The sequence below is a fragment of the Equus przewalskii genome, chromosome 3 (genome assembly GCF_037783145.1).
Source record: "Equus przewalskii isolate Varuska chromosome 3, EquPr2, whole genome shotgun sequence".
Taxonomy (NCBI): Eukaryota; Metazoa; Chordata; class Mammalia; order Perissodactyla; family Equidae; genus Equus; species Equus przewalskii.
In genome coordinates, this window is record NC_091833.1 from 60,365,999 (window position 1) to 60,429,294 (window position 63,296).

At 39.3% G+C, this 63,296-nt stretch overlaps 2 protein-coding genes across 2 annotated transcripts; one reads left to right on the plus strand and one right to left on the minus strand.

The window, feature by feature from the left end:
• The first annotated feature begins 6,086 nt into the window (after window positions 1-6,086).
• CDKL2 (cyclin dependent kinase like 2) lies at window positions 6,087-37,363 on the plus strand. The gene is made up of 14 exons (XM_008521965.2): window positions 6,087-6,940; window positions 9,181-9,379; window positions 15,300-15,494; window positions 17,746-17,924; window positions 19,046-19,158; window positions 20,383-20,522; window positions 22,365-22,453; window positions 24,312-24,447; window positions 25,319-25,608; window positions 26,202-26,295; window positions 29,561-29,684; window positions 29,921-30,027; window positions 34,137-34,225; window positions 35,242-37,363. The coding sequence occupies exons 2-13, from the start codon at window positions 9,212-9,214 to the stop codon at window positions 34,200-34,202; spliced, it is 1,701 nt and encodes a 566-aa protein (XP_008520187.1). The 5' UTR covers window positions 6,087-6,940; window positions 9,181-9,211; the 3' UTR covers window positions 34,203-34,225; window positions 35,242-37,363.
• A 13,214-nt stretch (window positions 37,364-50,577) lies between these two features.
• ODAPH (odontogenesis associated phosphoprotein) lies at window positions 50,578-59,406 on the minus strand. The gene is made up of 2 exons (XM_008521970.2): window positions 59,249-59,406; window positions 50,578-52,690 (listed from the first exon to the last, which is right to left on the minus strand). Exons 1-2 carry the CDS (start codon window positions 59,313-59,315, stop codon window positions 52,293-52,295), a joined length of 465 nt encoding a protein of 154 aa, XP_008520192.1. The 5' UTR covers window positions 59,316-59,406; the 3' UTR covers window positions 50,578-52,292.
• Between the last annotated feature and the right edge of the window lie 3,890 nt (window positions 59,407-63,296).

Here is a 63,296-nt window from a genome sequence, read left to right on the forward strand (position 1 = left end):
ATTGTGGATTGAACTTTGAATGTGAGGGAAAGATAATATTCAAGGATGACTCCTAGGATTTCAATGCAAATTGGGTGGAAGGCAGTACTCTGTTGAGATGGAGGAGCACGAGTGGATTGTGGAGGGAAAATCACCAGTTCTTTTTTAGCCATTTTTAGTTTCATATGCCAGTTAGATGTCCAAGAAGAAATGTTAGGTGGTATGATTTCGGAATTCTGAGAGCTCAGTGCTGTGAGTGGTCAGTATAGGTCTTTGCAGCTATTGGATTAGATGAGCTCACCTGGGAAGAGAATGTACAGAAGAGGCTGTAACTGAGGCCTTAGATACTCCCAAATTTAGGATTCTAGTACAATAGAAGCATGCAAAGAAAACTGAGGGAGACAATATATGTCAAGTATTGGTGTCATGGAAAGCTCAGGGGTTGTTTTGTTTTGTTTTGTTTTGCTTTTTGAGGAAGATTAGCCCTGAGCTAACATCTGCTGCCAATCGTCCTCTTTTTGCTGGGGAAGACTGGCCCAGAGCCAACATCCATGCCCAGCTTCCTCTACTTTATATGTGGGACGCCTACCACAGCATGGCTTACTGAGCTGCGCTATGTCCGTACCCGGGATCAGAACCCGCGAACCCTGGGCTGCTGAATTGGAACGTGTGAACTTAACCGCTGCGCCACAGGGCCTGCCCAAAAGCTCAGTTTTAAGAGTTTATTTCAGAAGGAAAGAATAGGCAGTTGTGTCAACTGCTGCTGAGAGGTCAAATAAGGTAGTGAATGAATTAGGGTGGGCTAACTGCTATAGTAAATAGACCCCAAAATGTCTAATGGCTCAAACACAATAGTTTTTTTCCACCTTCATTTAAAAAATAGGAGAGTGGTGGTGAAGAGGCCAGTGGTCTGACCCTCCCTCACTTAGTCATTTAGGGACACAGATGAGTGAAGGCTCTACCAACTTCAATGTGTGGCTTCATCTCCATTATAGCCAGCTGAAAGGGAAAAGGAACATGGAGGTTCCTGAGCAGAGATTTTTATGGGCCAGGACTGGGAATGGTACACATCCCATCTTCCATTGGCTTGAGTTCAATCACATGGCCACCCCTAACTACAATGGAGTTTGCAGAAAATAAACAAGCCATACCTACAGGGAAAAGGAACCAACTTATGTGAGTAGCTAGTAATCTGCCACTGATGGCTTTGGCAGGACGTAGGTCATAGTGACTTTTGGGAAGAACTATTTCAGTCATGTGATAATGATGAAAGCCTGAGAGAGAGCTGGAGGTAAGAGATGAACAGACTTTTTTCTGTAGTGTTGCTATGAAGATGAACAGAGGAATGGAGTAGAGGCTAGAGGGAAATGGGACATCAAGACAGACTTTAGGGGACAGCCTGGTGGCGCAGCAGTTAAGTTTGCATGTTCCACTTCGGTGGCCCAGGGTTCACCAGTTTGGATCCTGGGTGCGGACCTACACACCACTTGTCAAGCCATACTGTGGCAGGAGTCCCACATATAAAGTAGAGGAAGACGGGCATGGATATTAGCTCAGGGCCAGGCTTCCTCAAAAAAAAAAAAGAGGCATGTTACCAGTGCAACAAATATATATTATTTTTAACATTTGAGAAATGGATTTCCAGGTTCACAGTGTTATGATATATATAGGTTAGATGTGTTGATGACTGGCAGATCAAAATACAGTGTATGTTGAACTTGGCAAAATAAGTGATAGACTGTACTTTAGGTTTCCAAATGTAATTGTGTTAGTCATTTTTAAATGTAGTAATGAGGTCATTGAATCAACTACTTGGCTGAGAACAGAATTCTCTCTTCTATGGCAAGTGTCCTTGCATCAAAGAACCAGAACTCCAAAGTGAGTCAGTCCATTTTCTTAATAGAATGGTGGAATATATTCATAGCTGCATGCTCTATAATAAACTGAAAATAAAGAAGTCTGAAGATTTTATGGCCCTTCTGTTCACTTGGTGACTCAATTGAAGTGATGCCAAAAACCCATGATTAATCAGTATCTCATGGGACCTAAGTGACAGGTGTTTTTTTGGAAAGAAACTGACCTAAGCACATTGTTTTGTGACATCAAGATAGGTGGAGAATGATTGTTGCCAAGAGTCATTTAACAGAGATGATTGCTAATGTGAGGAAGAGAATTGGGCTATTCTAAGCTAAAAAAAGAAAAAGATTTCTGGGGAGGCTATTTCTTATCCTCCTGTAGTCTACTTTTTAAATTGAGATATAATTCACATACATAAAACTCACCCTTTTAAAGTGTACAATTCAGCGGTTTTTAGTATATTTACAAAGTTGTGTAACCATCACCAATATCTAATTCCAGAACGTTTTCATTACCCTAAAAAGAAACCCCATACCCATTGGTAGTCCCTCATTCCCATCTCCCCCTCAGTCCCTGGTAACCACTAATTTACTTTCTGTCTCTGTGGATTGGCCTATGCTGGACACTTTATATAAAGGGAATCATAACATGGCTTTTTGTGTCTGGCTTCCTTCACTTAACATGTTTTCAAGATTCATCCATGTTGTAGGATGTATCAGTACTTCATTCCTTTTTATGGCTGAATAAGTTGATAGACATTTGAGTTTCACCTTCTGGTTGTTATGAATATCAATGCTACTATGAACATTTGTGTTCAGGTTTTTTGTGTGAACATAGGTTTTCATTTTTCTTGGGTATATACCTAGGAGTGGAATTTCTGATATGGTCCTTGGTCTCTTGATCTTGGTTTCTTGGCCATTTCTCAAGCTCTGTCTTGTTGCTAATCTCATGTACTCGCACAACTGTTTTCTTTAAACTTTTACAACATTTTCACTTTCTTTAGTGATTAAAATGTCAACCTCTTCTGTTGTCCCACTTGGGTAGTTCGTGTTAAGATTTTTCACAAAAAGCTCATGACTTTTCATACTGTCACCTTAAGTTTCTTTGAACTCAACTCCAATGACATTTTTCGCTAACCTTCAGCTACCCAAAGGAAAAGCCAAACTTTCTACTCTTTGATCATCATCATCATGTGCCATTTCCAAGATCTTAAATTCACAAATTGTTTTCTTTGACAGTGACTTTTTTTCCTCCTATTTCCCTCCCATTAAACTTACCCTTCATGCCTGCAATGACCTCCACTCCCTCAGTGCCTCTGTATTTTCTGTTTATTAACTAAGTTCTGTCATAATTTGTCTTCCTATCTAGCTGCAACCCATGGCAAGCCATTTCAGTGGTGCTTTCTCTATCATCCTTGATTTCTTCCAATATATATATCTCAAAAAATCTCTTATTTAAGAAAAATTTTTATTGAGGTAACATTGGTCTATAACATTATATAAATCATCCTTGATTTCTTAACTCCTTTATTTAATCTCCTTGCACTACAATTCTCTAAGAGGTAGCTTACATATCATCTATCTTCTCCATTCTTGCCCCTGGGGATGCCAAGTCCTATGAAACAAGTCGGCTGGTTTCCCTGTAAATTCATGATGTCCAGGCTCAAGTGAGCATGTTTTATTATTTTGTATTCCTTTCATATCAAAATGACTTGATTCATACTACCTATTTCAAAGAATTTCTGCTTTCAAATCCTTGAGCCTCAATCTCACCATTATCTTTTTCTGAAAAAAATGAAGTTATTTTTCTGAGACGATCTAGGCCAGCTGATGTGTCTGTCCTACACTTTTCTCAGTTTTTCCTCTTTTCTCTAAACCTCTTCAAGGGTAAACCCTTCTCATACTTTATTACCTTCACTACCTGTTCTTGATTTTTCATTAATTATTCCTTTTCTTGCCTCTTTAAAGCCTCTCTCTCTGTTGTTTTTCTCTACAAAGATTTCTCTGCTTAAAAAGAGAAAATAGGAGCTGCCTGGTGGTGCAGCGGTTAAGTTCACACTTTCTGCTTCAGTGGCCCACGGTTCGCTGGTTTGGATCCCGGGCGCAGACCTACACACTACTTGTTAAGCCATGCTGTGGCAGGCATCCCACATATAAAGTAGAGGAAGATGGGCACAGACATTAGCTCAGGGCCAGTCTTCCTCAGCAAAAAGGGGAGGATTGGTGGCAGATGTTAGCTCAGGGCTAATCTTCCTAAAAAAGAAAAGAAACAGTAACTCAATCCTGCTTCTACCTAATGCTACCTCCTCTTCAGCAAACATGTAATGGCTTTACCCAGGATACGTAATTCTTGAACACCTTATGTATCCTTTACAGTTGGCTTTCAAACTCAATTCTTTTTGAAATTGTTTTCTCAAGCATTACCTGTTCACCACATCTAGTATATTTATTCTTTATCCTTTTGGTTCCCTGTGGGATATAAACAGGTTATTTAAGCTTCAGGGCCTCTTGCTTAAAGTGGCCTTTAAAATGTTTATGTTTGAATATTTTCGTAAAGTTGCAAAAGTAAAATATTTTTGCATTCTTGTTCTCAAGCTTCAGGCCCAACAAACCTGGATTTGTCACTTTACACTGTAGTCCTCCTTATCTGGTTTCACTTTACACAGTTTCAGTTACCTGCAGTCAACTGTGGTCCGAAAATATTAATTGGCAAATTCCAGAAATAAACAGTTCATAAATTTTAAGTTGTGCAGCCATTCTGAGTAGCATGATGAAATCTCGGGCCACCGTCCTCAGTCCTGCCTGGGATGTGAATCATCCCTTTGTCCAGCGTATCCACATTGTATACGATAACTGCCAGTTAGTCACTTAGTAGCCATCTCGGTTATCAGATCAACTGTCTCAATATCACGGTGTTGTGTTCAAGTAACCCTTATTTTACTTAATAATGGCCCCAAGTGTCAGAGTAGTAATGCTGGCAATTCAGAGATGCCAAAGACAACCTGTAAAGTGCTTCCTTTAAGTGAAAAGGTGAAAGTTCTTGACCTAATAAGGAAAGAAAAAAAAATCATATGCGGAGGTTGCTAAGAACAAATCTATCCGTGAATTTGTGAAGAAGGAAAAAGAAATTTTTTGCTAGTTTTGCTATTGCACCTCAAATCTGTTATGTATAGGAAAAAACATAGTATATGTAGGGTTTGGTACTATCTGTGGTTTCAGGCATCCACTGGGGGTCTTGGGACACATCCCCTATGGATAAGGGGGGACTACTGTAAAAGGGGAGCTGCCCCTCCTATAAAAGTAGTTTATTACATTCTTTTCTAGCCTATAGAGGTAACAAAGCAGGGCTGGGCTCCCTCCAACTCGGTCACAGCTAAGCATAGAGCTAATTGCCACATTAAGAGTTACATCTTGGATTGACCAAAGAATTATATTCTTTCTATACCCAAGTCCCAGGTCTGGTCCTCATCACTACAGGTTCAGGAACTAGATTTTAAGCAGTTTTGACCAAGGTGGTCAAGCACTGGAAGATTAATTCATGCTAACAAAACTCACAAAAGATTATTTATAAACCAGAATATTTATTTCTTAGTATACAAGAAGGAAATAATACCTTAATATTGCCTGTGGGTATAAATATCTGCTATCCAGGACACTCTCCTAACTGGATCAAGGTATTATAGAGACCAAATACGATTATAAAACTTCGTTTTCATATTTAATGTGAAGATAACTGAGTGCTTAAGGCCTCCTCACGGCTGAGGTATGGCCTAAACCCCAAATTCCTTGATAATGAGGAAAGCCCTCTTTCTTGTGTGACTTCAGCAATGTGCATGATTCTGATCTACCAGTCTTACCTGGTCATGGATGGAGTTGTCTGTGCCTTAAACGTCGCACCCCACCAGCTGCACCCTACTTGGCTACCAGAAGCCAATATTGTGCATCTCTTCTAGTCCCCCAACCGTCCTTGCTCTTTTCCTTACTTCATTCATGTCCTCTCTTCTCCTTCCGTTACCTCCACTCAAAACGTTTCCCTCACTTTCAGTGCCCAGGCTGTCCACCTCCTTTCTAACGTCAGTTCTGTCATTTACCTACTTTCACCTTGCCTCGCCTACTAGTCATCACCTCCTGGACTGTCATCTCCTACCTGGGGCAGACTAGAGCCACCGCCCAGACCGGAAAGGAAGCGCGGAACCGCGGTCGGGCCCGGACCTTCCCGGGGGAGGGCGCCCGGGCGTCGCTCCCCGCCCCAGCAGGGGAAGTTGGGAGGAGCGCTGCGTCCCGTTCTTTGCATGGCCTCCCCCTTTTATTTTCTCCCAATCCTACAAAAGCACCAAGGCTTTTACCCTCTCCGTGAGCACCATCATCCCCTTTTGCCCTCCGTTGCGAAGAGAGATCTCTCAACCGAGGCAGAAAGGTACCCCATCACTTGAGAAAGTAGGCGAGCGTGAACGCCGGCGTCTGCGCATCCGTGAACACTACCTGAGCCGAGCCCCAGATGCAGGGGCAGGGTGGTGAGCGCTAAGCCAATCATAGCTCTTGACAACAGGGCTCAGCCAATCAGAACACGGCAGGCTTGGCGCACTTGGCGTGGCCCGGGCGGGGGAGGACCCGCCCCCTTGCAGCTGGGAGGCCAACGCCTTCGCCCAGGGCTGGCTGGAGCCGAGCAGGTGCCCCGACTCCCGGGACGGAGCACCTTCCGAGGCGGGGGGCGGTGCCCTCCTACTCCGGCTAATTTCTCTACAGGCCTTGGCCTTAACAGGTGTTGGTGCCTGCCGTGGACGCATTCTGACCTGGGCCATCTCTCTCTCTGGAGACTTTGTGCCTATGGTTGGGGAGCGAGTGAGGTCGTTGCCTTGACGACGACAGCATGCCCCGTGGTCCTCCTGAGCGTGAGCTTGCGGGGGGCCGAGGCCAGTCTGCCTCCCTGCCTGCTTTACCCAGGACCCGTGACCGTGTCTGCAGAAGAAATCGGAAGCGCGCTGGAACTGCCAGTTTGCTAGCCAGCGTATTTTAGACCTGCGAGCGAGATGCATTTCACCTCAAATTTGTTTCCAAGTTGAAAACCTTTGGGTCTTTCCACGCGAAAGGATTTTAAAGAAACAGTAAGTGTAACGCTTTTAAAAGCTTCTATTATCTCATTCTTTTATCTATTCTACATTTCAGCCTGTCTTTATCAAAATAAAAAATTAGTATTATTTTTATTATCTAAATTGTTGGTATTAGAACAGTATGCTTACATGGCACACGTCCAGACATACCGCATTGCCAGTTGGCCAGGCTTCTTTTTAGTTTGTGTTATCCTTACATTCAGGAGTAGAAGGCATGAAAAGTTATAGTTTATGAGTAACTGTTTCAGGAAACCAGAGGCTTTTTAAGCTGTGATACTTAAAGGTATTTGTGGGCAGGGCCACTTGAAAAAGCAGGTGTGTTCAATGTGCTGCGACCTAATGTGAAGCTGGTATGCAGAATTAACTTGGAGTAGTCAACTTGCATAAGTGTTAGCTTGTGATATGCTTCAGAGTGTCTTAAACATGCTTAAGGTAGTTTTAATTTGGTTCACTTTGCATTTTCAAATAGTGAGGACACCATTTGCAAAATGTTTTAAAATGATCCAGGTTATAGATTCCAACTATTTTTGGCCTTGGCATAGTAAACCTAAGGTCTACTCCTTGATAAAATATGCTGTCTTAATGGAAGGAAAAAAAATTAAGGAAAGGAGAGAGAGAATTACACCGAAAACATTTTTCAAGCACACACTTTATTTAAAAATAGTTAATAGATGTTAAGTGAAAGGTGAAATGTCAAATGTATGGAAAATTAGTGTCGAGGACACTGCTCTATGAACAGTTTATAGTAGAACCCACCATCACAGCTGGTAGTAAAATAATGAAATAATTGGACTTGGTGTTGACTGAGATTTATTTTCATTCCCCCCCCACCCCCCCACAAAGATCAGTCTTCTGGTTTTCAAAGTATATCTATGTTAAAAAAAAAGTATAAATAAAACTGTAAATTATTAAATGTAAACTGCTGAAATTGTATACGTTGAATTATCACAGTTTGCTAGAACAAAGAGGATATTTCTTTTGTCTTTGTCATCAGTGTACCAATAGGGAAGCAAGTAAAACATCACAATTCGCAATCTGGATAAATTAATTTTCAGTTGCCGTATGTACACAATTAATGTAACAGGCGAGGATTTTTTTTTCTCTTTCCAAGTTTTATGAATGAGTGTTTTTATGTTGTCAAGTTAAAAAAAATTCAACCCTAAATCATCATTTGAATATATAGTTACCAAAAGACTATTTTTCTCCCAAAATGTTTAGAATCATATTGGGATTAAGAGCAATATTTTTTAATCTTTGCTCTGGAATTTAATTTCAAAATCAGATTTAAAAAATAAATTTAACTTTGAAGTTGTAGCTTATTAACTTTTATATTTCATGACAATCAAACCTTATGAATTAAAATCTATCTGTACTTGGACTGAAAAGTTTTTTTCTGTACCAAAATGCATAGTGGAATGATTGCTGGACCTTCATCAATCATTAGTAAAGTAAAGAAGATTTTATTAAGATTGTCTTTATCCAGAAAATGTCATATAATGGGATATAAAATCATTCTAAACACAAAATTCAATGATCGTACTTATAGTGAGTAATCATTAAATAAAAGGAATTTTGAAATACTGTATTTGGTACTACTAATAATTAATTTTAAAACATCTGCTTATACACTGTGATTTCATAGTTGTTACTTTGTAAGTTCAATATAGGAATTTAATTACTATAGTAAGAAAAGTAAAGAAATACAGTTTATCAAGGTTTCTTAGTGTTAACTTGGTAAGTGATCGTTTTGTGAACAAATATTTTTCCCAAGTGAGTAGAAAGTGCATAAAGATTTTCAGCTTTGATCTTTTAAATCTGATGTAAAAAAATAAATTTATTCTTCACTAAAACGAAATTCACTTGTGCCTTTTTCACCTTTGAACGAAAAGGAATTGTGTTTTTCTAAAGTGAGCTGTAGTTGTTTTGCATGATTTTTCAAGTATTGCTTTATCTTAATTAAAAATATATTAAATATCATTAATGTGACATTTAGTAATTTAAATTCAAAGTTAATGGCTTCAACTGCATTTGCCTGTCTATTAAGAATGTATGTGAATATTTTGAAAACATAGCTTAGATGTGAAAACAATAAGGAATTGTGAGTCAGTTCAGGACAGCCATCGACACAGGGACTGCTCTAATATGGAAAACAAGTGAGGAAGAATTAATTTGCTGGGAGGGTAGAGGGAATGAATATACTCAACTTTATTAACTCTGTGTTTGGGTTTCCACAGCAAGAAAATTTCCTACTGGTTTTGAATTAAAATGGAAAAATATGAGAACCTGGGATTGGTTGGAGAAGGGAGCTACGGAATGGTGATGAAGTGTAGGAATAAAGATAGTGGAAGAATTGTGGCCATCAAGAAGTTCTTAGAAAGTGATGATGACAAAATGGTTAAAAAAATTGCTATGCGAGAAATCAAGTTACTAAAGGTGGGTGAATACATATATTGAGTTGAAAGAAAATGAGTTGTTTCTTGATCAAGATTACATTTTTAGAAAAAAAATTAGTTTTTATATTTGTTTTATTTCCATAATAAGGTTTAAAATGTAAATTTCTTCTTTTCTGGCAATAAACAAATAAAATGATTACATATGCATATTCATTTATCTTATGAATATAAACATTTTAAAAGTATTTGTTGCTTCTCCTGTATCTATCTGCCTATCTGTCTACCTGCCCATCTGTGTATCTATCTATCTGTCTGTCTGTTATCTGTGTTGGGGGTCCCAAAGACCACCCCCAGGTTTGATGATTCACCAGGAGGACTCCCAGCAATCAGCATATAGTTGTACTTGTGGCTATGATTTATTACAGTGAGAGGATGTATAGCAAAATCAGCAGAGGGAAAAGGCACATAGAGCACATTGCAGAGGAAACCTGTCACAAGCTTCCAAGAATCCTCTTCCAGTGGAGTCATGCAGGATGCACTTATTTCCTCCAGCAATGAGTTTGTGACAACACATGTGAAGTATTTTCTACCAAGGAAATTCCTTGGAAATTCAGTGCCTAGCTTTGTTATTGAGGGCTGGTCATGTAGGTAGCCTCTAGCAGGCTTTTACCAAAATTCCAGACTCCCAGAAGAAATACAGGTATTTGGCATAAATAATATTATTTGCACAGTCAGCCACTTGATCAGTTCTGGAATTGAAGGGAACCCTCCTGAAATCCAAGTTCCCAGGTCAGAGCCAACAGATTACTTTGCAGGTAAAATAGCAGTCTCAGGCCTGCTATGTTAACTCTCTTTCTTTAATCAATCTCACCAGAGGTTTATCAATTTTATTTATTTTTAGAAAGAACCAACTTTTGGCTTTGTTGATCTTCTTTATTGTATATTTCTTTTCTATTTCATTGATTTTTGTTCTTTAGTATTACATTCTTTCTACTTATTTAGGGTTGATTTATTTTGCAGCTCTTTTCCCTAACCTGTTGAGATAGATGCTTACTTCTTAATTTCCAGCCTTTTTTTTTTTCCCCTCATATATGCATTTAAGGCTGAAAATTTCCTTTTAAGAAAAGCTTGGTATGTATCCCAGATTTTTTTTTTTTTTTTTTGGTGAGGAAGATTGGCCCTGAGCTAACATCTGTTGCCAATCTTCCTCTTTTTGCATGAGGAAGATTGTTGCTGAGGTAGCATCTGTGCCAGTCTTCCTCTATTTTGTATGTGGGATGCTGCCACAGCATGACTTGATGAATGATGTATAGGTCTGTGCCTGGGATCCGAACCCATGAACCCTGGGCCAGCAAAGTGGAGTGCATGAACTTAACCACTATGCCACTGGGTGGGCCTGTGAATCCCAGAAATTTTGATTAGCGGTTCAAAATACTTTCTCATTTCTCTTAATTTCCAAACATGGGGGAATTTTCTAGGTTTCCCTCCTTTGGTTATTTACTTTTGGCACAATTGCCCTATGATCTGAGTTTACACTATGTAAGATTTTAATCCTTTGAAATTCTTGAAATTTGCTTTGTGGTTCAGAATATGTCAACAACAACAACAACAAAATTCCTTGTGTGCTTGAAAAGTATTCCATTAAGTCAGGTTTGTTGATTTTGTTATTTGGATGTTCTAAATCTTCTAAATTCTGACTGATTTTTTTTTGTATGCTTGTTCTATCCAGTACTGAGAAGAAATATGTTAAAGTCTTCCTCTGTGGTTAGTGATTTGTCTGTTTTTCATTGTAGTTCAGTTAATGTTTAACTTTATAAACAGGAAGGCCATTTAGTGTATCAAATTTAGAATTATTATATCAATGTTGAATCAAATCTTTTATCGTCATGAAATAACTCTTTTTATTATAGTGGATGTTTTGTCTTAAAGTATGTTTTGTCTGAAACTAATGAGGCTACACTAGTTTAATTTTGTTAGTGTTTGCATTGTATATCTTTTTCCACCTTTTTACTTTCAATTTTTCACAATCCTTGTTTAGATATGTCTCTTGTGAACATTGTATAGTTACATTTTGTTTTGTACCCTGCTTTACGATCTCTGCCTTTTAATTAGAACATTTAGTCTATTTACGTGTAATGTAATTTCTGATATATTTGGGTATAAATCTACCATCTTAATATGTGCTGTATGTCTTACTAGTTCTGTATTTCTTTTCCTTTTCTTTCTTTGGATTGATTACACTTATCATCCCTCTAATAATTTGAAAATTATACATTGTGTTTCTATCTTTTTAGTGGTTACCCGAGACATTTGTTAAAGTCCAACATTATCCAATACTTTTATCCTTCTTCCAGACAATATAAAAAACTTCACAATACTTATCTCTAGTTATTCCCTTCCATCTTATCTGCTGACATTGTCATATATTAATCCTTACAAATATTTTTAAACACCACAAGATGTAATTATTGTTCAATGTTCATTTAGGTTTATGTTTAGCACTTTCTTTGTTCTTCCTGCTTTTCTGCATCTCAGATCATTTATCAGGATCTCTTCTCTTCTTCCTGAAATATATTATTTAGGTTTCCTTTTGTGAGGGTCTACTGTAGACAAAACATTTCAATTTTAGTTTGTGTGAAAATGCCTTTATTTTGCTATCATTCCTGAAAGATATTTTTGCTGTAAATGGAATTTTAAGTTGGCAGTTATTTTTTTCAACAATGTGAAGATAGCATTGTTTTGTCCTCTAGCTTCCATTGAGGCTCTTGAGAAGTCAGGTGTCAGTCCAATTGCTGCTCTTTTCTAAGTTTACTTTTTATGTCTGGATTTCTTTTTCTCTCAACTTTTTGTTGACATAGGATATACATGGAAAAAAGTTTATTATCATAAGGATACATCTTTATGGATTTTAAAAAACTGAACAACCCCATGTAACCATCCTGTAAGTCAAGAAAGAACACATTAAAATCACCTCAGAAGCCGCCTTATCCCTTCTCCAGTCACTACTGCTTTCCTTCTCCACCCAGGTCACAACTCTCCTGATTCCAAACAGCATAAGTTAGTTTTGTTTTCTGGCCACTTAAATTTTTCTCTTTGATTTGTTTTCTTGCACTTTCACTATGATGTGTCTAGTGTGGATATCTTTTAATTTATCTTGCTTCATTGGGTCTTCGTGAATCTATGATTTCTATTATTAATGCTGGAAAATTCTCACTTATTATTTCTTCAAATATTATTTCAACTCATTCCCTTTCTCCTCTGTTTTTGGCCAGTTAACATATACTAAATCTTCTCACTGAATCTTCTGTCTCCCCCCTGTTTTTCTTTCCATCTATTTGTCTCTCTGTGCACTGTTCTGAATAGTTTATTCTGACCCATCATTTAGTTCACTAATTTTCTCCTCCGTATGTCATTAATCTCCATCACTGAGTTGTTAATTTTGGGTGTTGTATTTTTAAATGATTTCTTATTATGAAATATAGCCCACATATAGACAGTGCAAAAAAACTGTAATTATAGCTCAATGAGTTATTGGAAAGCAAGCATTCATGGAACCACATCCAGGTCAAGAAATAAAACATTGCCAACAACCCCTTTCTTGCACCGTCCCAGTCACTAACTCTTCCCGCTCCTTCAAGGTAAATGCTATTACTTGCATGTTAATCATTGCCTTGAATTTTTTTTACGTTTACCAAATAAACATGCATTCCTGAGCACTATAGTTTGGTTTTATCTATTATTTTCTTAAAAAAGCTTTCTTCCACTCTCTTAATGTTATCTTTTAGTAAACAGAAGTTGCTTATGTCAGTGTAGTTTAATTTTCCATCTTTCCTTTTATGGTTGATGCCATTTATATCTGGCTTAAAAAGGTTTTCCCTATCTAGAGATTAAGATATTCTTCTATATGATCGTCTTTTTAATTGCTGCATTTTATTTCATTGTATGGCTATACCTTAATTTGTTTAACCAGTAATGTATTTGGAAAGTGCTTTATGTTCAATCTGGAATCTTTTATTTTAATAGGTGAGTTTAGCCATTTGTGGTTGTGATGGAACAGATAAGTTTGGTCTTAGTTTTCATTTTTTTCCCCTCTAGAGTCAGCATGGCTTAGTGGTTAAGAATAAGAAATCTAAATATTTCACATATAAATCAGGTACAGGTCTGAGTGTTTTTATAGGGTAGAGGTTATGGACATGAAGGAGGAACTGAGCAAAAATGAACTGTTTTCGGGAAAACACAGAGGCCACAATTCCTGGGTTCTAATCTTGCCTCTATCATTTATTTCTCTGTGAGCTTGGACAAGTTACTTAACCTCTCTGTGCTTTAGTTTCCTCATCTATAAAACAGGATAATAATTGTACCTATTTTTTGTAGAATTTTTGTGCTTAGAATAGTGCCTGGAACACAGTAAGCATTATGTAAGTATTAGTTATTATTATGTATAATATTATGTTATTTTATTACTTCTTTAAAAATATCTTTCTGTGTAGTCTCTGAATTCTTTTTAAAATATTGGATATGTTTCCTATGGTAATTTGGAAAGGTTTTATTTTATACTATTTATTACCTTTATAACTATAACATTATATAATATACTTAATCCTTTATAAATTGTTATATTTCTATTTCCTTCTCTCTCCCACTACCCACCACCTGATTTTAGAAGATATCTTATTTGTGTTAGTGTTTACATTAAATCTGTAAATATAATTAGACCTTGTAATTTAAAATTTCATGTCAAAATATAATTTTAACCCATTGACAAGAAATCAGCATACATATACTCTTATCTTGTTTGCAGCTTCTCTTTTTTCTCCTCAATCTGTCAGTAATGTCATTTGTGCATTGTTGGGTTTTTAGTATCCTATTTTAATTTCCTATTTCTATTTTGTAACCATCATGCCCACATTTGTGCTATAAGACTTAGTTCTGCACTAATAGATTCCTTGCTCATGTTCAAAATTTTTTCTCTGTTGTCTTTTACTTGAATGACAATTTCTTTGGGTATAAAGTTCCTGGATCCTTGAGGATTTTGATGGCTATATGCCAGTGCTTTCTTTCCCTTTAAAGGTGAGAACATTTTCTGGTGAATATTCATCTGCTATTTGCATTTCCTTATCCTTTCTACCTCTTTTCTTATAGTATCTTTGAATCCTGGATTGGTTCCTTTTTTATTGTTTGTTATCTTGTAACAAAGTGAACCCTTCCTGGACCAGCTATTTGTGGGAGGTTCATCTGAGGGAGAAGTCGTGATCTTGTTGCAGGCTAGTAGGAGTCCACCATGGTTCAAGTGATGCTCCTTACAACACAGACCTGAGTGTGGGATTGACTTCTGTTATCCTAGTTTCTCTGAAACTTGTATTTGCAGGTCTGTTCATAATGAATGGTTTTGCCTTCCATTCGGCGTCGCCAACAGATTGCTTCCAGCAGATCAGTTTCTGTGTGGTTGTTCAGGCCCCTCCTCTGCTGTTGCTCGGTGTCATTCAGTTCTAGCGATGCTTTCACTGACGGTCCATGAGCCCTGTTCCCGTTTCATCAAAGAAGCTTTGTCTGTTTGTGTTTCCTTTTCAGGGTATGTCACCAACTTTGGAAAACTCTGCTCTGCCAGCTTTGTACCCACACATGATCCCTTGGTATCTTTCTACACTCCTGTTTGACCTTGACTACATGTGGCAGTCCCACCTCATTTGTTGTGGGTGGGGTTATAGATCCTCCTTAGAGTCATTGAAGATGGAGCTACATTTTTTTTTTTCTTTCATTGGCTTCATTGTGTTCTCTGAGAGGAGAATGGAGCAGTGTGGTCTTTTGACTATAATTTAAAAACTAGAATATACTTTTACAATTTATACTTTATGCATTTTATTTATGTGTTTTTCTTATGCTAAGATCTATTTTAGATTGTGACTAATTGCTAATAATTTGGTCTTGTAAAAACTATTTTGCATTTTTTTTTGTAACAGCAACTGAGGCATGAAAATCTGGTGAATCTGTTGGAAGTGTGTAAGAAAAAAAAGCGATGGTACCTAGTCTTTGAATTTGTTGATCATACAATTCTTGATGACTTGGAACTCTTTCCAAATGGACTAGACTACCAACTAGTTCAAAAGTATTTGTTTCAGATTATTAATGGAATTGGATTTTGTCATAGTCACAATGTAAGTATTTAGTTTAAATAGTTATTTTGCCAGTGATTGACTCTCCAGATACAGTTAATTTGAGATACTTGTTTAAACTGAAGTTTGGACTAGTAAAGTAATTGAAATGAACTATGTTACTTTGATATTGCCAATTTTCACATATTATAATACGTGTATTCTTTCCCCAAACATTTTATTATGAAAATTTTAGGCTATATTGAAAAATCAAAAGAGTGTACAGTGAACAACCATATACCTACTACTTGGATTCTATACTTGTTAACATTTTCTATATTTGCTTTATGACATATTTATTCATCTATTTATCCTTATCAATCTGTCTATTCATTTATGCATCTGAAAGTAAGTTGCAGACATCAGAACTATACTTCAACTCTAAATACTTCAACTATGCATATCATTAACTAGAGTTTAATATTTGTTTTCTGGTTTTTTGGGGGGTTTTTTTGAGGTAACATTTACTGAGTGAAATGCACAGATTTAACTAATGAGTTTTGACAAATGCATACACCCAAGCATCCATGTATGTGTTAGTTCAGATTCTTTGCCTAGTTGTGAAATGTGAAAATCCCTGTTCTCACCCTGTTGTCTACCACAATAATTTTATATTCTTCGAGTATCATGTAAAGGCACCTCTAGGTAAAATGATACTTATAAAGTATAAAGTGAATAACTCAACACATTGATTCTGCCAGTTTTACAAAATGTTTTAAATGACTTTTTTGTGTGCTTGTAAAAGTAATAAATGCTAATGGGAGGTGTGGGGCTGGCCCTGTGACCTCGCCATGAGATGTCTAGGATGTAATAGGAGTTGGTAGCCTTTGCAAAATGCTCAGCAGTGCAGATTGCCATTTAGGATGCTAGTCCTCTGAAAGAGTTTAAAATAAATGTTTTAGATTTTTCGAAATACAATTTACCTGTTTTAGAGAGCTAGACCTAGTAGTTTGCTTTGCCTAGCTGTAGAACTTTTAGTATTGTCCCTTTCTTCTTCAATGGTATCTCCTTTAGAAATCTTAACCACTGACCTTTGTTTTAGCCTATTTACACTTCTAATTGCCTGATGAATGCCTTCGCTTGGGTGCACAGCAATCCACCTAAAAACCCATATGGCTAAAACAAAACTACTAATTATTCCATCAAAACTAATTTTTTGTAGACTTTTCTATTTTTAGTAATGGAACCACCACTGTTTTAGATTCCCAGGTTTAAATAAAATATCTGAGATTATTTCCTAAGTTCTGTTGATTCTTGATTTAAAATATTTCTAAACTCTCTCTCTTCCTTTCCATTCCTCTGAGCACCAGCCTAGTTTAGGCCCTTATCACCTCATAGTTGTCCCACTGCTCTTCTTCCTGCCTCGAGTCCCGCTCTCTGATTTAGCTTGTTTATGAGCAACATCTTCTTTGAACACTGTATTGGTCATGTCACTTCCATGGGTTCCCATGGCCTTGACACAAGCTCATACTTCCCAGACTAGCAGTGAAGGCAACATTCCTCCCTCGTACATAACCCCTACTCTAGCAGAAGCATTTCTCCAGAGTCTCCTGACCTATTCCCATCTTCACTCTTTTGCCCTCCTTGTTGCCTTCACTTGGATTGCCCTTCCATTTCTACATTTATCCCAGTTATACTTAGTATTAACAATCTATCTTAGAACCCATCCCTTTCATAAAAATTTTCCTTGACCACCCCAGTCTTCAATGATAACTTTACTCTCTTAGTCTTGAGAGCAGTCATTAACAGAGCAATTGATTTAGTCAGTAATAATATATGTTTCATCCAATATCTTTGATTGTTTAAATAAAATTTCAGGCATAAAGGTTCTTTCTTGCCCAACTAGGTGCCAGGTTCTTTAAAGCCAGGAACAATTTTATATGCTTTTTTAAAAAAAAATTTTGAGGAAGATTAGCCCTGAGCTAACATCTGCCACCAATCCTCTTTTTGCTGAGGAAGACTGGCCCTGAGCTAACATCCATGCCCATCTTCCTCTGCTTTATATGTGGGACACCTACCACAGCATGGTTTGCCAAGTGGTGCCATTCTGCACCCGGGATCTGAACCAGTGAACCCTGGGCCACCAAAGCAGAATGTAGGCACTTAACTGTTGCGCCACCGGGCCGGCCCCTTATATGCTTTTATTTGCATTCATTATGGGACAAAAACAATGTGCTACGCATGGCAGGTGCTCAAAAAATAATTTGCTTAACTTGAGGTGCCAATATATGTCATACTTTGCTTTTTGTCTTAGATCATACACAGGGATATAAAGCCTGAGAACATATTAGTCTCCCAGTCTGGTGTTGTCAAGTTATGTGATTTTGGATTTGCGCGAACATTGGCAGCTCCTGGAGAGGTTTATACTGATTATGTGGCAACCCGATGGTACAGAGCTCCAGAGCTATTGGTTGGTGATGTCAAGTATGGAAAGTAAGACGTGAGCAAGGCGGGGTGGGGAGAGGGCCAATTTAACTGTCTCTTCTTGATAAAATGGAATATGTTTCTAATATAATAAAAGACCCCTCTAACACTGAAAGGAAGATTTGAATTTAGGGAACTTTGGAAAGTGATTTGTAATCATTTTTGGTGCTTCTCCTTTAAACATTCTTGTGAAACAAGTTGGGGTGAGTATACTTATTTTAAAGGTAGGGAAATCAAGGTGAGTAAGTGGCTTGTTTCTTACAGTGAACTGGAAATAGATATATTTATCACTGTAAAGAGAGTTAACATTGATTGGGTAAGTCTGACACTGTTGGAGAGAGGTGAGGTGGGGTGGGCAAAGGTGGGGGTAGAACATAACTGAGTGTGAATTTTTAAAACATAGAGTCTTCATGAGTGAACTCTTCAAAAAAGAAGGACTAACTTTAACTGCTTTTGATAGAAATCTTCCTAATATATTTTCTACAGTTTTTCTGTTTGTAGAGTATACACCATTTAATATTTTCTTGACTAAGTTCTCATTTTATTGCCATACTGAACTTTTGTACCATTTTATAATTCAGCTATGATCTTAAGCAATTTCAAGGTAGTTGACCTATGCTAATGACACTATCATATTCTTCTTTAAGTTCTTGTGACTAACTTTTAGGACAGTTTTTCTATTTTCTCCCTGTTAGCTTTCAGTTCTGCTTGTTGTTACTGTTTGTGTCCCCAACAGCCACTTCCTTCTCATGTGCTGTTTTCAGTGTATGGTGGGATAGACGGATCAACCTTGTTAGAATTATGTGTAAACAAAGAATGAATAGGTTCTGAATGGAAATCCAAAAGGTTTATTTCTGGAATAAAGTCACATAATAACTGTTTTGACTTTTCAGAAGACTTTTCTATTTATGTCATGTGACTGAAGTTTCTGGAAATCTGGCATGTAAAATTGGGGGTTACTTTAAGTTTATAGTACTTTAAGTTTATAGAGAAATGTATTTTTACGAGTACTTTAAGGCTTACTACTACTTTCTCAATACCAAGAATACCAATAGTAATATGCAGAACAGAGTCAGTGACAGTAAACGTATTAGGATGCCAGATTTTACACAAAATTGATTTTCTTTCAGGGCTGTTGATGTGTGGGCCATTGGCTGTCTGGTAACTGAAATGCTCATGGGGGAGCCCCTCTTTCCTGGAGATTCTGATATTGATCAGCTATATCATATTATGGTGTGTTTAGGTAAGATAATACATCTGCATTTTAAATATTAGAGGTTTTTTCCTATGTTTTTGTTTGCTTGCACTGATTTCACAAGCTGTTGATATGTTAAAGATGATATGTGTTTTAAGTGGAGGTAGGGAACAAATAGGAAAACCTTATGTGTCTGTCTATCTATCTCTGTCTGTATCTCTCTCTCTCTCTATCCATTCATTCATTCTCAGTCTGGCTTTGGTCTATCTGACATATGGTCTTAATCATTACCCCCCTCCTACCCTCCCCTCAAAGAAAAGAGTAAAGGCTGTACATTTTCTCTGCGCTTTTGCATTCAACAAATCAATGTAGAGAGGATGTAAATGATCACTTATCTTTGGGTCAGCAAGCATTTGGTGTAATACTACTGTTGCCCTCATCCTCACCTTCAGATTGAGAGACACAGAGACTTCCAAGGTAGTTAAATCTTGCTGCAAATCTGACTTTTGTTCTTAGTGCTTTGGACAGTGTGAAAACTAGACTATAAAAGTCTTTTTACATTTGTTGAAATATCAACCTCCTGTTGGGAGACAGAGCTTGGAAAATGGACATAATGGGAAATACTTGGGGGTTATTTAACTATTAGATTTAAGTTTCCAGATTAGAAATTCAATAAACAATACAATGGTTTCTTACAGCAGAATTTTCATATATATTTTATTAAATTAGGTTTTAAAGTTGAGAAAAAGGATGAAAGTGTTCAAATCAGACCTTAGATTCAAGTATAAAATCAGTTGACCAAAAATTAAATTCTTAAAGGGTGGAACTGATTTATATAGATTAACCATATAACTATATGACTATTGACTGACCATATGACTATTAATATTTTCGTCGTTTTGGTCAGCATTCTTTGCTTTGTTTTTAGAAATGGAGTGGTGGTACTTACATCTAAAAAAGTATAAACTGTTCTTTACCTGTCCTTTTCCTCTGCTCCCTCAAGTCTTCAGTTCTATGTATACAACTGAAATTTTCTAAATGAGTATGTCAAGATAACAATGTTAATCTCCTTGAGTTGACTTTTGTCAAAACCCCTGTAAAAGACTGCCTGGTGCCACGACAATAAGAGCACTGTGTGGCTCATTTTCCTGCTAAGAGAGCCCCAATTCCATAAGCGGTGTTCTCCTCTTTTCTCTACTCCACATCCCCTGTCTCTTTGTCCTTTCTGTTATGATGTATAATGACAGAGATCTGTGCTCTTCTCACTTCCAGGTAATCTAATTCCAAGACATCAGGAGCTGTTTTATAAGAATCCTGCGTTTGCTGGAGTAAGGTTGCCTGAAATCAAGGAAACAGAACCTCTTGAAAGACGCTATCCCAAGCTCTCTGAAGTTGTGATAGATTTAGCAAAGGTTATCACACTTTTTCTGTTCACCTTCTGATGGGGAATTTACATTACGGAGACTTGGTTTTCTCTTCTTTTTTTCTTCTCTAGTTGATCTTTTAGGTCAACAAGTTACCCCGATGATTTTAATCTTTGTACATTAAGAAAGGGTTTAAATAATTTGGCAGGGGTGGGGGATTTCAGAGATAAAGGCCTAAAAATTTTACTTGTTTTAGGAAACCATTTAGTGTTATCTAGCCTGTTTTAAGTATGAAAACATCCTCATAACGCTATGTTTTTAATGTTTACCATTTAAAATGCAAGCCTTGTGTAACTAGAAAAGAGAAGAAAAGTAGGATAAGAAAAGAAAAAGAATGGTAGGGAAGTCGGAAAATATTAAAGTGTGGGGCTTAGGACCATGACCTATAGTGATCGTTAAAGGGGCTTTTGCCTCATCGCTGGATTCGCTGAAGCTAATTCACAAACGGTCATCGCCTTTGCCTTGTATTTGAAGGAAATCTTAGGAAGATTCTCACTGGATCAAATTGTCTCTAAAAGTGGGCCTTTTGGAATTATTAGCTCAAAAAAATTCTTATTAGTTAGGATTGTCCTAAAGTATTGATAAAATAAGTATCTGTAAAACACTGGGATCACATAACATTTACCCAAGGTATTTTTTACTTTTTAATTCTTTAAATAACTTATTTAAAAAAATAGTTTCATAAGCTTGTAACTAATTATAACAAGTTCTTAGAATAATACGTTTCCACTTTTCTACGTAATCTAACAGATGAAAATATTTTTCGTTGAGATTAGCTTTATGATCTTCTGTGAAGAGATTTAAAGGGAATAAATGCATAACTATCATCTGCCTTGTGTCCCTTCTAGTAGAATCCAGTACCTTTCTAAACATTTTATTATAGAGATTTTCAAACATAGAAAAGAAAGTAGAAAGAATAATAGTATAATGAACCCTCACGTACTTGTATCTAGCTTCAACAATTAACAGCCTTTTGACAATCTTTCATCTATCCAGACCCTCCTCAACTTTTTTTTGAGGGGGGGTATTTTGAAGCAAATTTCAGATGTTGTATTATTTCACTTGTAAATAACTTAATTATTTATAGAACTTTTCTTGTTCATTTAAAGCTACTTATTGAGTCCCTTTTATTTTTACTGGCATTGAGTAGTTCTGATTAATCAGAACAAGACTTGCACTAAACTAAAATCATCTGTGCAAAGTATCTAGCACAATAGTAAGCACCAAGTAGATCCGTTCCCCTCCAATCTGCAAGAGCTTTAAATTTTAAAAATTCACAATAATTCCTTAATATCATAAAACATCTAATCAATGCTCAAAGTTTCATTTATTTTCTCATACTTTCTTTTCATAGTTTGAATTAGGATCCACATGAAGTCTATAGATTGCAATTGGTTGATATGTCTTTTAAGATTCTTAATTTATAAGCTCCTCTTCATCTCTTTCTTTTTTGTTTAAACCTTGCCATTTATTTGTTGAAGAAACTAGGTTGTTTGTCCCTTAGAATTTGCTACATAGAATAGTTTAATATGTTCCCCTGTGTCCTGCATTTCTTATAAACTCATAGTAGAACTGGAGCTTGGCAAGACTACTTCATAAGAGGTTGGTGTATTTCCATCTGGAGACCCTGAATATCTGGTGGTCTTCCTTTTGGTGATATTAGCAACCATTGGTGGTCATTGTCTAGATTTTTGCTTTATTCTTTATCATTTATTACAGATGTTTAAAATTCATTGACATGAAAGAGGAATTTTCTATTTTTCTGTTTAAAAATTTAAATGTAGGCAGCTTTTCTTTGATATGAACTGTATGTATTCCTTGGTTTTCCAGAAATGCTTACATATTGACCCAGACAAAAGGCCCTTCTGTGCTGAGCTCCTGCACCATGATTTCTTTCGTATGGATGGATTTGCTGAGAGGTATAATACTGACTCGTGTTTTCTAGGTCACACCACCACCTAGGGTTAAAGTAAGGCCTCCATAACAGTACCAAACAGTATTTCTCTTATTTGCCTACCCACTTGCTTTTACAGGATCTCAAATATTTACCTACCTCCATTCACCCTTAGCAATAACACAATTCCTAGGAGTGGTCCCCTGCATTCAGGAAATTAAGCCTCTTGGTTTTCATGAAGCAGTCACTTCACGCTTTTCTTTCTGTTTTCCTGTGGTGACATCTACCACTCAGGTCACTGATTTCTATGTTGATACGAGCTGTGTGATGCATCATCCTGGGTGCTGATGCATTTGCAAAAGTGCCATCTCCTGTTGCTGCCGAACTCGTACCACACCCAGTCCTGTGACACTGCTGACACGTTGAGACCTTGATGTGCCAAACCTGTGGTTGCCAGACCTGCTGGCATGGTCTCTCGTGCTGTTCCAGCTGCTGGTATTAGTGCAGCTGACAAAACAAAAAATGCTGAGATGAGTGGCAATGACATTGCTTTATATTTTTGCAAATCTATTTAATATCTAGCTTAATAAAAGACAGCTGGATTCTCATATTTGCTTCTGCATTCGATTAGCTGTGAATGCGGAACTTGTTTTGGTTGCTTTGGTTGTAGTATGTGAGGAAACTCTGGCCTCACACAAATGTATAGTTGGAAAATGAAAGAGTATTTTGATAGCCCTTTTAGATAATTGTGGTTATTCTTTGACTTTATACCAAAAACTGATACTGTACCAAAACTTGACAGTGGTAGTTTCTTAAAGATTGATTGCGTTGTGGAATCTGAATCTGTATCAGTGAACTTTTCGTACCCTGTTACATCAAAATCCATTGGTTTATCTTGCACTTTGACTAGATCTGTAACCCATGCATGCTTTTGTAACATCATGCATTTGTCATTTGGAAAATACAGTTTTGCTGTTATGCAGATCTTTAAAATGTTGATACATTTCATTATACAATATCAAAAAGTCACATTGTCTCTCATCAGAAAAGTCTTTAAGTATTGGGAATCTGCTAAGCTCACAGTAGTAGATACAAGTTTAACAGAATTCTAATTTTGCGTAAAAATTTGAATTTTATCACTGACACAATATTATCAGTTGTTTTCCTTGAGGTGACAAGCTCCTTTGTTCATTTTTTAAAAAGAAAATGTCTGCCGAGCAGCCCAAGTCTGAGTAACCATAGTTTTTCCTGTCGCTCTTTCTTTCAAGTAAAAAGTCATTTCGTGGAAAGTGGCTGCTTTAGTGTGTATCTCAAACAGTCACACAAGTCCTTTGCTTGGGAAAACCATTGCACCTTAGTCTCAAACAGAGGCACTGATTGCGTATTTCCATTTTGTCACAGAATGTGAAAAAAGACGTGTTCAAGGGTTGAGATTTAATAAAATTAATACTGTTTTTACTGCTTCATTAGAGACATTCTTAAACGAAACTTCCTTTTTTTTTTTTTTTTACCATGAGGAATGCAATGACTGCTGGTACGGTTTGGTGCCGCTGCTTATTCTTGGTAAGGCGCCAGCAGTTTTACCCGCCTTTGCGTTTATAGCATCAGCGCAGATGTTAACCTGCTGAAAAAGAAGTCCTCTTCATATTAAGATAAGAATAGCTGTGACCTTTTGAACCTCCTGAAAGGTTCTCAGGGATACCAAGGGGTCTACGGGCCCCCTTTTGAGAACTACTAATCTATACTATAATTTTTCTCATTTTAAATAACACAGTCTAGTTTAATACTCAATTTTTCAAAATAAATATCTTGAAAACCAATTTTTTTCTAGATTTATCTGTCACACACAATTTTATTTTATTGACAAATGTATTTTTATGTAGGTTTTCTCAGGAGCTACAGTTAAAAGTACAGAAAGATGCCAGAAATATTCCTTTATCTAAAAAACCCCAAAATAGAAAGAAGGAAAAGGAAAAAGATGATTCCTTAGGTGGAGAGGGAAAAACACTTGTGGTACAGGTAAATGTCCATGTTTAATGTGTATTAAATTAAAATTTAGTATGTCTTTAAATTTTGGGAGGAAAAAATGAAAATTAAAAAAAACTTTTCTGAGTGGTGAACAAGTTGTGAACTTTTACCTGAGTTGTAAAAATATATCTTCTCTGCAGCTGTTACCTGTTTAAAAAAAATCTTTATGTGACGTGTATTGAGTGCCAACTGTGTGCCAGACTGCGCACCAGACCGTACAATAGGGTTTGTCGGGAAATCACACTCATCTAAGAACATTTAGACATATGTCTGCACACCCACGTGGAAACACATGGACACAAACTCACCATTGTTTTCCCTTGAGTTATAGGAGAGAAAATGATCATTTTTAGAATTTCACATAAAGCAGAACATTTTAAAATTGAGATTCGGGTATTTAATTTATTTGAAGTTTACTTTTCCTGGTAACTTATCGGAATCTGTTCTTAGTAAGGTAATTCAAATCCACTACCAACCCACTCCCATTTTCTCAAGTAAACCAAAAGAAGAAAGGGGTCTCCATTTTGTGTTTCCTAACTCTAAATATATAAGAACAAAAGTGGGCATGGTTGATTACTCTTCTATGTTTTTTTCCACCGAAATAGATATAAATTCGATATATATGTATGTTATATAAATCTGATTTACATATCAGAGCTAGTGTGACTTGCATTTCCATTTGAAATAAATGTCTGAACAAGAATCCTGGGTTTAATTTTAATTCCATAGGTAGAATAAAGAAAAGAGCACAAAAAGTGTTATCTGTGGAATTCTGGTTTAGTTGACAAGTACTTTATAGGAAGAGGTGATTTTTCATTCTCCTCAGATCATTAATGTTATTAACATTTTTATTAATGGCCAGGATACCAACGCTGATCCCAAAATTAAGGATTCTAAAGTATTTAAAATAAAAGGCTCAAAAGTTGATGGAGAAAAAGTCAGTCGAGCTTCAAATGCCAGCTGTCTCCATGACAATGGGCAGAGCCACAACCGAACAGTGCCTTCAACAAGCCTCAGAGACTGCAACGATAGCGGTGTGGATCGCACCAGGAATCCAGGCGTGGCAATTCCCCCACTTATGCACAATCTTTCTGCAGTGCCTCCCAGTGTCACTTCTGGAATGGGGACTGTTCCAGGAGTTCAGAGTTACAGGTATAGAATTAGGGAAATAAGAACAAATTGTTGTTTAAGGATACATTTGCACAATGCAAGTGTTTGTCAGTTCAGCCACATCGTATTACTCTCAGGCTTCTGGATTCTATTCATTCTTGCCAGATTGCTGTTTGAAAAGACTTTTTGGCCTATGTGATAAAAATGATTAGCATTTGATCAAAAATTTCACGTGAGTCCCAAGAAAGTAGGGTTGCATTGTTTAAGGTGAAGAGCCTATAGCTATTTAGTCTAACAACGTGAAAGGCGGTTGTCGTAATAAAAGAGAGAGCTGGTTTGAGGGTCTGCTGCTGCGTGGTATGGCGTGGGCATTTAGTGGCACAAAGAAGCTCCTTTTGGGAATTTTGCTGAAAGGAAGGTAATTTATTTGGGTGGAGTTGGGGGCTTGGTGGGAGGCAGGAAGGAAGTAGTAAAGGACTGAATATGTCCCCAGATCTCTGTGCATTGTGTGTTTAAGAAGAGGCTTTAGATTTTGATTAAACTGCATGTCACTTGGTGCTATGTCATTTGGTTTTGTGGATGAAAAAATAATTACTGCTGGTTCTAACTTAAACTTTTTGTTGTTGTTATTACAGGATGGATGAGAAAACCAAGAAGTATTGCATTCCATTCGTTAAACCAAATAAACATTCTCCATCAGGCATTTATAATATTAATGTGACCACATCAGTAAGTGAACTGTTCTCGGTGGTAGAAGAGCAAGCGTTAGTCATTTCCAGACCTTCGTTAATGTTGAAGATGATAGTGAAGAACTGAGGATTTCACTTGGAGACATATCATAAAGTGGAACCTTAATTATGCATATATATCATCCCAGCCTATCATAATCATAAATGTGAAAGTCTTAAAGTTTAGATAAGTTTTATTATAAATCTGGAAGTTTAAATATTAGATGTTATTATTAAAATATTTGTTTCAATTTTTTCGGTAATGATAAATTTTCTTAACCTAATGTTTGGTGTGATCAGTTCTTTTTTAGAGTAGATGAGAAGATAAATTGTCTTATCTCACCCATACCAGATTTTTGGTGAAAGTATTCTATTTATTCATTTAACAAATATTTATTGATTATCTATTATGTGTAAGACACTGGAATGCGTAAGTCAATCTTTCTCTTCAAGGAGCTCGTGGTCTCGTAGAGGATCAACAAATTGAAACATAGTGTCAGATTGTAATAGAAGCAGGTAGCAGGTTCAGAGGAGCATTATTATGCTCAACATAGTTACCAGAATGCTTCTTTTTAAAATTAAGTTAAATCATCATCATTCTTCCACTCAGAACTCCCTCCGTTGGCTTCTCATCTCTGAGTAAAGACCAAAGTCCTTACAGGGCCTATAAGTCCCTGAAAAACTCACTCCGCCACCCTCTATCGCACCCTTGCAACTGTCATTCCTGAATCCGTCTATTCCAACTGCACCGATTTCCCTGTTATTCCTGGAACGTGGCCAGACATGCTGCCACGTTTGGGCTTTTGCACTTGCTGTTTCCTCTGCTTAAAACATTCTTTCCCTAGATAACTCCCCAAATTTTGATTTTCTCCTCCTTGGCTTACGTCAAGCCTCCTTGTGAGGTCTTCCCTAATATTAAAACTCATTTTGTCTCCCATTACTCTCTATCCCCTCTCCTTGCTTATGTTTTTTCCATTGCATAAACCTGACATCCTCTATATTCTCTTATTTACATATTGTCTGTCTCCCTCAACTTGAACGTAAGCCTCCAAGGCAGGGGTTTGTATTTAGTTTTCCTCACTGCTCTTCACCACCTAGAATGGGGTCTAGCACATTGAAGTTGCTTAAGAAATGTGGCAAATGAATTCTGGCAGGGAGAGGGAGGTATGGACATATCCCCAAAGGAACATTTTTCTCACAGATTTCGCTTCTCTACCTTTCTCTTTATCCTCGGAGCTGAAAAATATAGTCTTTCATATCTCTTATCATTTGGACATTGGGTTTGTTCTTCTTTTAATTTTTCTTATCCTACAATTTCTGTACCCTTAGTACTTTCCTTTTTGATACATCTTACTGATTTCTTTGTGGATGTTTGTGTTTTACATTCCTGGTCTGCTTTGGAAGATTATTTTGATCAGCAAGGCTTTTCAGAGTAGCTGGCTCAATACCATTTCGCTGGAATTGATAACAGCCTTCCTTCGGGCATTGTGTAATCAATGCTGGCTGATGATTTAAGATCTTATTTCCGTTTATCTTTCTTTGCAAGAGGCCATCAAGAAAGGAGGTAAAGATTAGCGGGGAGAAGACCCACTGGAGTCTTTTCCTCATGAAAATTAATGGAGACAGAGCTAAGCCTAAACTTCATCAGCTTCTGGGTTGAAGATCAGTACCCTCGCCCGTGCTTCATGCCCCAATTCTGAGATATGCATAAATATAGTATTATAAACACCTCTTATGTATTTTATTTTTCACTCTTTGAATATGTAAATCTAGTATTTCGAACTCATCACTTATTTATTTTTGTACTTGTAGATAGTTTTTGTGAACTATTTTTTGTGAATTATTTTATTTTATAGCTGATTTGAACCAAGAGCCTTAGCACTTGTTCTATGAAAAGAACAAGCAGAAACGTCTATAAAAAAAAGAAACTCACCACAGGACTCCTGAAGACTTGCTGGGAGGCAGAGTGGCATGATGCACAAGTGTTAAAGTTGAGGCATCACAGAACCTAGTTGTCTTAATGCTGTCATTATATGTGTGTGTATTTAGTTATACATACATATGTGTGTATATACTCATACATATATATGATTTCATTATACATATGTTTTTTTAAATTTTAGCAAGTCACATAATCTCTACGTATCATCTGTTTTGAAAATATGGAAAAGAATATAGTGTTTCTGTGATTCTTAAATGAAACAGATCGGGAAAATGTCAAATTCATAAAGTGCAGAATCGAAGTGCCACTACTATCCTGTACTTCATTTTTTTTTTTAGACTTTATCAAATAATAGTACTAAGAAAAATTAGGAAAATAAGTGAAGTATAATTCTTAATAAACTGTATTCCTAGGAAGATGGTATCATGTGCTAACCCTGAGGAGCAAGACAAGGACAAATATAGAAAAATGAGTAACAAGATTATGTTGGGGAAGCAAAAAACAAGCTAGGAGACGTGATTTACACAAGACAAGCTGTTCAAAATTGAGGTGGCCAAGAGCAACCATGTGCTGAAAAGCCCAGTGAGTTCACAAGGCCTGACCTTGCTGGCCTGGTGGACCAGGACAATGATGCCCATCTCTTAACCTTTTACTGCCTGCCAAGACTTACACTGAAGGTTGGCAGGGGGAGAAGGAGAAACTCATAGCAACCAAGTAGTCCACTTGCCAGCAATTTTAATAAATTTAATGAGGAAAGGTTTGAAATAATTGGGTAAAATTGTTGTGTGTTTGTGTGTTTCTGTTTTAGGAATGTTTTATTTTCTGGCCTTCAAGGAATACATTTCTTTTCTCTTAGACGAGGAGATGCCAACAGTCCTCTTTTCTTTTTTTTTTTTTTTAAAGATTTTATTCTTTTCCTTTTTCTCCCCAAAGTCCCCCGGTACATAGCTGTATATTCTTCATTGTGGGTCCTTCTAGTTGTGGCATGTGGGACGCTGCCTCAGCGTGGTTTGATGAGCAGTGCCATGTTCGCGCCCAGGATTTGAACCAACAAAACACTGGGCCGCCTGCAGTGGAGCGTGCGAACTTGACCACTCGGCCACGGGGCCAGCCCCTCTTTTCTTTTTTTTTTAATTGAGGTATAATTGACATGTAACGTTATATCGGTTTCAAGGTTTTGTGTGTTATTAATGTTCTTCAAATTTTACATTATTCCAGCCCTTCAATTCCATAAATTTTAGGATATGAACATGGTTATAGAAGGGAGCAAGCCTAGCTTACCTAGAAGCTAATTCATTTGTGTCAACCATTCTGATGATATTAGGTCACTAATGAAAAGAGCCTACTTCAGGCAAATAAGAAAAGAAGGGAATACTCAAAGACAGACGTCCGTTTACCTGAACTGAACTATAATCATCTCCCTGAACTAAGAGCCTTGGAAGGCATCGGTATGTTTATAATGCTTTTGCTTTTTATCCCTTTTGTTTACATTATTTAAAATGTATGTTAAATAAACTAACAGAATATTAAAAATAAAAATTCATAGTAACTTTACATATTTAAGTAAGTAAATATGTACAGACTTATGTACAATAAGTGTATACTGAGGGACAGATATAGAATGTGAAAAACTAACAAAAATGTCTTAATTTTTTCATGGTGTTTATGGTTATTTTTTATCTAGCTCAAAATTCCAGGTTAATAAGGAAAGAGAATAAAAACCTCTCAGAATCTCGAATGCCATCCCTAGCTGCTGTCGACCTGCATGCCCCCGGTGTTGCATTACATCAGGTACAGAAACACGCTTTGTAGGTTGGATGGAACTCGGGTCTCTCTCATCCTTCCCATGAAAGTATTTTAGAGAGAGTTTGCTCTTAAAGATTGGGCAGTTTATTGGTGGGATCTATAAAATTTTGCCTGTTAAATTTTGTTTTCTCTCTCATTGCCCTTACTACCTTCATTACATATATATTTATATAAATGTTCCCCAGCTTATAGTAATCAGTTTTTTTATATATTAAAAATGTGTGTGTGTGTAGCCTAACTATGGCTTTTATATAACTATATGTTTTGTGGTAGTTTATGGTGTTTCATTGCATTAACCCCGAAGTTATAACCTATCTTTCAAAGAGTGAAACTCTGAAATTGTTTTTATTCTTTTAAAATGTACTGTGTACTTGGTGCTTTTTCCCCAAGACAATCCACTCCATCTGTGCTAAAGATTTGCTATTCCTTATGGTCATCTTTCTCTATAATTTCTCTTACCTCTTCAGAATATTTGTTTCTGCTACTTTTCTATCAACACTGGTCACATCACTCATGTTTACATTAGGAAAACTGGCAGACTTTTTAATCAGCTGAGCCAACCCTAGCCAGCCACAAGCTTTGGATGTGTATCATTGTACTTTCCCTTTACTTCTTCAAACAGATTTCTCACCTTTGCTTGACGCTAGGCAACTTTTGTTTTGGAATTTAATTCTCTATCCTCTTTATTAAAGCATTTCCATTTCATAGAGACCATTCATATGTTGCCTCCTTATCTGTGTGGATGCTTTTTCCTACTGTTACTCCTTAAATAATTTTGTAGAGCTCTACAAACAAGGGGAATAGTGTTGAGGATAACAAATTACAGAGGCAGATACTGAGAAAAAAGTTTATTGACTGCTGTTGCTTTGTCTTATCTCTTGCCAACAATTTCTGTAGCAATGTAATCAAAATTAAACAAATTCCTGTTGTGTGAAGGTTAATCACTGGCACAAATTTTACATTTGGGAACCACAGAGTCTCAGTAAATTCCCTGTATACTTCTAAATTAAATTTGTGGATTTTAAAGGTGCAGAATTTTTCACTTGCTCCTTGTAAGTGCAGTTGTTCAAAACCACTTTTCAGGGCTGACATAACCAAATCTAGTTTCATGCTATGAAACTAGAAAGCCTTTCTTTCACTACCTTCACACTTCCTCAATATTTTTATTTGTTGTTCTGAACTAATCCTTTTATATTTATAAATTGGTTCTGCATTTTCACTCTCAATTTAGTTGTTCAATTTCCAGTTGTCTTTAAAATACAGTAAAGGAGAAAGTAGGTGTGGCACAAAACACAAATTAACACCAAAACAACACGAGTGTACGTGTGGAAAATCCGAATGGAAAAAGAAGTGACAGAAGACTGAGAGCAAAAGGCCTTCTGGCAGAAGCTGTGACCTGTAATTCCACCCTCTTCAAAGCCAGTGACAGCAGTTGAATCCTTCTCACTCTCTGACTCTTATCTCCCTCTGCCTCCCCTCTCTGACTCACTCGCCTGCTTTTAAGCGTGCATGGGATTACATCGGGCCACCAGGAGAATCTCTCTGTCTCAGGGTTAGCTGATTAGTAACATTGATTCCATGTGCAACATCCCCTCACAGCAGTAGCTAGATTAGTTTGCCTAACCAGGCACAGGAATCTTAGGGGGATATCTTTAAAATTCTGCCTACTGCTGAATATTTAGGCCATTAACATTTAACGTGATTATTTATATGTTTGGTTCTAGCTCTGTTCTGTTTTCCCTTTCCAGTCTTCTTTTGAATGTTTTTAGTATTGGATTTTTGGAAATATCTCTTTTCATTTTTATTTTTAAGTGGTTGCTCTAGGGATTATAATACGCATAACTTATCTTTCACAGTCTACCTAGAGTAAATACTGTACCACGTATAAAATGTAGAAATCTTGCAAACATATTCCCCCCCAACCTAAACTTTATGTCAGAGTTATATGTATTTTATTTACGTACATTGAAAACCCCACTACATAATGCCAAACGTTTTGCTTTAAACAGTTATAAATATTTTAAACAATTTATGAGGATTAGCTCATCTTCTATATTTATCTAACTACTCACTATTTCTGTTGTTCCTCCTTATTTCTTAAAGATTGCAGTTTTATTTTCTGGTATCATTTTCATTCAGCCTAAAAAACTTCCCTTAGGCATTTCTTGCAGAGCAGAAATGATGGTGACAAACTTTAGTTTTTCTTCATTTGAGAATGACTTTATTTCGCCATCATTCCTGAAATATATTTTCACTGGATACAGAATTTGAGTTGGTAGGTTTTTGTTTTTGTTTTTAATTTTTCTCCTAGGACTATAAAGATATTATTCCTCTGTCTTCTGATCTCTATGATTTCTGGAGGGAAATCTCAGGCATTTGAATTGTTGTTCCCTGTATATATGATGTTTCATTTTTCTCTAACTGCTTTCAAAATTTCGTCTTTATCTTTTGGGTTCAGTAGTTTGAATATGATGTGTCTAAGCACAGTTTTCTTTGAGCGTATCCTATTTGGAGTTTGCTGAGCTTTTTGAATCCGTAAACTTATCTCTTTTACCAAATTTGGGAAGTTTTTGTTAATTATTTCCTCAAATATTTTTTTCCACCACAATCTCTTTCTCTTTTCCTTCTGAGATTCCAATGACATGTATGTTAGACCTTCTGCTATTTTCTCACAGATTCCTGGGACTCCGTTCACTTTCTTTAATCTTTTTTCTCTCTATTCTTCAGATGTGATAATTTCTATTGATCTGTCTTCAAGTTCTTTGACTCTTTACTTTGTCATTTCCGTTCTGCTATTACTCCCATCCAGTGAGGTTTTTAAACTTCAGATACTGTATTTTTAGTCCAAAAAATCCACTTGGTTCTTTATTAGAGCTTCTATTTCTCTACTAAGAATTCCTGTCCCTTCATTCATTTCAAGTATGTTTTCCTTTACCTCATGTAATGTAGGTATAATGGCTGCTTTAAAGTCTTTATATACACACAAACAAACATATAAAGTATATGTTATATACATATTTATATATATACACATACATACTATACATAAATATACATAAATAGCTATGTATATACAGTTCTAACATCTGGGCCATCTCAGGATTGATATCTGTAGTTTGTCTTTTCTCTTGGGAATTGATCAACTTTCCTAGATCTTTTTGTGTCCAGTAGTTTTGAATTGTGTCTTGGACATCATGAGGCTACATGTGTTATATTGTGTAGTCTCTGGGTCCTGCTGTAATCCCCTGGAGAATGTTGAAGTTTTTGTTTTAGGAAGCAGTCACCCAAGTTTCGTTCACACTGTAACTTCTGCCTTACCTTCCATGACAGGTGGTCCAAATCTCGGTTCTCTAAGCCTTTGTTATCCTGGTTTGCATCTGTCCTGCAAGACTTGTGCGGGTGATTCAAATCTCAGTTCAGTTCTCTAAGCGTTTGCTGTGCTGGTTTGGAGCTCTCCCATGTTTGGAGCATGCGTCCTCAGGAATTGGACTGAGACTTCTGTGGGTTTACACACAGAAGTAGATGATGCCCTTCTGTAGTTCTTTTCCCTTCAGAATCCACCCCCCCCCCTTGCTTTCTGGCCTGCAGGGACCCTTTTTCCTGGTTTCTCTGGTTATAAAGATGGGGTTTCTGTCAGACTTTTAGCCTCTTGCACTTCCTCACTACTCTGAGACTAGGGCCTGTCCTTTGGGCAAAACCACAGGAGTGAAAAACAGACAAAATTGGAAACCTACCCCCACCTGAAGGGTCACATCTTCAAGTTTTGACTCTTCTCTCTTAATCCCCAATTTTTTGTATTTTTCCCAAAGGTTTTGTTTTGTTTTGTTTTGTTTGTTCTTTTGGGGTTAAATAGGAGGAGTGGGTTGTAGTGGGTTGACCCTGCCCTGGCACATCAGAAGTATCTTTTAACAGATGTATCAACAAAGAGGTCAAAGAATAATGTCCCCTTACTTCATCCTCTTCTGTGCAAGCCACTTGAGCTATGAATAGTGCATTCTGAATGTCTGATATTTGAACAACAATAATTGGGACTTTTGGGGAATGGGACTTTTACAATTACTGAGAATCTATAATGCTTGATTATTAACTTATAGATATCGGAATCTCCCCTGTCAGATGATTCAGAGGCTGACTTGCCTCGAGTGGAACACCAGCACTGAGTGTCGTTTTTGTTCTGAACTGGGTAGGTCTGATTTCTCATACTTAAAGCTGTGTAACCTTTCATGGGAATTATTCTGTAGCTTGCTGAAGACATATCCTGCAACCCAAACATTCTGTAGCTATCGATTCCATGAGAACTCCTGATAGAGAAAGAGTTGTACGACTTGAAAAAACAGAAGTAGCATTTGTCTCTGTGATGAAATCCCTTTCCGTAGAGTTCAATCTCTTGCCCTTAAACTAATCTCCTGTATTTCATTGGATGCAGTAATGTGAATTTAGGGTGACATATGCTCCAGGAGGATGTAGACTTATCTCCATTATCAGTCATTTGCCCGTCAGTCTTGTAAAGCAAGAAAGATTAAATGATTGCTTGGTAATCTTTTTCCCCAATGAAGAGGGATCAGCACTATACCAGATACGTGATTGCCTTCCTTTTAAATATACCTTTTTAGTACTAAAAAAACAAAAATCAGACCTTTTTGAGTGATAATTTGCTAGGTGACATCAGACAAGTCATTCAATGTTTAATATCTCATTAACTCTGTAAAATGTGATGATAATAAAATCCCACATTCTCTTACTGTATTGTTGGAATTATTCTGATAACCTCCACAAAGCCTCGTGAACATCCGTGATGTCAAATGTGAATTTACTGTGAAGTGAACAAAGCTTAAGTTTCAATGCCTCATTTGTACATGTCCCTTCCAAGGCCTGGAAGAAGTCTTTACAATGCGTTCTTTATACATACAGTATAAACTGCAGGATCTATAAAACTTGGATCTATTTTGTCAAAATTAGTCATGTTTTTACATGAAAGGAGATGGTGTGTTACACCTGATAGTTTTGCTTGGTAATTATCCTAAAGATTGTCTTTAAAATCTTGTTTTTGATACATGTGATCTAAGGTTTTCTTAGACTATGTAATACCTATCAATATTATCAATATATACAATAGGAGAGAGCAAGTGAGATAGAAATCAATTTCTAGAAAGATTTCATGTAAAATGTTTGGTGGCATACGTCCCCCTGTACTTTTAGATGCTGCTCTAGCACTTGAGATGACATCCTCTTGCAACAAAAGTGGTGATATCCCAGAAGGAGAGATTCGTGGTTTTGGTCATTTACTTCTGAACTGCCTGCGTTTTCTGAGAAAGGCCTTGCAGAAGATGAAGGAAAGACACGACTTTCAAGTGTTTCAAAGGAAGATTGAACAAGCGCCCCTCCCCAGCCCTTATCCCATCACTTTTCAGGTCCACTGATGCTATTTCAAGATAGTGATATTGTTCTTGTTATGAGAATGTGTATTTACTGTTAGTAGATTGTATTTTAAAAGTTACCCAAGAGTAAAAGTGAGTGAAAAAAAGGGAGAGAGAGAGAAACATTATAAAAGGTTATTTATGCATTGAACTTTGTGTGTTTTCTGTATAAATGTGTACATTTATGTAGGAGAGGGTTTGGTGGAAGTAGGTGATAAGAACTAGGATCTGTTGAAGAAAATGAAAAAACAAGAATCAGTAAGAGAAAATGTTTCCTTTACCCTATTGTAACTATAAAAGCTCATTAAAAATCTTGCTTGTTTCTAGGCTTTAAGGAGATATGTGACTGCTCTCTATGGATAGATGTATGTCTGGTTTCTGTGATTATTGTTGATGTTTGATCAGTGTATTATGGGAATCTGGCCTCTTTGCTGATCTTCTAAGAACCACGCTAATGCAAATTTCGCAAAGAAACCTTTTATTTCCAATGACTTATACAACTCTGGCATTGGATAGCCCTCTGTTTTGTAAGATTCTGGTGCTAAGCTTCCTGTGTGCCCGAACATGACTGAAACAAGAGTGGTGAAGGAGAATTTTGTAGATATATTTGGAGTTGAGTACTGCGCTTCTCATTGAAAAAGAGGTATACATACAAAATTAGGAGACCGGAAGCAGGGTCACCAATTGATCAGAACTGATTCACTCTTCTCTGGGCCAGCTGCTACTGACTCCCCAGCTGAAGAGGCTTGAAGGAGGGCCTGTCCGCTGTTAAGGACTTCACTGCTGCCCACCGATAGTGTGAAGGTGATATTAGAACCCAGAGATGTTCCTCTCTCCTTGTTTCCTCAGACACTTAGCCTTCCCAAAAGCTTTTCACCAAGGTGCAAAATCATTTACCTACAGTCCACGCATCTTTTCTGATGCACTGGGCCACAACTTTTAGGTGGGAGGGCTAAGTCAATTTGACTCCAGGTTTTTGGTTCCTGGGTTTCCAGTTATGCTCTGCATTTATCATTTTAGAGAATGGTTGTTAAGGGGACCAGAATTTGTGTGGGGTTTTTTTACCTTAACCAATTAACAGTGTGTTGTTTTTTCCAAAAGACATTGACTAGAACTTAGGCCAAGAATTTCACTAGCATTTTTCTCTATTACTCTGAGGAGCTTAATATTGAAATTCTGACCATCCACACTTGGGCCTCAAAAGAGTAGGACGTTCGGGAGGAGGCAAGGTGGGGAGGCTCCAGTGAAGAAGTCTAGAGGTGGTTCAATTACAGTTTGGGCTTGATTCTGAGGGTCTCTCTTTAACCCCTGACCAGGGATTTGACTAGCTTGGTATGGCTCACACACTGAACATAATTAGTGTATAGGCATTAAGAGGTTCCCATCAAAATGTTACTTTATTTTCACTTTGAAAAATATTACCAACAGACTCCACAGCATGGAAAGCAGGCAATACTTAAAAGCCAAGTGGTTCTCCAATTTATTTCAATGTTATTTTTATTTAAAGATCGGTGTGAAAGTATCACCTCAATGTCTGAGGGTTTAGGATCAGTTACCTTCTCATTTCTATATTTGCTTTTAGTATCTTTAGCCTAGTAAAACATTTTGTGAACTCTAGAATTAAGAAACTAGAAATTATTTACTTTGACACTTGAAGCTCACATTTGGTTAAAACCTTAGCAGAACTACTTGAAAGAGAAGATTTTGCAAACTGGGGCTATAGATGCTGAACCAAAATCATCCCTTTTTTTCAGTTTAAGTTTACTTTGTCTCTCCTTACAAGGATATGATTAAGCCACATATTAATAGGAAATATATGTATGTACTGGTAGGGAGAAATGGGCTTGCTGTGTGTATGTATGTTTTAAAATTAATAAATATTATATCTTACTGATCTCCATAAATGGTTTTTATTTGCATTTATTTAATTAAAGAGACTATAAATGATGTATGCAATACTGTATGGTAATTAACAAATAGGTTTGAAATACTCTTTTTATTCTTTTTGGGAAACTTTGGATATGGGAGTGGCAAGTTAATTTCCTTACACAGCCAGTGACTCAAGCAGCCTGGTCATAAAGTAACGCGCCTTGTGAAGACTACCTGGGAAGGTTGTGACAGACTCCGGCTTAGAACCTGGTTCTCCTGACTGAGAATCTCTTCTTTGGTTAGAATAGCTGACTTCCTGTTGAATTGGGAACTTAGAAGGTGTATTTTCTTACGTGACTCTCTCATTATTGGTTCTTTTATCTTAGTTGTACTCCAAGATAAGGCTGGATTTGTACTAAACTGTCAGTCAGACTAGACTGAAAAATGTGGTTGGTTTGTTTTCAAAGCTGTCCTCTGTGCAACTGAACCACTGGCCGGGGATTAGAAACACCAGGTCCCTGTTCCTAAGGCATTAAGGCTGGTCCTAGTGAATTGGACTAAATGGATTTTTCTCTGTTGTTTTGTGTAAAGTGTTTTTGCATTAGAAATGAGCCCTTAGCACTCCTCTATGTGAATGAAAATTATGTTCGCACATTGCTTTTTAAAGGGTCTCATTTTTTCTCTTGATAGCTTTGACATAAAAGAACTTGAAAATGTAACTACATACAGCTTATGTTTCTTAACTTGTCCTTTTGAGAAGTACCTTACCACAAATCTTGACATTACTTCTGAGTAACTTGTGACCTAGAGCTTTGTGTTTATACGTGTTTGTGGCTATCTAATGTTGAATGTATTATACACTGAGAAATTTTCTTTAAGAAAAAAACCCATTTACAAAATGTCATTTTCCTTCACTTTCAGTGAAATTTTATTCCTCCCCCCCCCCCCCCCCCCGCCGCCCCCCGCATAGTCTTGGTAAATGCATTCTTGTTCTGCTTTGCATGCAAGGTCATCTCCTGTAGGAGGGAGGAAGGTGCGAGCAAAATTTTGGAAAATGTATTGTTGGTTAACATGAACTGAGAAAGAATCAGAGAAATGAAACCAAAATATCTCGATTAGACATTGAGACTAGGATGGGATCTCCTATCAGTCAAGAGAACAGGTTTTTCTGTCAGTTTATCTCCAGACAGTTTTCTCCGTGCCTCGAGGTCTGGAAAGTCATCTCCGTTAATGTTGCTGCTAGAGATTAAACCTAGCCCTCGCCCTGGGGCAACAGTGTGTCGTTGGTTGGTTACGGGTCCCTCCTCAACCTGTCTTCGGCCCTCTCCCTTGGATCATCTCTCCTTTTGCTTACACCTACCTGTCTGTCTCCCCCACTATATTTTTTTAAGTAGAAAAGCTGTTTATTAAGTTGCTCCTAGACCCTCTAGGAGAGTCGGGGCCAGATTCTGAAGGCACACAGGCAAGCACGACAACCAGTGTCATGATCCCCAATAAATTGTCTGTGTCTCTAAAAATTGGGAACCATACCTTATTTATCTATTTCTGCTCCACACCGTCTAGCAGAGTGATTTCTATCTGACAACAGGAATAATAATCCTATGAAGGTACGAATCGTTAGTCATATTTTACAGGCAAGGTAGTAGGCTTAGAAAGTTTGTGGAATTTACTCCATATCACTCACTTAATAGATGATAGAGCCATACGTGTTTGTTGAAATAAATATATGGTCATGATTACTTAGATCTGGAATCAATTTAAAAAATTTTGTTTAGATAGTATAAACTTTGGGAGCTTAGCCTCCTGGAGCTACATGCGTCCTCATTCACTTACAGAGGAGGAAGTGTGTTTGCCCAGCCATCAAACAAGCTTCACTCCAATTAAGCCAAATTTGGATGCTGCTTCCCTGGAATCAAGCACTGTAGCCAGAGGAATGGTATGCACTGATTGGCCGGGCCTCTGTTAAATTCCTTTGTGTGGATTAACAGTGAGAATGAAAGGAAACAGGATTATGCTGATTGGTTTGGGCCAATGACAGCCTACTTGCAGAACCACCTGGCTTCTACACAGCTGAGCGGGTGTACATAGAATGGATGCTGGAGAAACAATCTCGTTGCTTGCAAGAGGGGGACATTGAAGCTGCAAAAGGTGTGCTTCATTTTAGATTTTGACTGAGTCCACCAAACTGTCCTCCAAAAATGCTGTACGATTTATATTCTTCACCAGCATATGAGAAAGTTTATTTCCCCATAGCCGGACCATATTAGATGTTACTAGTAATTTCCATTTTTACCAATCTGATGGATGAAAGTTATGCTGCTTTTGTTTATATTTTCTTGATTACTACTGATGTTACATATATTTTCATATATGTTTTTCTTTTTATGTATTTATTGGTCATTTGGGTTTCTTCTGTGAAAAAAGGGTATTAAAGCTCTTTAAAAAAAGGTAAAGCAGATTTTTAGCTTGAGCATTGGAGATTTTCCTTTGTACATAGGTTTCCTACCTTCTGAAAAAAAAAGGCAAAGACCAGGTTCAGATAATATAGTTTGGCTCAAGCCATCTTGTAGCTCAAAACTTATTTTGTATTGGGAAATATAACCCAGCCAGAAGAATGTATTTTTCATTACGCTTGTCTTCTTAAGTAAGGTGGTGAGATCCCCTTGCTTCTGTTGGGTCTTGGGAGGAAATAAGTCAATGAGGGATAAGTACTTCTCCCTTCTAGGGTAGACGGATGAAGAAGTCAGTTCTGCTGGGAAGGACAGGAATTAAGGAGAGTTATGAAAGTCTGAGCTCAGGGGTTGCTGCAGGTGGCCTGACGTCCATTTCACTAGGATGACACCCTGCTTCTTTGGCTCTGCCCAGGTTTGCCAGTGCTGCCAAGACGTGATCCAGGAGGGGGCAGTAAAGCCCCACTCACAGTAAGCCATATCCTTCCGAAGAGGAAAAATGCTAAAATCTATGATGAATTTTACCTGAGGAGTATTATCTGTTCCTTTCGTGCATGCAATAAACGATCTTCTTTTTCCGTTTTCAAGGGCCCAATGTTAAGGAGTGCTTAATCTATCTGAACCACAGGGGTAGCAAAGGAGAGCAGAAATAGCCGGTCCATCAGGTGGAACTGCCGGTGGAGTGGCGCACCCTAGTGGACATTGACAGTTTAACACTCCAGTAGTCCAGTCCTGGGGTTTATGACGCTCAGTGGGAGCAGAAGAGACCCAATGCATGTGGTCTCTGTCTCTGTGATTGTGTCAGGGCTCCCCTAATGTCAGGTGGCTGGTGACTCAGAGGTCAGCAAGGCAGAACCAGTGGCTGGAGGAGGGCTTGGCTGATGGGAGCTTGGGGGTGGTGGAGGGGATCTGTGGACTTCGCTGAGAATCCTGAGTAAAAGAAAAATAAGTTGGGGAATTATGAAAGTAAACTTGCCTCACGACGATAAAATGTGAGCAGATGGGCAAACGCAGAGCAGCAGGAAGGCCAATCAGGCCACTTCTAAGAGTGCTAATCCAAGGAGGGCTCTGGACATCTTTGGAATTAATTCAAAATATAGTTTTCAAGCGTGATTTCTATATAAGCAGCAAGATGTAAGTCGATGCTCACAATGAACGGAAATTTGAAGATTAGTCCACACTGGCACTGGCTATTTTTCTTGATGATATTGGAATGCAGCATAGGGAGTTTGCATGGTACAGCCCTGGACACATTTCCAACCTTGATATCAGTCAGCTCACGTGTATGTTAAGTCAGCAGTTGGTCCACTGGAATTCTGAATTTGAAAAAGTACAGGGCATGTTGCTCAGGGGAAATAAGCTATCTATTTTGTGTCCAAAATTTAAGTCCTTACTATACCTCTTAACGTGTCGATTTAAAAAGAAATTACCAAAGAAAGCTGAAAAGGGACTATAGAAAAGGAGAAATACTTTACCAATATGGAAACAATTTTAAAACACATTTTGAACACGATTTTATTACTATGACTATATGAAATCTACCTCTATTCTGAAAGGATGAGGATGGATATCTAGTTTTCCAAGTGCATGAAACTGTGAAAGATATTCCCAAAGAGACTAAAGCGTTTATTGTGTGCAGAACATGTAATAAACCTCCTATTTGGAACATAGGCCAAGATGTATATACATTTTGTTGTCAGAAAGTCAGTTTCTCCTTGCCTGTTGAACAGATATTTAAAGAATAATGGTTTGAAGAGTCGTCTCAAATAATTATCCTTCCCAGGACACCTGCATGTCTTGACCTGGCCTTGGAGGAAAGATTTTACCAAGAGGATTGGACTCAAGTTTTTAAAAAAGTGATAGATGCTGCTAATAAAAGCCTGAAAAATTGCAAAATTAAGTGAGCAATTAAATTGGAGGATTCTCTCTGCTTACCATTCCGACCTATTCTCTAAGAAACTACTGAAGAGAGAAATTTTATCTGCAGTAAAACAGAGAACGAGTCATGTTAAAATTCCTGAAAGAATGTTGAAAACATGCGCTGGAGGCCACTGACTGCTCTATTTGAGAGGGGGGTAGGAACCTTAGCTTTCTCTCCTCCATAGAAGTTCTTTTTTTCTGGAGCAGATTTTAAAATCCTGAGACTTCCCCTGAGATGTGGGAGTTGATTGGGAAGGAAACAGGGTTAAATATCAGGAGGTTTAAAAGTTCGTTTATTTAACAAATATTTATTGAGTCCCCACTATATGCAGGTATTGTTTTAAGTCCTGGGGATAAAGGAGTGAACACAGTAGACACAAATCACTGCCTTTAAGGAGCTTCCTTTCTGATGTGAAAGATGAATAATAAACAAGATAACTAAGAATACACATAGAAAGATTGAATGTGATTCACGTTAGGAAGAAAAATAAAGCCAGGACGGGGAGAAGTGGGTCTGTGCCCGCACGTTTAGATAGGGTGGCCAGGGAAACTGAGAAGTGGCAGTTTTTGAATGTCTTGAAAGAAGTGAAGGAAGGACCCATGTGGGTAATGTAGATACTGGGGGCAAGAGCGCTGTAGACAGAGGGACCAGCAAGGGCACAGGCCCTGAGGAGGGAGTGTCCTTGGTTCATTTGAGGAGCCGCGAGGAGGGCAGTGTGTCTGGAGTGGAGTGAGAAAGGATGAGAGTAGTATGAGATGAGGTCAGAGAGGAAGACGCTGGGGACGACGAGTGGGGGGCGGGGGCCCAGGTCGTGCAGGCCGCCAGAAGGACCTGTACATGTATGCCAAGCGGTTTCCGATGTAATTGTTTGTGATGGTGCCTTCTGTATAAATCATTGAACTGCTACTGTCCAATTCATGCTCTTTTTAATGTACTTTTTTATTTATTTTTTATTAATGTTATGATAGATTACAACCTTGTGAGATTTCAGTTGTACATTATTGTTAGTCATGTTGTGTGTACACCACTTCCCCCTTTGTGCCCTCCCCCCACCCCCCCTTTTCCCTGGTAACCACCGCCAATTCATGCTTTTCATAAATTCCCAATGTTGAAATTGTGAGAGGTATTTTCTGTTTGGAATGTATGTTTATCTCTTTTTGTGATTCTTTGGCTAGCCAACTTTATGAAGTATAGAGTTATATTGAAGGCTGTTGGAAAATTTCTGGCCCTAGTTGGGAAAGATGAATGCTTATTGGTACATATGTACTAAAAAATACGCCAAGTCTTCTGCTTGCTGTCGCAAGGTGATATTTCAGTGAAATATTGCTTTTTTCCCCCCAAGCTTTATTGAGACATAATTGACATAACATTGTGTAAGTTCAACCTGATTTGATCTATGTGTATATTGCAAAATGATCATCACCAGAGCGTCAGCTAACACCTCCAGCCCATCACATAATTACCATTTCTTTTTTTTGTCACGAGAACATTTAAGATATACTCTCTTAGCAACTTTCAAGTAGATAGTACAGTATTATTAACTATAATCACCATGCTGTACATTAGATCCCCAGAACTGGTTAACCTTTTAACTGGAAGTTTATACTCTTTGAGTAGCATCTCCCCATTTCCCCCACCCCTCCGCCCTGGTAACCACTACTCTACTCTCTGTTTCTGTGCATTTGGCTTTTGTAGTTTCCACATATAAGTGATAGTATACAGTATTTGTCTTTCGCTGTCTGACTTCTCAGTGAAATATTGCTTAATACAACCTTGCTAGCTACCAGTCAATAGACTATTTGAATGCTTGTTTGATAAACAAAATCTATAATTAGCATACATTTACTGAATTCCTTTACACAGCAGCATTTTTAAACATTTTCAATTGATATATAACTTACATATAGTAAAATACATACATCTTAAGCATATAGCTTGATGAATTTTCATAAATGTATACACCTGTGCAACCACCATCCAGATCAAGATATGGAATATTTCCAGGTCCCACAGGCTCCCTCTTGCCCCTACTCAGCCAATTACCCATCAAAACTCATCACTATTCTGGGCTGGCCCAGTGGCGCAGCAGTTAAGTTCGCACGTTATGCTTCGGTGGCCTGGGGTTTGTGGTTCGGATCCCGGGTGAGGACATGGCACTGCTTAGCAAGCCAGGCTGTGGTTGGTAGGCGTCCCACATATAAAGTAGAGGAAGATGGGCATGGATGTTAGCTCAGGGCCAGTCTTCCTCAGCAAAAAGAGGAGGATTGGCAGCAGATGTTAGCTCAGGGCTAATCATCCTAAAAAAGAAAAAGAAAAAGTCAGATGTGCTCTGTGCTTGAAAGAGGAAAGTGGTGGTCTTCTTTAATTTTTCTTATGTATAAAAGTGCCTGAACATTGTAACCCCTGTTTTCTTTAGACTCAGAGCTTCCTCTAATCATGCAGCTCTTCTGGGAGTTTGTGGTTATGCTATCAAAATTGGATACCTCCTGTTATGGGCTGAATTTATCCCCTTCAAATTCATATCCCCTTCAAATTCATATCCCCTAATCCCCAGTGACTTAGAATGTGATTTAAGTCAAAATGAGGCCATTAGTGTGGTCCCTAGTCCAATCTGGTGTCCTTATTAAGAAGAGAAATTTTGGACACACAGACCCCAGAGGGGCACATGCACAGAGAAAAGACCGTGTGAAGAGGCAGCGAGAGGACACCATATGGAAGCCGGGGAGGGCGGCCTCAGAGGAAAGCCACCCTGCTGACCCTCGATCTTGGGCGTCCAGCTTCCAGCACTGGGAGAAAATAAATTTCTATTGTTGGAGCCACCCTGTCTGTGGTGTTTTGTTATAGCAGTCCTATCAAACTAACACATCTCCTCAAATAATTTTCCAAATGCCATAAGGTAACAGTTATAAAATGTCAGCTCTTTCTTAATTTGTCGTTTTTAATCAGGCATTTAGCAAACTCTATTGTTTGCCCGGTAATTAAATGTGCAACAAAGCAACCATTCAGTAGCAGACCCCACGCAGCCTGCACTTCCTTCCTCTCCTGGGTTGACTGTCCCTTGTTGCCGCCTGCTGCCCACAAAGCCCTGCAAGCGCTTCATGGCTGCCGAGGTGGACAGCGCCCTCTGTGAGGAACCGGCATCTAGGATGAGGATGCTGCTGTTTCCTGATTTTCCCAAAGTTGCTGCTGTTTGTCAGGGTGCCAGAGAAGGAATGAGTTCTGTGCAGAGGTGGGGAGAATGGCCTCCTTCTCCAATCTGTGCCACACTTTGTCACGTTGCCCCATCACAGCTCTGCCATGTTCAGAGGCTCCTAAAGTTTCTTTTAAAGACATTTGTATCAGCTTCTGGTGCTCACCACTGACTACCTGAATTCAATCCAACGGATGGAATGACACGCCATCTTATACCTTCTCTCTCTCCCTCTGAGACCCAAACTTCCAACCAAACTTTCCCTTTAATTAGGAGAATTAAAACTACCCAATTATGCGGCCGGCCCCGTGGCTGAGTGGTTGGGTTCGTATGCTCCGCTATGGGGGCTCAGGGTTTTGCTGGTTCAGATCTTGGGCATGGACAGACATGGCACCATTCATCAGGCCATGCTGAGGCAGCATCCCACATGCCACAACTAGAAGGACCCACAACTGAAAAAATATGCAACTATGTATTGGGGGGCTTTGGGGAGAAAAAGGAAAAATAAAATCTTAAAAAAAAAAACTACCCAATTAAAAGCTACCTTTCCCTAAATATCAGTGAATGTTTGAGTCCCAGCTCAACCAGACTAGATGCCCTGTAACTCTTATAACTAATGTGTGAATTGTTACAAGGTTATTGGTAGTGTGGGATGTAGGAATAGGATTTTATTTTTAACTTATCTTCAAAGCATAGATAAATTCAAGATTAATTTTTTGTAGTTTTCTCTTGGGTGTTTAGAACTCAAACCTTTATTTGTACTGTAAAGGGGAAGAAAAAGGATTAGTAATTATGCCCATGATGCAACAGGACTAGTTTTTACCATATGGAGCAACATACAAGTCCTTTTTTTTTCTTTCGGTGAGGAAGATTGGCCCTGAGCTAACATCTGTTGCCAATCTTCCTCTTTTTGTTTGAGGAAGGTTATCACTGAGCTAACATCTGTGCCAGTCTTCCTCTGTTTTGTAAGTGGGGTGCTGCTCAGCATGGTTTGATGAGTAGTGTGTAGGTCCGTTCCCAGGATCCGATCCCAGTCTTTTGGGGAGGGAGCAAAGTTTCTCTTATCCCGTTCCACCTCCTCCAAGGGGGGCTCCAGCCTCTCCGCCCTCCATCATATGGCTGCATGGGTCTCTCAGACGTCTTTTGTGTTGTGTTTGGATGCCCTCTGTTGGAGCATGAATGTCTTTTTTGTGGTATGGTGGAGGAGAGAGATTGCCAGGAAAGCTCACTCTGCCATGATGCTGACTTCAGTCTCCAAAAGTTGGGTTTATAAAGCCTGACTTAACATATGACATTCCTTTAGAAATCATTGCATTTTTGCTTTGCTCAGAATTTTCAATCACAAAATATCTCAGCGAACAAAAATAGGAGAGACAAACCCAAGAGTACATCTAATCTCATTGTAAGCGAGATGAGTCCGAAATCTCAGATGTAAATACTTCTGAAGCCCACAATTTGGGCATTTGGAAATCTTTTCTGCATCTTTTACTGATCCCCAGCATGCACACCTTCACAGCTTCAAATGAACCACTTAGGAAGCTTGCAAAGCAGTAAAGGATGTTAATCTCCTGCTGATGCAAGTTTCAGACACCCATCTTTCAAGTGGCTGATATTCAGGTTTTCAGTTACACCTTTTCAGTCTTCTCCACCTTGCAGCAAAGCAAAACAATTTTGCTGCTTTCCCCCTGCACTTAGCAGAGTTCTAAGCAGTTGAGAAAGTTTCCAAGCAATTTTCTTGCTTCCAAGCAACAATTTAACTGGCATTAGCAATTTACTAGTATTAACTAGTATTTTCTTTGCCCAGGAGCTCTATTAAATTCCCCAGAACTCTGCCTACTGGTCTTTTCTCCAGAGAATTTCCTTCCACCCACCCCTACCACCTCCACCCTCTGCAATATTTACCTAACCAACCTTCTCCCTTTCTCCACCTTTGCCCCTTCCTGTGCCACTGCCAAGCTGTGCCCACTCCAACAACCCTCACCTCAGCGTCCTCCCATTTGAATGCCAAGATTACTTTGAATTCTAATCAAGTAAAATTCAGGTTAGAAAAACGAATAGAGCAAGATGAATCAAAGATCACTATCTGTACCTCCACCTTTCTCTTCTCTTGGCAGTCTGCAGTGCAATTGGAACGCCCAAGCTAGACCTACCATTTCCAACACAGAGTCGGGCATGACCAATTTGTTCCCTCCCAGACTTTATACAACACAATGACTCCCTTCAATTGCCAGTCTGCCTCATCTAAATGTTCCCTTTGCCTAAGGCATTTCAAATGTGAACACACAGGTTATATCATCACGCTAAGAACTCCTCTGACCAATGCACAGGCAGGCAGGTAGGTGAGGGGGTCACTGGGCTCCATCTGCAAACTCCTTCTACAAACTCCTTCTGCAAGGCACAACTCTGCGTTGTGGCATCAACCTTATAATGTTTTACAGCTTACGAATCTTCTTGAAGCAAGGTTCATAGCACAGAACTAGTATAACAGGAAGCTCAATTTAGAAGATGCAGCTTCTGAAAACCTGCAGCCCAGAAAAGGAGAGGTGCCCGCTGGCATTCATGTGCCTCGGGGTTGGGGCTCCCGGGTCAGTCAGTCAATGCAGCACCTCTGCTGATGGCCCTGGAAGCATCTGCTTTGGACTTGTTAAGATTGCCACCTCATAAGCTTATCTGAAAACCTTAAATAGTGGCCTCCTGAATACAGGGCTTCCTGAGCGAGGGCTGGAAACATGACTTTGGAGAACTTCCTCCTATCTGGAAGGCGTCAAGTTAGGCTGGCTCTCTCCTTCAGGGTCTTCCCTCCTGCCCCACTATGATTCACACTGGCCAGGGGCTCCATGTCCCCTGGTGCCATCTGATGGCTATGATGAACACTAGAGTAACAAACCACGGTCCATGAGGCGTTTTAGTAACTTTCAGCTGCTGCCATCCCTGCGGGCCACCCAAGGATGCACATTCAACCCCCACCCTCTCTACAGGCAAAGAACACCAACCCACCCCCAGAATCTTGGCCTGGAGTGCCTCTCCTCCTTCCCAGTTACCAACAATACCCACTCCATCAGTGACTTGAGCAGCTGGCCCAGGCTGACCAGATGACCAGAAGCAATGTCATAAGTGAACGGATAACATGGAGAGAGTTAAGGGAGGAGGAGAGGCAGAGTGAACTCACAGAAGAGGTTAGCCCTGAACCTGGAGGCAAAAAAAGTCTGAGGGGGAGCAGCATCCACCTGGAATATAAAGCATGGGCCAGTTTTGTTCAGAGACACATAAGCATCCTGCCTCGGCGGCCCCCGCCTGTCAGACACCTTGGGTGCCACACCAGTAACTGCTTAGGGTGGCACCTTACCTCCCAAATCACTCCTTAGACCACCCTCAACTCCCACCAGGGGGGTCTTGCTTCACATCCAGACCTGGGTTCCATCAGGCTGGGCCTGGCCTGGCCCCTGTCCCAGGCTGAACCAAAGTCATATACCACCCTGGGCCAGAGCGGTCAGCCCCACGAAGCTGAGTTCAGTTTCCACAAGACCAGGACTCATTTCCAGGTTTGTTGACAACCTTTTGTCTGGAAATAAAGGGGGCTGCTGGTATTGACAAGCGCAAAGTCTGCTCTCCAACTCACCTGCAGCCCTGCACCCCATTGCCTTCCTTCCTGATCACTTCCTGGGCATCAACTGCCCAGTGTTGCCGCGTCTCCTCCTCCTCCCGTCTCTCCCTGCCTCTCCCCTTCCACACACGCCAGGGCCAGGGCTCTGGAGGCTGCTCAGCCCATGCAAGAGTGGTACCCTCCCAGAGCCCAAATTCCCCTTCTCGGGCGAGCAGCTGAAACAACTTGGCCTGGAGTAGGGCTGTCCCCATCCTGGGTCACTGCAGGCACTTTAAACGCACCTTTCCTGGGATAGTTTTCTCAAGACCTCGCCTCTTTTTTAACCTTCCTTCTCTTTGTACCTCCACCTCTCATGTCTCATCTAACTCTGTCATCTCCCCATCTGTCCCCTGAGGCCCTAAATGGCCACTTCCTCCCCCACATATAAAACCCAGAGGAGCCTCCCTGTCGCTAACACCTCTGTTGTTTTTAATAACGTCTTCTTACTCTCATTTTGAAATAATTTCAAACTACAGAAATATTACAAGAATAGTACACAAAAACTCCTGTATACCTTTCACCCAAATACATCAATTGTAAAAACATTTTGCCACGTTTGCTTTATTACTCTTCGTCCTTCCCTTCCCCTCACCGCATAGACACACTTTTTTCCCTGAATAGTTTGAGATTTATTTATAGAAATCATACTCTTACCTTCAAATACTTCAGATTTTTATGTGAGGATGGGCTCTTACATAATTATCAAATTCAAAAAATTTAACACTGATGTAAGACTATTATCTAACACGTGGGCCACATTAAAAATCCGCCAGTTGTCCCAACAGTGTCCTTACGGCTATCTCGCCCTCTCCTTCCCGCCTCCAGGAGCACATCCTACGTTTGGTTGTCATGTCTCTCTAATCTTCTTTAAACTTTGTCTACCATGACGTCTACATTTTTGAAGATCACAGGGCAATTGTTTTGTAAATGTCCCTCAATTTGGGTTTGTCTGATGATCAGACTCAGGTTATACCTCGTTAGCATAATTAGAACTTTAGACTTGCACAAGCTACTTCTGCCACAAAGCAAAAGATGCATTTAAGAGTTATCACTCCCTTCCAACAGACTCCCATTGCTACAAAACCCACTAACCCCACCTAGGTGGTGAGGAAAACATTTGGTAAACTAATTCATTTTGAGTTATTAGTGATCGAAGGCTGTCCCCGAGTCAATAAACCCGCTAGGCATCACTGTATTATTTTTTTTTCAAGAAGATTAGCTCTGAGCTAACTGCTGCCAATCCTCTTCTTTTTGCTGAGGAAGACTGGCCCTGAGCTAACATCCATGCCTATCTTCCTTTACTTTACATGTGGGATGCCTACCACAGCATGGCTTTTTGCCAAGCCGTGCCATGTCCACACCCAGGATCCGAACCAGCAAACCCCAGGTTGCTGAAGTGGAATGTGCACACTTAACTGCTGCGCCAGTGGGCCAGCCCCAACATCAGTGTATTTTAAGAGAAAAATTTATTAACCTAAAAGATGTATTTGTTTTTTAAGTCACAAAAGCCTATGCTTTTAATTGCAGGTGTGGGCTGTTTCTCATATAGACAACTCTACGCATGTCCAAGGGCGAGGAATGGTGCAATTTTACTGAGAGTTCTCTTGAAAAAGGCCTTCACTATGAAACACTACGGGAGTAGCCTGTTTCCTATAACTGATGGATTGAAACTGTTTATCCATCTTTACTTTGTCTTAGTTTTCCTGGGGTTTACATGTCTCCTAGCAAGGCCTTCCGGGACTGGATTTCAGAGCAGTGAAGTTTTGGATTGCAAATTTCTAATGTCTGGGGAGAGAAAGCCCAGTCAAAGCCAGCTTAGTTTGGGACACTTGGAGGCTCTGTAAGTCCACCGAGTGCCTAGGTGAGCAGTGAGTGGTGGGCACGACATGGCAGAGGAGTGCGGACAGAAAGGGAGGAAAGATCCAGATACAAACCTTTATCAGTCTTCAAGTTTGCCCAAGGTGGCCCTTTTCTGCTTATGCCCCACTAACCAAAAAGAAAACAGAAAAGGGAGCAGATTTATTACAAAATACAGAGTTTCTTAATAAGGATTTTAAACACAGCTTTTATTAAAGCCTGCAATTTTGAAGCAAATATCTGTTCTTATTGTAAAAATATGCTATAAAATGAGTGAAAGAAATAGTTTTTTCTTTTTCTCTTTTAATAATAGCAAGGAAGCACAGCATGATGATTTTACGTCTCTCCCCATTTCCCAGGCAACATTCCAGCATCCTCACGTCTTTTCCGCTCCTTTTCTTTTTCTTTGTAGAAGCAGCAGCAGCAGCAGCAACTTTTGCACATACTTCTTGAGAGGCACAGGTGTAAGCCACCGACCACACATGCAAAACCAAAGTTCCTCTCTCAAGGCAAGATGAGTGGCACAAATAGGAGACAGCGTTTTGCAGAATGGCTAAAGAAATAGCCAACGAATGCAATCTGTGGGATTTGTTACTTATGTTGCACCCTCAGAATACAAGTTTCCTATAGTGGAGTGAACTTATGTGTATACACTTCTAGAGTTACGAGAACATTCATGCAAACTTTTAACGAGACTTTTGAGCCCAGAACTATGTTGAAAGTTTTAGGGGAAGTATCTTATTTAGGCTAGTATCTATACGATGATAATAGGAGAAACAGAGATGCTTATTAAACCAATTTGTGTTGGTTGCTTAAAAAGTTAACATTAAACTACATTCAGATATTACAGTTAAAAAAAGAGGGAGTCCAGCCCCATGGCAGAGTGGTTAAGTTTGCATGCCCAGGGTTCACCGGTTCAGATCCTGGGTGCGCACCTACACATCACTCACCAAGCCATGCTGTGGTGGCGTCCCACATAGAAGAACTAGAATGACTTGCAACTAGGATATACAACCATGTACTGGGGCTTTGGGGAGGAAAAAAAAAGGTGGAAGATTGACAACAGATGTTAGCTCAGGTCCAGTTTTTCCCCCAAAAAAGCACACCTTAAAAAAAGAATTAAAAAAAATAAAGAGTTTTTTGGTTAGGTAATTCAGTTTTTGATATCATTAAAGTATTATCTGTAGTCAGACTTCCTGTAACTTTGTTTTGCTTTAATCTTTATAATTTCTTTTTTTGTTGTTAAAAGACTGAGTGGATCTAGAAAGTTCCCAGTACAAGAAAAAAATTTTTGTAACTACTTATGATGACAGATGTTAACTGGAATTATTGTGGTGATCATTTTGCAATATATACAAACGTTGAATCATTACATTGTACACTCGAAACTAATATAATGTTATGTCAATTACACCTCAATAATAATAAATGAATAAATAACTGCTATCTATAACACTGCCAAACAGAAAATAGAATAAAGCTTTCAGTTTTCTATGATTTCTTTTAAAGTTCACTTTGTAAATGCGCCTTGCTCTGCAAGTTTTCCAGTGAGCATCAAATGGTGTCATTAAGGTCTTCATTTGGTTTATAACAATCTCAGGTTATTTAAATGCTCTTCACTCCAATTTAGAAGAGGGAGGTGATTCTTTTGGCATCTCAGTTTGAATAGGAATTATTTGAACCACCCATTTTAGGTTTTTATTAGTTTAAATATCCTGTGATCATAAAAAGTTTGGGATAAGAAGAATGTAGTTCCTGCTCCTGTTTTGCGAACATAAATAATCTATAACCAAGTATCTTCACTGCTGACAAGGAGAACAATTTCTAGTTAGTGTTCAAGTGTTTAAGATACTTAATCTTCAAACCCAATAGTTTTAGTTTGGAAAAAGAAAACAGAAATCTTTTATAATCTTTTCCGCGGCATTGGCCTCTTTGGCTTCAGCATGTTTGGGGCTTCTCTCTTCTCTCTGCTTTCCTCAGATGAGCTTCCTCTCCCGACATTTCTTCCAGGGAAATACTGATAACGAGGAGGAAGGCGAACGCGTGGCCAAATAAACGGATGAAACTGAAAACGGCGGTTGCACCATGGAGGGAGGAAAGGTCTGTTTGGAAACCTAATGTAGACTCTGGGCCTTCGTCGTGGGAAAAAAATGAAGGGACACTTGGGTGTCCTTGTGATGGGCTGGATCCTCGTCACAGGGTTCCTTGTGGTGGGGGGAGGGGTGAGGGTAAAGATCTGGCAGTCTGTGGGGTCTCCATTATTTCGTGAGCCCCCAGGAGGGGTCACCACCTCTTCTTGTCCTGGAGGGAGACAACTGCATGTAAGGAAAGAGCAGAAAGGAGATACTATAGGTGTCAGCAGGGGAGAAAGATTGGAATAGAGAAATAGAGAAGTCTCAAAGCCTACTTGGAAGAATTGCCAAAGTGTAATAAAATGAAACATGGATGCACCTTATGACCGAGCCATTCCACTCTGGGGAGTTTACCCAAGAGAATGTGCGTATGTCTACAAAAGACTAGTTCACGAATGTTCACAGCAGCCTTATTTATATCAGCTTAAACTTGCAAACATCGCAAATGTCCATCAATAAGAGAATGGATAAACAGCCTGTAGTCATACGATGAAATAGTACTCCGAAATGAAAAGGAAGAATTACTCATACAACCACATATGGATGCATCCCACAAATGTTATGTTGAACAAAATAACTTAGACACAAAAGAGTACATACTGTGAGGTTCCATTTATATGAAGTTCAAGAACAAGCAAATGTAATCTATGGTAAAAAATTTTTTTTAATTTAGCTTAAGGTTAGGGTAGGCGTTATTTAGTGGAAAAAGTAACCAAAGAATTCTTTAGATCTTGATCTGGGTGAGTGTTACATGGACACAGATACACACACACACATTTATATTGACATATATACACATATACACATATGTATGCACATATCTTTATATACACACACATATATATGTATATGTAAAATGTGATCGATCTGTACCTTTAAGTTTGTGCATTTATTGTGCACAAATTATAACTAAATAAAGAAAATTCAGTGGAAAAAAAGAGCTTAATTAATGTTAAGAAAATAAAAATAAATGCTCCTTGACGGCTATTAATCCAAAAGGCCCATTCGCTTGCCCCAGCAGTGAAATGACTCCCCCAAGAGGAAGGGAGGGGCATCTGCACGCAGCAGGGGAACCAGCACGGAGGGCCCGGATGAAATGAGTTTCCGAGAAGAAATTTGGATCAAGCTCAAGCGTCAAGGTCTTCTCTCTCGCTGTTTGATCCGATCGAAATGGCTATGTAAATCGAAGCTTCCCTTTAGAAAATTACTCCTCACTCCCTTAAGAGACTTACCAATCGCTGGCCTGGAAAGGGCTGCTGAGTATGAGTGATGGAAAAATGAGCTCCCTTCAGGAAGGTGAGAGAACTGAGGCACTTAAAAAGAGCTAGATTCCCCTCATCTTTAGAACAGCTGAACTGAGGTTTCTTGGTTGTATTGGGTATGCTTATTGCCTTCCTGTGTTCACAGCCCTTCCAGAGATTCTGGTTCACCCACAACCCCTGGAAAAGTCAGTCCTACCCATCTTGGCTACGGCTGATGGGACTGCTGTTCGACACTCAACTCATTTATTGGCTGGCCAATGACCAATCAGATTCTCACCTGAGAATCTCAACAAAGAGACACAGTTAGTGGCAGATGTTCGTGGAAGGTGTAGGGCAGAGGGTGGAGTGTCAGGTTTTGGCCAGATGAATATTGGGTAAGCAGAGAAGCCAGTGTCTCCAGAGAAGCTGTAGAATGGGGAAGATCTTTTGAAGAGAAAAAGAGACAAGAGACCATGTCGTAAATGAGTGATGGTGAAAGCAGCCTTGGTTTTTGACTATCCAGGGCTGGTGCCTCTGAGGGCTGACTGTGCTTGAGGTTCTTGAAGATATCTTTATAATAATCACTCCACATCTAGCTTTACTCTTTTTTTTTTTTTTTCTGCTTTATTTCCCCAAGCCCCCCCGGTATATAGTAGTATATCTTAGTTGCAGGTCCTTCTAGTTGTGGGATGTGGGACGCTGCCTCAACGTGGCCTGAGGAGCGGTGCCATGTCCATGCCTAGGATCCGAACCCTGGGCCGCTGCAGCGGAGCATGTGAACTCAACCACTCGGCCACGGAGCCGGCCCCCTAGCTTTACTCTTTTTTAAAGCTAGCTTGAATGGGTGTCTGTTTCTTGAATGAAATACTGACTCTTTTTCCCTTACCCATCCAGGCTACTGCGAGTTGAAATCCTGTGATTGAGACTAGATTAAGGCATTTTGAACTACAGAAGATGGTTAAATCTCACATTACTCATTCTTTCCTCCCACACAATTAGATCAGTACTGAACCTTTGTAATGTGAAAACTTTCTGCCAAGAATCCGATTGCTAGGGGAGAAGCTAGCCTTATTCTTAAGCTCCATCTTGACATTTTGCTGTCAGATCAGGCTTAGCTAGGTCTTGAGCTCTGCCACTCAGTAAGCTGTACTCCAGCTGTTAAAAACCAACCAACCACCCACTCCTTGTAGTCATCTCATTTCTTAAAACCTGAGGCTACTCTCCAAATCCTCCTGCCGACAATGGGGCGTTAGTGGCTGCTAGGCAGGTTTGCTCTGGCTCTGGGATGTCCAGTGGTGTTCAGTCCTCTCTTCTTCTGAGAATTTCCAAGGGCTCAAGACCAAGATACAAGCTTGTTCCAGTAACCACCCCCAAAATGTGGGCAGGACGACATAAAACCAAATTCTTCCAGCAGACTAGACACATGGTGACCACTTCAGTCACTGGTTGGCTAGCACAAGTGTTCTAAAATGTGTGATCCATAGGGATTCGTTTGGGAATCTGTCACAGGTCCTTATAAGGTTAAGACCACACTTCTGAGTGAGTGGGTTGATGCCATACGTGGCCTCCAACTTTGGCTGAGTTAACACTGCTCGTCAATTTTTATGTTTATCTTTGTTCTGCTCCATTCCCAGTGTCTTCTAAACCTTTGATACTCTCCTTAGAGCCCCTTCAAAATTCTCATTTTTCATTCACTTGAAGAATTCTCTTCAGAATTCTCTTTACCTTTCTAAGTAGATTCCTTAGCTTCATGTTTCAGAGAGAGAACTTTGATAATCTGTCATGAAAGTCTTTGGTTCCTACTTCTCTCACCTCAAAGACAAGTCTACACACTTCTGACTCCATTTCCCCGTGACCCCCCACCTATTTAATCTATTGGAATCTGACTTGACTTCCTCCCCTCCACAAGAACTACTTTGGCAAAAGTCATCAGTAGTCCTGGGCTGTTAAAAAGCCCAGAGCATCATCTCCTGCCCTCTTTGCCTGGCTTACTCCTATGCAGATTTCATGTCTCACCTCCTCAGGGTGGCTTTCCCTGCCCTGAGGCTGGCTAAGGCCCCTGGCAGCATGCTTCCACAGCACCCTGTGCGTCCACTTTCATAATACTCAGTCATGTGATTACTTTTCAGCGGTTATATTCCTCCTCCACTGAAATATCCACGTGACCACCCTGTAGACCACTCTCTCTCATCCCTAGCACCGGGCCTGCAGTGGAATTGAATTGACTGAGAGAAATCTCAGTTTCTATAATTGCAAAAGTTACTACGGTCCTACCTCTCAGGAATAATATGATCACCAACCAGCAAATATTTCTCGTTACGTAACATACTGACGTGCCACCAAAGGCACTGAATGTCAAAGACGAGAGCTCTTCTGTAACCTTAATCATACCAAAGTAGGTCACATATTTAAATGCAGATTGAGAACACTTTGAGAGGCAGAACAGCATAGTGTTTAAAAGCATAGGCTCTGGAGTCAGGTTCCCTGAGCTCTGCCATTTAATAACAGTGTGACTATTGACAGTTTCCTTAACTTAGAGGGTCTCCTTTTCTTTCTTTGTCAAATGGAGAAAATAATACTACCCATCTCATTGGCTTGTTGCATTATCTGAAATAAGAAATGTAAAGTCCTGAGAACATACAGTTATGCATTTTGTAGGGCTTAGCTACTGTTGTTATTAATCTTGAATGTGATAGAAAGGTTTTTGTTAGCATGAGCCTCATTTTATTGGGCTCATCTGGTTACATTTTATGTGTAAAATCTGTGCACTATTTTTTTTTTAAGCTTTAATTTTTTTTTATTAAATTTTTTCTTTTTTGAGATTGGCACCTGAGCCAACATCTGTTGCCAGTCTTTTTTCTTTTTCTTCTTCTCCCCAAAGCTCCCCAGTACCTAGCTGCATACTCTAGTTGCAGGTCCTTCTAGTTCTGCTATGTAGGACGCCGCCTATGCACGGCTTCATGAACCGTGCTAGGTCCACGCCCAGGATCCGAACAGGTGAAACCCTGGGCAGCTGAAGCAGAGTGTGCGAACTTAACCGCTCGGCCACGGGGCCGGCCCCAAAATCTGTGCACTATTGATAGGACTAAAGGGTGCAGATGTTATTAGAACAGGGCCTCCATGAAGACAGGGCCTGTGGACTGTTGGTCTCTGCTTTGTCGCCAGTTCCTAGAGTGGTCCCTGCTTAGAGTGTGCTTGGCACATGGTTGATAAATGGAATGAACGGTCAGGCAGATGTTGAATGCTCCTCCTGTAGATTTTCGTGAAGCTCAGTGAGTATTTAATTCCAGTCCCAGAAAATTTGTAATAATAATTTACATTTAAAATTAGAGTATGATAAAAAATCAAGCCAAAATATTGCTTGGAGTTTGGACATCAATTTTAAATGGGTTTATTATAGTCTAGACATGAAATTCATAGCATACCAACAATTAGTACTTTAAAAAAAAAAGTAAGGATGAGAAGACTTTTTTTTATATATGTAATTACCTGTAGTCTGTGGTTATTTGGGCAGACAACAGCTGGTTTGTAATGAACTATACTGATTGTTAAGAGAAGTGCACCTTATACTTGATGTATGAATATGCTGTTCCTCCTTTACACGGCGCATGGAATATCAGAACAATTCTCATGTGCTTTCACAGCTGAACCAGAAAGAAGTGTAAGTCCTGGGATTAGTTTACTCACAATAACTGCCACTCAATTCATTTTGTAGACTCATGGAATGGCTGGCTTTGGGCAAACCTCGAAGTTTACAGATAAAGAATCTGGAACCCAGAAACTGTCGCACAGACCTCTTTCAATTCTATGCTGTAAGTCCAGTCGTTTTAACAGTGTGCAGGTTACTGTGTCAGGTGCTGTGGCAAATGCAGAGATGAGAAAGACACGGGGCCTGTGCTCGAGAAGTGGGGAGACGCCACAGATACACCGACCTGTAATACAGAGCAGAGTGCAGCAAGCGCAGGGGTGATGTACAGACTGTTATAAGGATTCCAAGACGTCTGAGAGAGGTTCCAATTCTAAAATTAGGTGCCTTAAGAAAGCCTTTGTGAAGGCAATACTATAGTGACATTTAAATGTAATTATGTGAACAGAATTGCAGCAAACAGAGGTGAAAGCAGGAAGAGGGAGCAGCCCCAGTTGGCTGGGGAGGAGAGAGAACAGGGTGAGAGTGGAGACTCACAGACGGCCATGTTGGGCAGAGCCAGACGGTGTGTGTAAGCGAGCGGTGAGGTGGGTCCGTTGACCTGGAGCTGGAACTTGGATAGAATGAAGCTACACTTGAAGGACTTCCACGCCAGTCTGAGGGATGGTGGGGAAGAGTGAGCCAAATTCAGAAATCAAATCTCCCATGTTAATGGGTGTTTTTCAGATGTGAATAAGCCTCTCATCTCATTATAACCTGTTTAGCTACATATTTACAAAGCTTCCTGAAGAGTGGTTCACTTTCTGGAAAGCAGTGTCAGGTGGCTGGTTCTGTTTTATGTGTCTCTTTTAGATGCCCCTTTTAGCAGGAGATGCTTGGGGGCCTTGTCCTGGGAACCGGCAGGTGTTATTTGTAATCTGTGTCTCCTCGCCATCTGATCGCCAGAGTCCATGCAGGGACTGGCCACGGTGACCTCTGGTGGTCTCACCACCTGCTCTGATGTCTCTGGCCCTCTCCGCTTTGGGGGATGGGAGCAGGGAGCTTGTTGGGGGATGAACAGGGTCTGGCTGAGCCCCCGCAAAGCCTCAGGGGCGTGTGAAAGGGGCAAAGGACTCAGTTTGACTCCTGGGTCTCTCCTTTCTTGACAGTATCTTTTCTGGAACAAAGTGAACTGTGAAAAATCCTTAGATCCAAGTCTCCCTTTCCTTCTCTCGTTCCTTTCTCCTCTCTTCCCTATCCTTCTCTTTCCTCTCCCCATGGGTCTGCAAACCAATTCCAAGGCTGAGGCCACTGGCAATTTTGTAGTGGGGGAAAGGCTAGATGACAGGAACAGTGGAGAAATTGAACCTCATATAATTCTGAAGAAAGAAATCTATGCTCACCTCAGTAGCACCAAGACACAGCTGAAAAAAAATGTGATTGATTAAAGCAGTTAACAGAGACTAAGCACCCACCGCATGCAAATTACTTGGCTGCAGGGGATATAAAAATGTGGACATTGCTGTAATTCAAAGTGGAAATCGTTAGCCCTGTAACAATAACAACTGGTATCTGAATAGTCTTTTAAGTTTGAAGAGCTTTCTTGTATGATGGTTCGTTTGATCCTCACAACCCCCATAATAATGAATATTATTAATACTGTCAATTCACATGTGAGGATATCAGAGAGGTTAAGCGTATCTAAAGTCACAGAGCTAGAGCTCTTCGGATGATAAAATTCAGTCTCTTTCTCTTTAACCACACAGATGGATGGATATGTATAATCATGGAGCCAAATTTTGTCTTTTCACACAACTTATTAATTAGTGGGCCCACAATGGAATAAAAACAAAACCCTTACCTTCTGCCACAGTTACCACCAACCAGCAGACCAGTAGCCAGAAGGAGACGCAGAACCGGTGAGCCATGGCTCCTGCCCTGAGCAGGCACTGCCTTGAACCCAACGTAGCTTTAAAGGGGAGTTGGTGAGTCACCAGCAGCCTGATTCAGGTAATTTGCATTGCATAGTGGACCACAGCGATCAGGGCCTGTGGTATGAGGGCAAAAAATCCACAAGGAAATTCCAGACAGTATTTATCAGCCAGAAGCTTCTTGTCACCACAGCCAAACATCATTCATCTGTCCTTGGAATTGGGTTGTGGACAACCACCCCCTCACTATCCTTTTCATTCCCTCGAATCTTCTCCCATGTTAGTGCCTTCTCTTAACTCGTGTGTGTGGGTCTCCCTCTGCAAGAGAATCTGTCCAGGAAATACTCAACACTACTTCCCTCTGGGTAGCTTACTGACTTCAAAAAGCCAAACAGGATGGGGAGGGCACTATCCAAAGTCTTCCTGATCCAGGTGGTTTGAAGAGGCTGTTTACAGGCCCCAGGCAGATTACGGCTTCTTCTTCTCTTCTCTGCTGTTGTCCAGGAGCCAAGGGCAGCAGAATCAGAAAACTCTCTTCTCTAGTAGCCGTTAGGGTCACTATCTAAACAAATCTGAAAATTTGGGGAGATTAGCTTAGCAAGTTGCTTTATGGGGTTTCTTCTGATTCATCAAACTGCCCACAAAATGGCCATGGTATATCTGGGCCAGGTTTGTTTGCTGAGAGAAGGACTTGTCTGTCAGTTGCTGGATGAATGGGAGGGCATGGTCACAAGTAGTTAAGAGCATAAACCTTGGAGTTAGAAAAAACTGGTTCCAGTCTTGGTTCCTTTTCTTACTAGCTGGGTGATCAGGAGCGAGTCCCTGAGACTTGAAACCTCAGATGCCTCGTCTGTAAAATGGGACTTGGGGTATTTCCTTCAGAGGATTGTTGTGATGAATGAAAGAGGTAACTGACAGAAAGCGCCAATCACAGCGCCTGCTCCGTGAAAGGGAGTTGTGGCGTATTAAATTATAGTGACTCCAGTTCTGACTTTGCTCTCTTAAGAGGTTGTATGTGCCAAGGGATTCAATCACTCCAAAGGCCTCCACCTTGACCAGAACATTTTCCAGGGCATTGCAGAAAGAACAAAACAGAACATAGTCCCTGGCTTCGCTGAGCTGACAATCTAACGAGGGAGACCGTGCAAACCGAGAGGTGAAATGAGTAAGAATGTTAACACTCAAATTAGAAAATGATAAATTCCACTTGATGATAATCCTAGGCAGAATTCTAGAACAGATGATTAAATGGACAGTTTGTCAGCAGTTTGGAAAGGAAGTAGGGATCATCCAGAACAAGCTCAGTTCCTGAGATCAAGGCATTACCTACTCATTCAACAGCTCTCTATTGACCACGTATCGTGTGCAGACACTGGTCTAGGTGCTGGGGCTAAGATAGGGTTCCTGCTCTAGCGGAGCATACAGTTTGGCAGGGACATTAAATATTAACTAAAGAATAACAATAAAGGGTTTTGAATGTTAAGAGAGAGGAAGTACTAAGGCTACAAAACAGAGAAACATAACCTATAATTTTAGGTGAGTGTGTATTGCGTCTGCTACTTTGCCTGCTGCATTGGAAGTATATCGCCATGCCAATAAAATTAGATCCACGTAATCTCTTTAACTACTGCCCAGTGTTCTGATTTATGAATGGATTGTAAATTATTTAACCAAAGTTTTGGTCGATGGACATTTGTAGTATTTCTTCTGATCCTCTTTCTTTTCTGTGTTGGATTTTTGACGAGCTTCCAATTGAAGTGTTGATAAAAATAAATAACGAAAGCAAAATAGTGTAACTTTTTTCTGTTTGCATCTATTGCCCTGAAATTTACAAAGTAAAGGAATGAAATTTCAAAATGAATAAAACTTTAAAAAATTTCATCAAATTCTCATTTGACAGAAAATACTAACTTTTTTCTTTACTATTGGTGTAGAGAGTAACTAAGTCTTGCCATATCTTATTTATTTGTATGTTATATATAAAGTGGAACTAAGTGTTCGACAACACATAGAATCAATGAAGCTGTTGTGAGTTTATCTGGCTATCAGATTCATTCATAAAAATCTTTATTTATCTAAAAAATAGGGAAATATTTCTGAAAGCTTATTTCAAATGTGGTAATTTTGGTAAAAATATCTTTGCAGTCATATGCTTTAAAAATCCACAAATCATAATGTTACTATTTTGTTAAAGGCTGATCAGTGAGATTCTAATTTCTGTATTCCCAACGTCAAGAAAGCTACAGTGGCTTTGGGTCACTGCTGTTGATCCGATGTCCACACAGCCGGTTTGTGTTAGGTGTTTTTCTTACAATAACTTCACGAGGAGGTGATGTTGGACTCAAGAAGAGTTACATCTCTTTCTCAAAGACTCAAAGATATTAAGAAGTAAGGCTGAGACTCAGAATTGGGATTTTTCTGACTCCAAAGTTCATGTTCTTTCTTCTAATTCAATATGTTTACTTTGTTTTAAAAATTCATTCATTCATTTACTCACTAATTCATTAATGAACTTATCTTCTCATTTTAATTGACTCTTTTGTTTTATATCCTCTGGCTTAACAGTCTGTGAGGAAAGAGGCTCTTCCCTTAGAAACGACCCGGGGAAGAACTCTGGTCGGCCAACCGGGTCATGTGGCTGGGCAGTGGGGGAGCTCAGACTAGAAGAGGAGGTGGGAGTAACAGACCGGGCCACTAGGGATGTTAACCACGGGGCTACTCTGATTAGTGTCTACTACTCTATGGTGTCAAATGACCTTCCCACCCCACAATCAGTCTCCAGTATGTGTCACTTACACAGAATACCTGATAACAAACAGGCCGGTCTACGTTCCTGTGAAAATAAAAAAGAACAACTTTCTATTACTAAATGCCTGAAATTGCTACAAATATAGTGATATTTATAACATTTTTTTGGAAGGAGAGTGTCAGGAAATAGTTGTTGGTGACTCAAGGGTCACATGGTTCAACCACATCTTGGCATGTGAACTTGTTCCAACCAAATGTCAACCAAGACGGAATTATTCATTGGTTTCATTCTATCCAGTGTCTGTGTTCAGGTTGCCCTGATAAAATGTTTCCAATATACTCTAGTGACACGTGTCGTCACAGAAGGAACACTAGTCTAAGAAGGCTTTGTGTACTTTTTAGGGGAAGTCCCTCACATTCTTTCCTCAGGTTTGGAGCCCAGGGAAGTGGGGTGTTTGGGTTGGGAAGTGTTGCTTTAAGGATGTATACTTTTCTCTCACCATTCATTCAACAACTATTTATTTGCCAGACACTATTCCAGGAGCTTGGGCTACATTTCTGAGAAAAACAGACAAAAAGATGCTAGTGGAGTTACCATTCTAGAGGAGTAGAGATGGAGAATAAACAAGAAACATAACAAAGGAGTAAATTATATAACATGTTAGAATGTGAGACTAATCTGTGATGTGTGATACAGAAAAATAAAAGATAATAGAGTAAGAAATGTTGGTGGGCGTTGCAGTTTTAAGTAGAATATGATATTTGAACAAGGACTTGAGGGAGGTAGGAAGTTATCCATGTGGATGTCTGGGGGAAGAGTGTATCAAGCAGTGGGGACAGCCAGTGCAAAGGCCCTGGGACAGGAGTAGGCATGGCATGTAACATACAACAGCAAGGAGGCCGTTGTAGCAGGGCAGAGTGAGTCAGGGGGACAGTAGGAGGAGAAAAGGTCAAGGAATAACGGGAGGCCAGTCATTACTCTGAGTGAGATGGGAAGCCATTGGAGGATTTTGCAGAAAGGAGTGACAGGATCTTACTTACCTTTTGAAAGGACAACTCCGGCCACTGTGTGGAGAATAGATTGTTAGGGGCAAGGGTGGAAGCAAGAAGCCCAGTTATAATACAGTACAGAAGTAGTATGGGGGGAGATGATGGCGACATAGACTGGGGTGGTAATAGTCATGGTGTGTGGAATAGGAACATTCTGGACATATTTTGAAGGTAGAGTTG

Bases quoted from the DNA above. Each gene is read 5' to 3' on its own strand.
- CDKL2 (XM_008521965.2), top strand. From the start codon at position 9,212: ATGGAAAAATATGAGAACCTGGGATTGGTTGGAGAAGGGAGCTACGGA. The intron at 17,925-19,045 runs GTAAGACGTGAG...ATTTTCTTTCAG, and splicing joins GGTGATGTCAAGTATGGAAA to GGCTGTTGATGTGTGGGCCA. The intron at 30,028-34,136 runs GTACAGAAACAC...ATTAACTTATAG, and splicing joins CCGGTGTTGCATTACATCAG to ATATCGGAATCTCCCCTGTC.
- ODAPH (XM_008521970.2), bottom strand. From the start codon at position 59,315: ATGGCTCACCGGTTCTGCGTCTCCTTCTGGCTACTGGTCTGCTGGTTG. The intron at 52,691-59,248 runs GTAAGGGTTTTG...GTCTCCCTCCAG, and splicing joins GGTGGTAACTGTGGCAGAAG to GACAAGAAGAGGTGGTGACC.